Genomic DNA, 72,089 nt, shown 5'->3' with positions numbered 1-72,089 from the left:
TTATAGAATAGATGTGATATGTCATGTTTATATGGCATTCTTGACACTTTTTCACTACTTACTAATGGGATTTGACACAAATTTTGCAATGATATTGATATTTTTCTCTGCTATGTTGTAATTTGCTCTTTTTAATCATTTGAGCTCATTTATGTTGGAGAAAGTTCAAGCTGGAAAGTTAGCTTGTCGAAGAAACTCTTTGTAGAGTTATCTTAGTGAAGCAAGGAAGTGAAATGCGTGCTTTGTGAGTATTTTTTGGTATGAGTAAGTCATTTTCAAGAAGAGATGAGATGCTAAGGCCAGGTCTCCGCGGTCGCTGGAGATTTCATTGCGGCCGCGATGAATTATGGCAGATAGTGCCGAGAGCTCCTCCGCGACTTCACCTCGGGCGCGGACCCCCTCCGCGGTCGCAGTGCTTTCCTCCGCGGTCGCGGTGCCCTGTAACGAGGAATTCGGCTTTTCGTCTTCTCCTATTTTTCTGATAAAAAGAACACTTCGTCTTGTGTGTCGGGACATCGTTTTTCATCTGTTTTTAGAGAGAATTCAAAGAAAATATTGTAATCCTTTATATTATGGAGAGCTAATCTCCCATCTTAGTGTATCAATCGAATCAACCATTTTAATCAACTTGTGAGTTCAATTCTTCTTTTAAATTGCATGAATGTTGATGATTCTTCTTGTTATTCATGTTTGATTGTTTTTGTGCTTAAGTTAACTTAATCAATTAACTTCTTGCTTATTGCAATCTCTACTATCTAGATAATTGTATGCTTTGAGATTATCTAGGGTTTGTAGTTTATGCCCAATTATCGCACGCTCGTGGATGATTGAGTATAAGAAGAATCATCATATAATTTCGCATTTGACCACTTGTGTGAATGCTAGATTACCCTATTGGAATCTCCCTAGTTGTTATCTAAGTGCTTAATTAAACCTGGAATGCTCGGGCTAGGTTGTTACGCCATTAAGGGTCAGATTAGAGCGCTCGCTTAATCTTACCACTATGTTAGGGGAGATTGAATCCTATGATTCACAATAGGGCGTTCAATTAACTTAGGTGTTAAATTGTTCAATGATCAAGGGTTGAATTGGTTGTGAAGATTGATTGCCAAGTTCTCGTTTATTATTTGATTTTCTTTGTTTATGCTTTATTTGTTTCGATTTTATTCCTTAACCCCCCCCCCCCTTTATTGTTACTTAGCACACGTCTAGTCAAACCAAACCTACCTTCTCCGTGGATTCGAACCTTACTTCCTTATACTACGTTTGTGTAGGGTAGTATTGATTTATTTGCGCGTTAGCCGATATGGCTTAGGCCTCGCCAAATTTGGCGCCGTTGCCGGGGAAGGCAGCAAGTTTGGGTTGTTATTTGTGTGTTTGTTTGCTTTTGTTGTTGACACTTTTTCACTACTTACTAATGGGATTTGACACAAGTTTTGCAATGATATAGATCTTTTTCTCTGCTATGTTGTAATTTGCTCTTTTTAATCATTTGAGCTCATTTTTGTTGGAGAAAGTTCAAGTTGGAAAGTTAGCATGTCGAAGAAACTCTTTGTAGAGTTATCTAAGTGAAGCAAGGAAGTGAAATGCGTGCTTCGTGAGTATTTTTGGTATGAGTAAGTCATTTTCAAGAAGAGATGAGAAGCTAAGGCCAGGTCTCCGCGGTCGCTGGAGATTTCATTGCGGCCGCGACGAATTATGGCAGAAAAGTGCCGAGAGCTCCTCCGCGACTACACCGCGGGCGCGGACCCTTTCCGCGGTCGCGGTGCTTTCCTCCGCGGTCGTGGAGCCCTATAACGAGGAATTCGGCTTTTCGTCTTCTCCTATTTTCCTGATAAAAAGAGCACTTCGTCTTGTGTGCTGGGACATCGTTTTTCATCTGTTTTTAGAGAGAATTCAAAGAAAATATTGTAATCCTTTATATTATGGAGAGCTAATCTCCCATCTTGGTGTATCAATCGAATCAACCATTTTAATCAACTTGTGAGTTCAATTCTTCTTTTAAATTGCTTGAATGTTGATGATTCTTCTTGTTATTCATGTTTGATTGTTTTTGTGCTTAAGTTAACTTGATCAATTAACTTCTTGCTTATTGCAATCTCTACTGTCTAGATAATTGTCTGCTTTGAGATTATCTAGGGTTTGTAGTTTATGCCCAATTATCGCACGCTCGTGGATGATTGAGTATAAGAAGAATCATCATATAATTTCGCATTTGACTGCTTGTGTGAATGCTAGATTACCCTATTGTAATCTCCCTAGTTGTTATCTAATTGCTTAATTAAACCTGGAACGCTCGGGCTAGGTTGTTACGCCATTAAGGATCAAATTAGAGCGCTCGCTTAATCTTACCACTACGTTAGGGGAGATTGAATCCTATGATTCACAATAGGGCGTTCAAGTAACTTAGGTGTTAAATTGTTCAATGATCAAGGGTTGAATTGGTTGTGAAGATTGATTGCTAAGTTCTCGTTTATTATTTGATTTTCTTTGTTTATTCTTTATTTGTTTCAATTTCATTCCTTAAACCCCCCCCCCTTTATTGTTACTTAGCACACATCTAGTCAAACCAAACCTACCTTCTCCATGGATTCGAACCTTACTTCCTTATACTACGTTTGTGTAGGGTAGTATTGATTTATTTGCACGTTAGCCGATACGACTTAGGCCTCGCTAAATTTGGCGCCGTTGCCGGGGAAGGAAGCAAGTTGGGGTTGTTTTTTGTGTGTTTGTTTGCTTTTGTTATTGGTGTGTGAACCCGTCTTATGGTTCACACCCGTGCTTCTCATATTAGATCTTTGTTGTTTGATTCAGAGATCGAAAGGACACTTTATAGGTTGAGGAAGGAGATTTGGGGTCAGTTCCGTGTTACCTTTCTACATTAAAGTTGAGGAAGAAGAGATGCTGCCAAGGGTTGATCCTACATTGAGGGAGCTTTCCGTTCCTAATGTGGACCAGGCACCATTGGCCATCCAATATCCGGAGTTTGGGGAGAATGTTACTTTTGAGTTAAAGTCGGGTCTTGTTCATTTACTGCCAAGCTTCCATGGTTTAAATGGGGAAGATCCAATTAAACATCTTGCGAAATTCCATGCTGTTTGTACTAGTATGCAGCCAAGGAGTGTTACGGAGGATCAAATCAAACTGCGGGCCTTTCCTTTTTCATTGAAGGATAAGGCTAATGATTGGTTCTATCATTTGAGCCCCAACAGTATCACCACATGGAGGGGGATGAAGCAAGCTTTCTTGGAGAAGTTCTTTCCTTCAAGCAAGTTGAATGAGCTTAAGAGGGCCATTAGCAACATTGAGCAAGGATATGATGAGCTCCTTTATGACTACTTAGAGAAGTTTAAGAGGCTCGTTGCTTGTTGTCCCTACCATGGTTTTGCCGAGAAGGATCTTGTGTTATACTTAGTTGGTGGGCTCCTTCCGGATGAGAGAAGGATGGTGAATGCTGCTTGTGGGGGTAACATTGATAACAAGACCCCACAAGCAGCCATGGAGCTCATAAGTGAGTTTGCTGAGAGTTCCGCACTTATTCTAAGAGAAATACCACTCGGGGAGTTAAAGCGGCAAGTTCTAATCATTCTTTGGAGTCGGAGGTGTCCGACCTTAAGGGCATGTTCCGGCAATTTTTGGTGAGTGGCAATCAACAACAAGTGAAGGCTTGTGGTATTTGTTCCAACACCGGCCATCCGACCGATTCTTGACCGACTTTGCAAGAGGAAACACGAGAGGTGAATGTCGTGGGATATCAAGGGCAAAGGAAGTATGATCCATTCTCAAACTCTTACAATCCTGGATGGAGAGATCATCCGGCCTTTAGTTACAAGCAAGGGAATCCAATTCTCCAAGGAAATCAGAATTTTCAACAACGTAATCACCCTCCTCCTCACATGCCACCATATCAAGCTCAAGGGAAATCCTCTAGCTCCAACTCAATGTCCACCGAGGATATGATCAAGGCCTTGGCTCAAAATGTGACTACTATGCAATCCAACATGGTGCAATTTCAACAGGAGACAAGGTCTAGCATTCACAATTTGGAAACACAAGTGGGCCAAATGTCTAGTGTCGTGAATAAACTTGAGGCCCAAAGTTCGGGGAAACTATCATCTCAAACCGAGGTGAATCCCAAGAGGAATGTGAGTGCCATGACTTTGAGGAGTGGCAAAGAGTTGGTTGATCAAGAGCCTGGCAAGAGCAAGGTTGTGGAGGAGATTGTAACAAAAGACGAGGAGGTGGAGGTTCTAGTCCCATCAAAAGAAGCTGAAAAATTGGTGAGTCCTAGCTCTCACCAAGAGGTAAAATCTTTTCTGGATTCCAAACCGGTACCCCCATTCCCCGAAGCGTTAAAAGACAATCGTAAGCTTGAATCTTATAACGATATTTATGAAACATTTAGTCAATGTGTCGTAAATATTCCTTTGTTAAAATTGATAAAAGATGTGCCTTTGTATGCTAAGTGGTTGAAGGAAATTTGTTCCATCAAGAAGAAGAAAAATTTAAAAGGGAAGCAAACGGTTAAGGTTAGTGAACATGTGTCCGCTGTTTTTCAAAAGAGAATGCCTGAAAAATGCAATGATCCGGGCATGTTCACTATACCTATAACCCTTGGTGACACAAAGATTGATAGGGTTATGCTAGATTTGGGAGCCTCCATTAATGTGCTTCCTTATTCCTTATATGAGTTCGTCGAACTTGGTGAATTGCTTGCTACTAATGTTGTTATATAATTAGCGGATCGGTCCACTTCCATTCCTAGAGGTGTCTTGAAAGATGTTCTAGTGGAAGTTGATAAGATGACTTTTCCTGGTGATTTTTATGTAATTAACATGGAGCATGATAGGCATTCCTCCCCTATTCTTTTAGGGAGGCCGTTCTTGAAAACAGCTAATGCTAGGATTGATTGTGGCACTAGTTCTTAGACCATGCAGTTTGATGGTCAAAACATTGAGTTCAAAATGGATGATGCCATGGGATGTAAAGAGGATCACTCTATCTACTCTATTGATGTGGTTAAGCCGAGTGTTCATGATGTGTTCGATGTGAGGTAAAACTTTTGTGATTGCATGATGTCGAACTTTCGACTTTAAACTAAGCGCTTCTCGGGAGGCAACCCGTGTTTTGTATATATTTTATTTGGAGATAAGTTGTTATGTTTTGTTTTTGGTGTGTTTTAGGTGTTTTGCTTTTTGTAGGAAAATCTTTGAAGCAAAACAAGAGAGCTGAAAGGGGTGGGTTTCATCACCACTCCCTTCGATTTTAAAAGAGAAGAAGAAAAGAAAGCCGAGACGCTTTCCGCGGGGGCGACGCTAAGACCCGCGGGCGTGACCCCTGCTCGCATGAGAAAAAAAAAAGAAGGAAAAAAGCCGTGAGCGGTTCCGCGACCTCACCGCGAGCGTGGAACACCTCCGCGGTCGCGGACCCTTTTTCCGCGGTCGCGGGTCCGCGTATTTCCGCAAGGTAAGTTTTTTTTTTTTCCGCCCACTTCTCTTCTTTCCTCCTTTCATAATTTTCGACCCTTTCTCTCTCTATTCTCAAAATTCCTCATCTCCCTTCTTCTACCTTCAATTCTTTCACTCAAATTCCTCTCTTTCACTCATTCAATCCCTTTTTCTCACTCTCTCATTTCATTTCCCACTCAAGCCTCTTCAAAAATCTCCACTTTTCTTTTCTTTTCACAACATCTATTGGAAACCCTAAAATTTGGGGGGTTTTGATTCTTAGAGTTCTTGGGCAATTAAAGGAGCAAGGAGCAGTCTTGGGGTGTTGTTCTCACTTGGGTACTTGGTCAACCACTCTATTGATTCTTCCATAAGGTAAAACTTCAATTATTCACTCTCTTTTTGGAAGTTGCCTTCATTTTTCGTTGTGGTTGATTGATTGTTGAGATTGTGGTGGATTGTTTTCTGTTAGACTTCTTTGTGGTTGTGTTGACATTGTTGAGGATTGAATTTGTGAAATTTGAAGTGAATTGTTGGAAGTTTGATTTGAGAAGTTGAGGGTGGAATTGTTGTTTGACTTACTTAAGTTGTCTTGGTGAGATTTGTGGTTGCTATAACAATGGTGAGAAAGTGTGGTCGTACCCAAAGTTCCAATGAGCCTGAGGCTCATGAGGAACCTGTTGCTAGTGAGGTGATAATTGACACTATGGGTTTGACTGGACTAAATCGGGAGCAAAAAGTTACTTGGAGAAATCTTAGTCGATCAAAACGAGTTGTCCAGTGTACCAAGTTTATTGCCACTAATTTCTTGGCTCAGTTGGGACTGTTAGATGGATTTCGAGAGATGATGGGTAGAGCTGGATTGTTGGGCATGCTTGATTATACACCTCGCACTTATAAGAGGTGTGTTTATGAATTTTTATCCACTCTCACCTTGGTGAAGCATCCTGGAGACACCCGTGTTCGATTTAGGATGCATGACCGAGTTCGTGATATTTCTATGAGTAAAGTTCGAGAGGCTTTTGGTTGGGTCGCTCCCTCAAGCGACAACCCTTGGAGGTTACTTCCGCCCAAACTTTAGCTAGTTGCGATTCATCCTTCATTCGCTTTTGATTGGAGTAGTGGTGTTAGGTTTGGATTCTCTGTGAGTTTCTCCATGCTTATCTTTATAGACCTTGGAGGTAGAAAGGAGTTAGGATTTTACTCGAGGACGAGTAAAGGTCTAAGCATGGGGGAATTTGATATGCCATGTTTATATGGCATTCTTGACACTTTTTCAATACTTACTAATGGGATTTGACACAAGTTTTGCAATGATATTGATCTTTTTCTCTGCTATGTTGTAATTTGCTCTTTTTAATCATTTGAGCTCATTTGTGTTGGAGAAAGTTCAAGTAGTTGGAAAGTTAGCATGTCGAAGAAACTCTTTGTAGAGTTATCTTAGTGAAGCAAGGAAGTGAAATGCGTGCTTCATGAGTATTTTTGGTATGAGTAAGTCATTTTCAAGAAGAGATGAGAAGCTAAGGCCAGGTCTCCGCGGTCGCTGGAGATTTCATTGCGACCGCGACGAATTATGGCAGAAAAGTGCCGAGAGCTCCTCCGTGACTTCACCGCGGGCGCGGACCCCCTCCGCGGTCGTGGAGCCCTCTAACGAGGAATTCGGCTTTTCGTCTTCTCCTATTTTTCTAATAAAAAACATTCGTCTTTGTGTTTGGAATCGTTTTTCATCTGTTTTTAGAGAGAATTCAAAGAAAATTGTAATCTTTATATTATGGAAGTAATCTTCCATCTTGGTGTATCAATCGAATCAACCATTTTAATCAACTTGTGAGTTCAATTCTTCTTTAAATTATGTAATGTTGATGATTCTTCTGTTTTCATGTTTGATTGTTATTGTGCTTAAGTTAACTTGATCAATTAACTTCTTGCTTATTGCAATCTCTACTATCTAGATAATTGTATGCTTTGAGATTATCTAGGGTTTGTAGTTTATGCCCAATTATCGCACGCTCGTGGATGATTGAGTATAAGAAGAATCATCATATAATTTCGCATTTGACCGCTTGTGTGAATGCTAGATTACCCTATTGGAATCTCCCTAGTTGTTATCTAATTGCTTAATTAAACCTGGAATGCTCGGGCTAGGTTGTTACGCCATTAAGGGTCAGATTAGAGCGCTCGCTTAATCTTACCACTACGTTAGGGGGGATTGAATCCTAGGATTCACAATAGGGCGTCAAGTAATTTAGGTGTTAAATTGTTCAATGATCAAGGGTTGAATTGGTTGTGAAGATTGATTGCCAAGTTCTCGTTTATTATTTGATTTTCTTTGTTTATGCTTTATTTGTTTCAATTTCATTCCTTAAACCCCCCTATTGTTACTTAGCACACGTCTAGTCAAACCAAACCTACCTTCTCCGTGGATTCGAACCTTACTTCCTTATACTACGTTTATGTAGGGTAGTATTGATTTATTTGCGCGTTAGCCGATACGACTTAGGCCTCGCCAAGATGTCAGTGATGTGCTGGTTAATGATGACATGCCTAAATCCCTTTTGCGGGATCCTTTGGAGGCTTTGCTTTGTTTTACATCTTCCACAGGTGATGATAGTCTCCGGAATACTGAAGTGGATGATTGGGAAGCAGCTTTTACCTGTGTAGAGCTTGACGGTATTACCACTCACGAGGACGAACGGTTAGTATGTGCTACTAAACCGGTAGAGGTAAAGAAACCTGAACTGAAACCCCTTCCCCCCTTCTCTGCGATATGATTTTCTGGATGAATCTGAAAATTGCCCTGTGATTGTTAGTGCTTCACTAAATGATGTTCAAATGTCCCAACTTTTGTCTGTTTTGCGACAACGTAAAAAGGCCATTGGTTATAATATTGATGACTTGAAAGGCATAAGCCTTGACTTTTACATGCATAAAATTCATCTCGAGGATGATCATCGTCCTAGTATACAAGGTTAGCGTCGTTTGAACCCCAATATGCAGGAAGTTGTCAAAAAAGAGGTTATAAAATTGCTTGATGCTGGGATCATCTATCCCATTTCTGATTCTAAGTGGGTGAGTCCAGTTCAAGTGGTTCCTAAAAAGGGCGGTACTACTATAGTTAAAAACGAGAAAAAATGAACTAATTGCTACAAGAGTAGTCACTGGGTGGCGTATGTGCATTGACTGTAGGAAATTAAATGTTGCCACTATGAAAGACCATTTTCCCCTAACCTTCATTGATCAGATGTTCGAACGTCTAGCTTGTCACTCTCATTTTTTTTTTTATCTAGATAGCTATTCTAGTTTCTTCCAAATTCCTATCCACCCAGATAACCAAGAGAAGACCACATTTACATGTCCTTATGGTACCTTTGCTTATCTAAGGATGCCCTTTGGCCTATGTAATGCCCCGCTACCTCCAACGTTGATGATGGCCATATTTTCTGAGCTTATTGAGTCCATCATGGAAGTATTTATGGATGACGTTGTATATTGATTGATGCATGTTTGCTGAATCTAGCTAAAGTACTGAAAAGATGTGAGGATGTCCACCTTGTATTGAACTGGGAGAAGTGCCACTTCATGATTACTGAAGGAGTGGTACTTGGTCATATTATTTCTGAACGAAGCATCCAGGTGGATAAAGCAAAAATTCAAGTGATTGAGCAATTATCCCCTCCTGTGAATGTCAAGGGAGTTCGAGGTTTTCTTGGTCATGCAGAATTTTATCGCCGCTTTATCAAGGACTTCTCTAAAATTGCTAAACCACTTACTCAGTTGCTCCTCAAGGATGCCTCGTTCCTGTTTACTGATGAGTGTCTTGTGTCTTTTAATAGGATCAAGCAAGCTCTGATTACTGCGCCTATCATTCGATCTCCAGATTGGACTCTCCCATTTGAGATTATGTGTGATGCTAGCGATTATGCTATGGGAGCTGTCCTTGCTCAGAGAAAAGACAACATCCCCCATGCCATCTACTATGCTAGCAAAACACTATATGAAGCTCAAGTTAACTATGCCACCACGGAGAAAGAGCTTCTAGCTGTGGTCTATGCACTGGACAAGTTCAGGACCTATCTGCTTGGATCTAAGGTCATTGTCTACACCGATCATGCTGCATTGAAGTACCTCCTAGCCAAAAAGGAGGCAAAGCCTTGACTCATTCGGTGGATTTTGCTGCTCCAAGAGTTCGACTTGGAGATCAGAGATAAAAAGGGTGCGGAAAATGTAGTGGCTGACCAGTTGTCCCGATTGCAGTACGAGGATATGGAAGAAGGTCTACCCATTGATGACTCCTTTCCTGATGATAAGCTCCTGGCAGTCACTTTTGTTACCCCATGATATGCAGACTTCGCCAACTTTTGTGTGAGTGGACAAACTCCTCCAGAAATGAGTTACCAATAGAGGAAGAAATTTCTACATGATGCCAAGAAGTACTTTTAGGATGATCCTCTTCTGTACAGGCTTTGTGCTAACACCATCTACAGGCGATGTATCCCAGAGTGGGAGGTGCATGAAATTGTGAAGCACTCTCACTCCCTTCCATGTGGAGGCCATGCTGGGCCCTCCAAAACAGTTGCTAAGGTACTTCAATGTGGTTTTTATTGGCCGACTCTATTTCATGATGCTAGTACTTTTGTTAAGTCTTGTGATGCATGCCAACGAACAGGAAATATGTCCCATAGACATGAGATGCCCCAAATCCCCATCCTGGAAGTTGAACTATTTTGTTGGGGTATTGATTTTATGGGTCCTTTTCTCTCTTCCTCAGGCAATAATTTCATACTTGTTGCTGTTGACTATGTATCTAAGTGGGTAGAAGCCATTGCATCACCAACCAATGACTCTAAGGTTGTCATGAAAATGTTCAAAAAGATTATATTTCCACAGTTTGGGGTACCAAGGATTGTCATTAGTGACGGTGGATCCCATTTTCACAAAAGAACCTTTGAAGCCCTACTCAAAAAGTATGGCGTCTACCATAGGACTGGCCTATCATACCATCCTCAGACAAGTGGGCAAGTAGAAGTATCTAACCGTGAAAAAAAGACTATCTTGGAGAAAGTGGTAGCTAAATCTAGAAAGGATTGGAGTGATAAGTTAGATGACACATTATGGGCTAATAGAACTGCTTTTAAGACCCCTATTGGTACCACCCCTTATCGACTAGTCTATGAAAAAGCATGCCACCTACCTGTCGAACTAGAGTATAAGGCTTTTTGGGCTGTTAAAGAGTTGAACCTTGACGCTAAATTAGCAGGAGAAAAACGCTATTGCAAATCAATGAGCTTGATGAACTTAGATTGAATGCCTATGATAGTTCATGCTCTACAAAGAGCGCACTAAGAGATGTCATGATAAGAAAATTTTGAGCAGGGAGTTCTCTATTGGTGACAAGGTTTTATTGTACAACTCTAGACTAAAGCTTTTTCCTGGTAAGCTGAAGTCTAAGTGGTTTGGTCCCTTTTCTGTCACTAATACTAACAAGTTTGGTTCTATTTAGGTGATGAATGCAACAGGTGAGAAGTTCAAAGTTAATGGACAACGTTTGAAGTTGTAATATACGGGAATTCATGTTGGGTATGTGGAGGAGTTATACCTTCAATCCCCATCCCCTTCTGTTTGAAGGATGAAGCATTATGGTCATGCGGGACCTTTTATAAACCAGCGCTGATCAGGAGGCAACCCGATTTCTTTCCTTTTCTTTCGTAGTTTTTTTGCTAATTTTTCTAGTTTGGTGAGAGAGTGAGAGGGTACCGATACCCCTTTTAAGGCTACATGTGTGCAGGATTGGTGACCAACTGGAGAAGTTCATGAAAAAATTCGAGTCATTGCTTACTGGAGCAAAGCCCGAGGTCATCGGGCGGCCTCACCCGATCGGGCCCGCAACGAAGAAACTGACATTCATGAAAATTACGAACCCCCAATGCCATCGGGCTTGGACGCCCGATCGGGCGGACCTCCGTCAAATTCAACAGCGACAAGATTGAAAAAAAATAGTGTACGCCCGATCGGGCCCGCAACCAGTTCTCGAAAGACGGAGAAAAAAATGACGCCCGATCTCGTCGGGCCACTTCGCCCGATCGGGCCAGTAACCAATCCAGACTTTGGAAGAAAACAACTGACAGACGCCTGATCGGGTCGGGCGACTTCGCCCGATCGGTCCTACAACCGAACTGGCATAATTCAAAAAAAGAAAGACGCCCGATCTCATCGGGCAAGGTACGCCCGATCGGGCTCGGGACCCGGCTTACCAAATTAAAGGGGTTTTTCCCCCTTCTTTCCACTCACTTTCTCTCACACACTCTCTCTCTTCCAAACCCTAACCCCCAAATTCTCCCATCTTCTTCTCCAAACTCCCCTTCCACCATTGAAGACTACCACTCACATCTTCAAACTCTCACAAATTTCTCTCCCTCATCACTTCCTACTCATCTCCCACTTCACTTTCTTCACTTTTCTTCCACTCTATCTCTCACCTCCATCTTCCTTTTCCCATCTTTCCACCATTAAAGTGAGGTTGAGTGTGTCCAAGTTTTTTCCTCTCTTCCACCATTAAAGAGTGAGTAGAAGCTTCACACTCTTGCACATTCAAGCACCATGTTCACAAGGCGACGAAAAAATACCACCGGCTCACAACCACCACCACCACCACCACCACTGGTCATCCCCCGAGATGACACCTTTCCGGATGTCATCTTCTCCATCGAGGAACAACGGGAACGATTTCAGCGCCTCAACGGGTGCGAGGTAAGTCCTACCACTTTTCTTGACATCGAGTTTTAAAGTATATTGGGAATTTCCTCTGAATTTAAAGACTTTATGAAGATAATTGGCATGGAACCATTTTTTTTCCGTTCATGTTAACACATACCTAGTGCTTGTATATGAGTTTTACAGTAGTCTACATGTCACCCACCCTCGCACGGGACCGATCTCTCATGTGTCATATAGGCTCCTTAATCAGGACTTCACCCTCACCCTCCCGGAGTTAGCTCGAATACTCCGTGTCCTCAATCGGGGGAGATTGGGCATCCCCCTGACTACTATCACCGTGATATCTACTATGCTATTACAGGTGACGAAATTGACTTCACCCTTCAACATTGTCATGCTAGGTATATCCACCAACCCATCTTTAAAATTTGGGTCCGCTTTATGTCAAAGACTTTGTTTGGGCAGGTTGAAGGTCAACTCATTCGGGGGGCTGAGCTTTATCTGATAGGTAATTACATGTACCAAGGCACTCCGCGCCGCTTTCACTACAATATACCTCATCATGTTGCGCTCCAAATGGAGCGAATCGCCACCACCTACCCTAAGCGGCGCGTTGATGGCTCGTTGACCTCTCGTCCCATCGTGAATGGGGGGTTGGTTACTCTGTTTGCTCGGGTCATTCCTAATTTCGATGAGACTCGTTACCAGCCGGCCTTAGGACCTACCTTACTTGACTACGCCTACCTCACTCACCTTTACTGGTTGGATCGGAGTGGGGATACCTACCAGTGGCACGTTAACGGAAGGCCCTCCGTCTAACTGCCCAACCCTTTAGCGAAAATCAAACCTGGCCAACCTCATTACCACCTTCCCATTGCTAGTTCTGACTTTCCTACCCCTCATCCCCCGATACCTGAGCGTACCTACCATCGTCGTCCTCCCCATCTTGAGGATATCCCCTCCACTTCTGATGCTCCCCCTCCCCCATATTCTACTGTTCCTCCTTCTTTTGATTTTCACGAGATGATGAGCATGCTCCAGCGGATGGAGACTAGCATTATGGCCAACGCGGCGGCCATCCAGGGCATTAGCCAGCAGGTTGATGCCAATGGTGTACTTCTTCAGAATCTTAGTCAGCGGGTCGATACATTGGCCAATGATCAGCACCTGGCTCTGTATTCGATGTACGACGAGAACTATCGCCTTCATTCCATTGCTGAGCATGATGCACACCCTTCTTGGTACACTTGGAACCCGAGCTACAGCCAGCCGGGCTCCTGTAGCCAAGGCGGCGGCGGTGAGTTTGATGGAGATGACGATGGTGAGGATACTCACATGGATGACTGATATCCATGTCCCTCTTTCCCCTTGTTGCAATGCAGTCATTGCCACGTTCAGCTAGGGGGAGGAATTCTATAAGTACTACTCTCACTATTACTGCTTTTTAGATAGATTAGTTTTACTGTGTTCTTAGGCTAACTAAGTTAGTTAATTGCTTTTTTTTTCATAAAAACAAAAACAACAAAAAATGAAATATTGCTGAAAAATACCAAAAATACGAGTTGAACATGAATAGTTTAATTGCTTCCCTATGCCCCGAACTTTGCCTTTAAAAATGCTTTAACTCATTATACTGGATAGTCGGGCATTTGTGATTGGGATGTTGTGATGTGATCTTTGATTGCCTTGGTCTTGAGTAGATTTTGATGATAAAGCACCTACTTTAACTGCATGCTTGAACTGGCTACATTGTAAGGATTCATTCTAGCCTTCGGATGTATATTTACGTCTGAACTGTCCTTGTGTGTTAGTTCCTCATATCATTCTTATCTTGATTTGGCATTGTACATGTCGATTTCTGATGACTTTGGACATGCGATGTGATAGAGGCGTTCAATTGTTTGATTTTTAGCCTCAGAGTTATTAAAATAATCATTTTTCCTTCCTAGCCCCGCTGAGCTTAATGACTTTTTGGATCTATATTAAGCCACATTACATGCCTTGAGCCTTTTCAATTTTTATTGTCCCAAGCCTGGCTTGGAGGAGCATTTGTTAGGTTAGTAATATATTGTGTGGTTGATTTTGCGGGTTGATTGGAAAATAATATGTCCATGTTGACATGAAGTGAAGTGAAAGAAAAAAAAAAGAAAAAAGAAAAATAGAAAATAACACATGAAAAGCTTCTAGAAATCACGACTCACGAAAAGAAAAAGAGAAAAAAAACAAAACAGTACATTTTGCTGAAAACTATCAAGGAGACAATTGTTGGTTGGTTCGAAAAATCTAAAGTTGGTCATTATTTTGGGCATGTGATTGAGGCCATGGAAGTTGTTTTTACCACACCTAGTTCTACTAGTGCTGTTTGCTCCCCTATTCTAGGCTTTTCCACCACATTCCCTAAATAATTCCCGTACCTTTACCCGAGCCCCATTACAACCCTCAGAAAGACCTTTTGAGCACTTGTTTAGGATGAGCGATATTTTACCTTTTCTAAACACATGAGAGTGTGAGAGGGAAGGGATATTATGGTTGGGTTGGTGAGCGATCGGGCACACTTTATTTATGTGCGAGTTATTTATGGTTGGATATTATGGTTGGGTTGGTGAGCGATCGCCACAAAAATTGAGAGGAGTGACACCTTGGTGAGTCCATTTTCAAGATGTGCGAGTTATGTATGGCTGCTATTTCTGACAATTTGCTTGAGTGATTGGTGGTCAAAGTGATCTGATCAAATGAACTTGAATTTTGCTTGCTTGAAGGCTTTTGAGGTGAAAATGTTTGAGTTTCATATTTTGAGGGGTGAAGCATATTCTATTCATATTCATGTTGTACTTTGCTTACGGACAAGCAAAGGTTTAGCTCGGGGGAGTTTGATGTTACGATTTTATATAGAGTTTTTCTCTGCTACTTATATGCTAAAAGTTATGGTTATGGTGCTCTTAGGAGCCATTTTGTACTAACTCTCTCCATCTAGTTGTGGTTTGCTATTTTGTGTTGAATTGTAGTTCTTAGGGAGCTATTACCTACTTTATATGACCGCACACTGGATTAGAGAGGTTGGACGCTGAGTTTTAAGATCCCGAGGATGCTTTCCGGGACTTTGAGCAAAAGAAGAGCCAAGAAATGATGAAGCCTGACCGGCCCGATAGGATTAGGCGGCCCAGCCCGATCGGGCGAAGAAGCGAGAAACATGATTCAGTTGCGGGCCCGATCGGGCGTTGGACGCCTAGTCATGATTCGGTGTTTCACCCGATCGGGCGACATGGTCCGACGTCGGGCGCCCCTGCCAATTGAAACGTAGTTGCTGTGTCTATAGGCCGCCCGATGTCATCGGGCGGGTCAGCCCGATTCCAGCGGGCACCTTTGGTTTTGCCCTGTTCCTGCTGTTTTGGATCCCGATTACATCAGTCGTATATGGCCCGATCGGGCGACTGTGCGCACACGTTTTTTAATGAATACGGGGCCGTTTTTTCAAGACTTTTGCTATGGTTTTCAGGGCTTGTATAAATAGAAAAATCAGAATTATTAGAAGACATCTTGGTTTTATTATTTGTTTTCTTTAGAGAGTGATTTAAGAACCTTAATTTAGTGCTTTGTGATTTCAATTCAAGATCAAACCTTTTTCTTATTCACAAGTTCAATATAATTCGGTAATCTTTCTTCATTATTTCCTTACTACTTCTTCTATCGTTAATTAGATTCTTTTCTTAGTTAATTGCAATGTTTCAAAGTATGAGTTTTTATATGACTTTTGTTATTGTTTTCATGATTATGAGTGAGTAGTTTTATTTCTAGAATTGAGGTGATCTATATATGCAATGATGGATTGATAGATTAGTTTGATTGCCTTGTATTTCAATTGTTTCCTATGATTGATTCTTCATGCTAGAATTATAAGTTAGGCCTGATTTATATTTCTATTGTTGCAATACTGAATCTGCTTCGAGAGGAGAGATACCGTATAGGCTTTCAATTATTAGGCAAAGTAACCCTTGACTATGCGAGAGCGGCTGGGTGATCTTTGAGGGATATAATGTTCGAGAGAAATTACTTGTGCCCTAGACAGTTTGACTTACTAGGTGGTTATTATTCGTCCCTGATTTCTCGAATTGTATGCATAGTGATCCATGATTCTAGTACTTTATTAATATATTTACACCTTCGTATTTAGTTCTGCTATTTGCTTAGTTTAGTAACACAACTCTATTCACCTGATTTTGTTAGTGTAATATTAGAGTTCAGATATAATAATATAACTTCTCCCTGTGGATTCGATCCTGACTTCCCTGACTACTAGTTAGTGGCGGACCTTAGGTATTTTTGATTTGGTGATACGACTTTAGCCTATCAAATCACTAACATTAGCAAGGCTCTTCACTTTTGGTATCAAAGTGATTGAAGTCACATTGATACACTTTAAAATTTCCCCTAATTTTAAAAAATCAAGAACAACATCACTTATATCATCCCCAATTATTTCCCATGTGTGCTTCAAGAAGATCAAGTTGTTGTATCCATCCAAACCTGGGGCCTTCTCATTAGGGGTGGACATGAGCACCCTTCTGACATCAACCTTGGTGAAGTTACAATTTAGCATCCTTTTTTGCCTTTCAGTCAACCTCGTCCCTTCATCAATAATCTGCTTCTTCACCTTGCATCTTTTGTGCAGCTGTTTTCCAACAGATCAGTGTAAAATTATCAAAGGCTTCATTCACTTTCTCACCTGTGTTAACGCATTGATCATTGACATCCTGTATGGAATGTACTTTATTAGTACATCTTCTTGCTTTGATAGATTGATGGAACAGTCTTGTATTATCACCCCCTTTGCCAATCCGTTGAGCCTTTGACTTTTGCCTTAAAAAATCAAGTAAAGATCCTGCATTCTTATGTACTCCTCGGCTGCAAGCTTTTCATCTCTACTGTAGTCAGTGTTCTCTAGGTGTTCATGCATCAAGTTCTGTAACTGAATAAAGTTCTGATAAGCTTGGATAGATCTAACTTGAACATAAGAGAAACCTCCTTGTTGATCTTTTTAAGTTCATCTTTCATGACATAGTACATCAACCAACCATTCATAGGCCGATCCCAAACTGCTTTGACAGTTTCTAAGAACCTCGGAGCTTTGACCCACATATTGAAAAATATGAAGGGTTTCTTCCCATTTGTATTCTCTATATACATACATAGGAGGCTTGGGCAGTGGTTATATTCACCTTCAGGTAAATAAGACACTTCGACATTCTCATAACCATCCAACCGTGCTTCATTAGCCAGGGTTCTGTCAATCTTGGGAAAACTCTACTCTCCCTTTATTGTTTGTTTGTCCAAGTGTAAAGTCTACCAGTGTGCTTCACATTAGACAACCTACATTGCGTCACACATTCTTTGAACGGCTGCACTTCAGTAATTCTAATTGGAGCTGCAATCCTATCATCTAAGTTTAGAACTGTGTTAAAATCCCCCATAACAACACAAGGGTCATCTAATTTAATAGCATCCAATTCCTTCCATAGATCTTTTCTAGATCTTCTTTCATTATAACCATACACAAAAGTGCATAAAAACATTGGACTAGGTCCAACTAGACCAACCCTATAGTGAATGACTTAGGCTGAAACAAATAAGACATCAACAGTAAATGCCTCGGACCACAACAATTCTTCCTTTATCTACCAAGCAGCTGTTGGTAGTAAATCACCATCCTTAATAAATATTTTGGTAAAGCATTCCCATTTTAGGAATCTTCACCTTTGTCTCCAGGTCTGGATGTTATCCATGGTTGTCAAGGCACTCCAACTCTTGCATCCCAACATCCATCTTTAGTCCCCCTTCATTGAATTGTTCAACATTATAAAGAGCTCAGCTATAGTTGCTGAAGTGAGTATGTCAAACTTGTTATGGATTGGTGTAGCGGTACTCACCCTAGTAATCTTTTTCTGACCCAAACATTATAAAGAGCTCAGCTATAGTTGCTGAAGTGGCTGGCTTATTATCATATTTGCTCTTCTGCTTGACCACCCAAACCTTCTTCACCTTAGCCTTCTTAGTATAATCATCCTTCATGTGTCCATATCCGTTGGAACTAGTGCGTAGAATAGATTTTGGCCGCGCATCAATTAAGAGGCAGCAGTAGGTAATTAATATATTGTTGCGGTTTAAAACCGCAACAATATTTTGAATATATTGTTGCGGTTTAAAACTGCAGCAATATTTGAATATATTGCTGCGGTTTCTAGGTAAAACCGCGGCAATATATTTATTTTATATTAGATTTATAAAGCATATTGCTGCAGTTTCTGGAAGAAACCGCGGCAATATGTTGTATTTAATATTACAAAAATAGGCATATTGTTGCGGTTTCTTGGGAAAACCGCGGCAATAGGTAATGGTACAGGGAATTTTTTTTTTTTTTTGCATTTTGTCATCAAATTTGAAAGACAAAAAAGCTAAAAGAAAATAAAACACTACTGATTGAAACTAATGAAAAAAAATTATTATACAAAATTCAAAAATATGAAAAGTAAAAATTGAAATATATTATTACAATATATTTAAGTATAAAAAAATCAAAAGTATAACACAAAAAAAGGAGCAAATCTGAAATGAAAAAGCAAACATAAAAAAAAACTGTTAAAACTAACTGACTAATTACAAAAAAAATAATAAAAACAAAAAATATATTAGAAAAAAAATAAGAAACTAATCTAAAAAAAATAAAAAATAAAAACCTAAAACAAAAAATCTACATACACATCTAGAAAACGAAAAAAATCAAAAAAAAAATCCTAAAACCAAAAATCTACATACATATCTTAAAAAAGGAAAAAAAACGAAAAGAAAGGGAAAAGAAAAAAAGGGAAAAAAGGAACAAAATAGATCGAAGGAACGGACGAACGACTGAAGGACGAAGATGAACGAACGAACGAAAGTCGACAAAGATGAACGAACGAACAAAGGTCGACGAAGATGAACGGCCAATGAAGATGAACGGCGAACGAACGAATGAGGCGCTTCAAATTCAGATAAAAACGAAGGACGAACGAGTTTGAGAGGATTCGAAGTGTGATTGGCAGACGAACGATGGCGCTTCACATGAAAAAGTTTAAATTGAAGGACGAACGAGTTTGTAGGATTCGAAGTTCAGCAAAATTTCAATGGAGAGAGGAGAGAGGCGTTAATTGAGAGAGAAGAGAAGAGGGAGAGAGGAGAGAGGAGAGAGGAGAGAGGAGAGAGGAGAGAGGGACATGAGTTGAGAGAGGAGGGATGAGAGGCGTGAGTTGAGAGAGGAGAGGGGATGAAAAAACCCTGACATCTTTAAATATATTTTAAGGATATATTACTGCAGTTTCTGAAAAGAACCGCTGCAATATATTAAAATAATATAAAACATATTATTTTAATATATTGATGTGGTTTTTGGGCAAAAACCACAGCAATATTTTTGGTCAAATAGTCAAAAAAATTCCGTTGAAACTATATTGCTGCGGTTTTCAGTCGAAACCACAGCAATATAGTTATTTTATATTTTTCCTTTTCTTTTTACGTAATATAGTGTTGCGTATGGGTAAAACCGCAACAATATCACCGCAACAATAAGCAATTATTCTACTAGTGTCCACAATTTCCCCATATTCATTCTTAAAATGGATGCCATCAGGAAAGACTTGGTCTATTTCAATCTCAATTAGGAGTCTGGCAAACTGTAGTCTATTTCAATCCCAATTTTGTTAACAATCTTAGCCAAGTTTTTTTTCCCCAATATTTCAACTCAAGTCCATGGAGCTCAACCCATATATGAAGATTTTGAACACGTTGAAGATAAATCTATGTCTGACCTCCATGCCTACAATAACAGGTTTGCCATCAAAGAATTAATAGCCTCCATTCAAGATTTTTTCTCTATTATCCACAGATGAACAACAAACAATAAAGAAACCTCTCCACAATGAAGATATTTTGTCCAAACCAAAATTTCCCCAAATAGGCCTAAAAAATCCTTCCACCACCGATAATGGCGGATTAGCCCCCAAAATAGAACACACAACCGCGATTCCCGGAAATTAACCTCATCGTAAATGTCATCAAACTCAATTTCAGGGATAGCACATGATTTCTCAGCATATTCAACATTATCATTCCCAAAATTTTCACAATTAACATTCAATTGAATAGTAATTGAAGGTTCTTTCAATAGAATTATATCATTCAAGTCCTTACTAACATCATTCACATCCAAATGCTCATATTCAGTCCTATTTTCAACATCATCGGTTTTTCAATTTCATTAGCCCATGAAACTTGCTTAGGTGATTTTGATCCACTATTAATCACATTCAACCATTGCGAAAATATTTGTTTTTCAACAGTTTGTTTTTGCAATTCATGTAAAGAAGAACGAGGAGAGAGAATCTCACCTTCATCCTCACTTGACACCGATTCCAGGATTTCCAGCCTTCGAACCCCATGAGTTCATCCATGGATTTCGATTTCCTCATATTCTTCGAGGACGGTTTCTTCGCACTTCCTTTGTTCTTGGCCACACTTTTGGAATTCTTGGATCCTCAATGGGGACCAGCGAAATCGCTGGAAAAACCCGCGAAGAGAGAGAATTTCAAAAAAAGATTTTTTTATCCCTCTTTCTCTTTCTCTCTATCTCTGTTCTCCTAGACTCTAAATATAGATATATATATATATATATATATATATATATATATATATATATATATATATATAATGTATAGTAGAGAAATCGTGACAACTTGTAGAATTATGAATAGCTAATAAATTACTTATTGAATTAAAGTGAATTATTAAAATTGTGAGTTAAGCATAAATACGGGACTTAACATTTGGTATTTTTCACCTTTGAGGACCCCCCCACTTTTTTTTTATCTTTAAGGACCTAACGTTTAGTTTCAGACCATAGTTAATTAAAATTAACATAAATGTAGTTAAGCCATGGTTAACTGGCATAACATAATAATTATAGAGTTGACTTGTCTTGGGGAAGCGCGCCTAATGTACAGAGGAAGGAAGTCAAATCCCAATATTATCTTCATTTTCACATAAAAATATTGGCGCCCTTTCATTTCTTCTCCCTTGTTCTAATACGAAACCCACCATTGTTGGAGCAAAAAGCAAGACGATTACTCTCTTCTTGAAGCGATTTTGAATCAATTTCCAAAATTTAGCAAGATACATTCATAATTCCCTTATTGCAGCTTTTTTTTCGATTTTATGAGAAATGTTTTCTGGTTAATGTCAGGGTTTAGGTTTTGTGATGATCATGTGAATTTTTTTGTCGAATTGTTACGTTATTGTTAGTAAACAAATTGTTAATGTGCGTGTGTTTAAATGATTAAATTTCGTTTAAATTTGCTGTCAATTGATGAACTAAAACCTCGGAAGTTCGAATAAATAAGAGTAAAAAAAGGATCGTGTAGTGGTGGTTTGAAATTGGTTTTATGTTGATTGTTGGTATCTTTTAGAATGAAAAATATGGCTTCCGTCGATGAACTTCACTCAGTCCTCTCCATGCGTGAGAGTGAACATGAAGTTTGTTAATCCTAGTTGTCTATTGGTCATACATGTTTTGTATTGCTTGTAGTTCATCAATCAAAGTCAGACAGATTCTACTCCTCACTCAAATCTCACAGACGAACGGACTACATTAAGGTAATTACATATCCACGGTCACCGCTCAATTAAAAGCATAAATTAGTACAATTATCATAAGCATAAAAATATAACCAATATGTAAAATGTTATAATTTTCTTGTTCTGCACCTCTACTTCCTCAAGGAATTCATTTCCCTTTATCAACTTGATCATCTCATGTTTGAGTTCCCAATCATGGTCTTGATCAATCCATTTCCAGAAGTGGCAGCCATTTGATTGCTTGTAGTTCTTGCATGTGATGAACCTTCTACAAGGATTTTTAGCTGTTTTGGAAACCCTTTTTACCATAACCTGGTTGCACCCACATAATATAACTGACTAATGATACATTTCTTCTGCAATTTTTTTTTTTCAGAACACAAGTGCAGATGCAAAGAATTAGAGAATTGGGATGGTTGTGCTAAAGACTTTTTTGTGAAGATAAATCATGTAACAACTAGTTTTTTGAATTGTTCAAAACGATTTCCATGTAGCATTTAAACAGAAAGGAACTAAGTTTCTGATTAAATAAATGCAATGAAGGAACTAAGTTTTTGATTTATTACATGCACTGAAGGATTTAACTTTTTTTTTAGGACTTAACCTTTTGATTGAACTTAGATGAGTTAAATGGATTGAGATTTAACTCTAAATCCTTAAAGGTGAAGGAAAAAAAAGAGAAATACCAAATGTCAAGTTCCGTATTTATGCTTAACTCTAAAATTGTGGTACAAATGAATGTAAATGTATTATGGTTTACACGCTTAGTTGCTAGTAATTTAAACCCAAAACGGTCTAGTCTTTCAACAACGTGGCATGTCTGGTGGAGGAGGTAACATTCTTGATTCCCGCGTTTTACCATTTTTTACTATAAATACCATGTTCATTCCCCATGTAGAGTGACGATCCAAGTGACAATGCACAAACCAAACTCCTGCATTATTGGCAAAAAGACTTGATGAATTAAATGATAAAATTAGTAGTAAATTATTAATCAATGATTTGGATTTTAAAAAAACTAGAGGCCTTTACAAATAAATATATGTACCTGGATTATTAGCTGTAAATCTTATAGCCGTCCAACCATTATAAGGAATAGCAATTGTATTTTGATAAGGAGGATCAAGCAGATTATAATTCAAAGGGTCTTTATCTTTGTCAAAATTTCCGAACCCTGATCCAACGACATAGAAATTATAGCCATGAATGTGCATTGGATGATCAGTTCCAGCAACCACATTAGTCCCTTGAAAAACAAGCTCCACGGTTGCATTATAATCCAGTACTTTCACCTTTGTCCCTCGCTCTGGCAATTGGAACTCTAATGGCAAAATAGGTGCCGTATAATTGAAGTTCAAGGGTGGTTTATCTGGAAAGTTGGTCGTAAATTGACCATTAATCATGTGGTAATAACCCTCAAGTATGTCAATGGTAGGATTAACAAAAGATATATTGTTGACACTCGCAGAAAGACGAGTATTATTAGGCCCCTCGCATGAATTTCCAACCTCGCACGGGAAGGTGTTAATTGACAATGTATAGAAAAGTCTCCTACTAATTTGTAAGGGGACTTCGACAGGGTGATCTTTACTCGCTAAACTCCTAAGCGAGTTGGTAAAGTTTACAGACGCATTTAAATCGTTGGTTGCAGGGAGGATTGGCAATAGAGGAGGTGAATTAGGAGTATAATCACCATAATATTGGATAATTCCAGTAGTTGTAGTGTTATCAATAGGTATGCTTGGTGTGCGTTCGTAAACTCTAGCAGCCATGTAGTAATGGTTAGGAAGGTTGTTGGCCTTAAGAAGGACATCTATTGTTTGCCCAGGAGATATAGTAATGTAATTGCTTGTGAATGGCTTTGTATAGCTTCCATCTGACCCAACAACTGTAAGTTCATGATTTGCTACTCCAAAAAACATCATATTTTGCATCACCGAATTGATTATTCGAAGTAGGTAAGTTTTTCCTTGAACGACCTTCAGCCTAAATGTATCTGCATAAATAATTAGTGTTATTATGTTTTTTTAGAAAACCACAATGAATTTGAAGTAATGGTAGAAAGTTCTTTTTTTCTTTACAGGAATGGTAGAAAGTTCTTAATGATATAAAATTAGCTCAATGCATTCATCAATAATTTATTCGAGCATAGTACTATATAAAGGGCGATAATGATAATGATTCTGTGATTTATTTTGTATGCGTGGAAATTCTTGTGCCAATTTATATTATTGAAGTATTACATAGTAAGCCATAAATATTTTATACTCCATGTGTTTCATTTTAATCTACACACTTACACTTTTCACGCATGCCAATGTAAAACTTTGGGGACATATATCTTTAGTTTTATATTTGTAAAAACTATAAAAAGTACATACTAATAAAATACATGTTATGATGAATCTAACAAGATCTCACATGACTATATTTTCATTTGCATATAAATCACAAATGATGGTCAAAGTGAAATTTGTGAATATTGTAAAATATCAAAGTGTAACAATTAAAATGAAATGGAGGGAATAATACATGACATACTTGCATATACCACTATGTATCACTAATGTAAGTTATGTAACTAGTATCATATACTCCCTCCATTTTAAACTATAAGGCACATAAGATGTTTCAAAAACTATCAATTTCGGATAATAAAAATTATTATGAGAAAATTATAGTATTATAGTATTTTTAAGTCAAAATATAATGGTATCATTTTTATAATTTTTATTTGTCATAATATAATAGATAATTACAACCAACACAAATATACATTATATTTTGAAACAGATGGAATACCTATGTGTAACATATTACTAATAATGGAAAATTAATATTGACGAGCAATTTCCCTGATCGAGCCCCTAGCAAGGATATCTTTTACACATGTTTCTTTTTTCAAGCCCCGTTACACAGATGGATCGGAGATCAATTTAGCTGAAATCATTGCAATATACCAAGCCCTACAAGTTTCCATGAGCAGTGATCGAATTTGGGATCACAACAATTTCCTTTAGTCGGACTCGACAAATGCAGTATAATGAGCAGTGATCGAGTCATCGAGCGCTATAAGGGTGCCTTGGAACTTAAATTTTCAGCGAAAATTTGTATATAATGCGTGGAAAAAATGGTTGATTGGTTGAACATCGTTATCATTCACAAAAGACGAAGTTCGAATGTGATAGCTGATTCTTTGGCACAGAAAGGCTTAGGCTCTGTTTGGTAGGGCGTAAAACATTTTTCCGGAAAACTCTTTTCCTCTATTTTCAGTTTTACATTGTTTGGTTGACAAAAGAGTATAAAACCATTTTTCCTTAGGGTAAAATTACTTTCTCAATGATGGAAAACCATTTTCCTTTCAAAATGAAGGGAAAACTGTCATCTTTATTTCTCTTGTACACTCCTCTCACTATGTCCTTACAATCTCTTTCATTTCATCATTTTTCTTACATGAAACCAAACAATGGAAAACTAATTTTGAAATTTTGTTTTTCATTGTAAATTGTTTTCCATGAAAATTATTTTACACTGAAAATGTTTTACGCCCTACCAAACGGAGCCTTAGTTCGAAACTCTGAATTCCTAGCATGGCTCTAATATAGGTTCTTTTTGGGTCCCCTGTTGTTTCTTCTTCATAATATTATACACTCATAGCGGTTGGACTTATAAGCCTATGATGTACTCTTTCTATTTTATTTTAATTGTTACACTTTGATATTTTACACTATTTACAAATTTCACTTTGATCATCATTTGTGATTTATTTGCAGATTAAAATATAGTCATTGTGGGATCTTGTTAGATTCATCATAACATATATTTTATTAATATGTACTTTTTATAATATTTACAAATACAAAACTAAAAATATATGTCCTCAAAGTTTTGCATTGGCATCCGTAAAAAGTGTAAGTGTGTAGATTAAAATAAAACGGAGGGAGTAATACTTTAAGTTGTACCAAAACTTTTACAGTTTTACTTTATGAATATCCCAAATTATCAAAAAAACAAAGCTCCCTTCTCATCCAGTGAAAATTTTTCTTCATCAATTATATTTGATTGCTTATCAATAATAGAAGCCATCGATCTGATCATCTGATTATCTCAATACATACAAAAACTTTATTTTTATGTTCACAAAAACGAACAAGCCTAGATGTTTACCTTGTTTGGAGCACGGATATAGGTCACCAGGCTGACCATTAATCAAGAAAGAATCAGAAACGTTGGGGTCGCCTCCTGTCCCTAGAAATGCATGGTAAAGCACCTCTATATCGACCTTCCACCATTCTCCTGCATAGCATATCATATTTCTATTAACTACTTCCTCCGTCCCATAATATAGTGTTTGTTTCTTTTTTACACGGTCTCTAAGACGTAACTTTGACCTTTAATATCTTCAATTCCGTATTAATAAAAAAAATATAAAAATTTGATATTATGAAACAACACATTGAGACGAATCTAACAAGATCCCACATGATTATGTTATTTTATATATACAAATGAGAATATTGAGTCAAAGATTTTAAAGTTTGACCCACCAAAAATGAAGTAGGCACTATATTATGGGACGAAGGGAATATCTATTATTATAATAAATGATGATAATGATTAAGATCACAAGGACATGACTAGATTTATCCACTGTATAGATTTGCCACTCTTAATAGGTCATTAAAAATAGTAATTGTTAATCTTGGAGTGAGACAAGTCAAGATTTGGAATAATGTTGCCATTGCAAAATATGCCTGGATTATCACCACAAAATAAAACAATCTCTGGGTGAAATGGATGCATGAGGTATACATTAAAGAAGCTGTGTCTTGGGATTATGAACCACCTATAAATTATTGCTAGTACTGGAAATAGATTTGCAAGATCAAAAATTCACTAGTAGAATAATTGCTTAATGTTGCGGTTTTACCCATACACATCAATATATCACGTAAAAAGAAAAGGTAAAATATAAAATAACCATATTGCTGCGGTTTTCGCCGAAAATTGCAGCAATATGGTTTCAACGGAGAATTTTTGAAAAAAAGTTGACTATATGACCAGACATATTGCTGCGGTTTCTGGCAAGAACTGCAACAATATGTCAAAATAATATTATTGCTGCGGTTTTTAAAAAACCGCAGCAATATACTTTTGAAATTCAAAGCCCAACTAAGTTTCTTTTACTTCTATCATCTAACCTATTGCCGCTCATTTTTCTTCTCTCTCCTCACACACGGTCTTCTCTCCCTCTCTCTCTCCTCACACTCGATCTCCATAACCATTGTCTCCCTCTCTGTCCTCACACTCGATCTCCCATCTCCACCAATCAACCGGCGATTGTTATCGCTTCGGCCGTTCTTGTTAACAACGTCATCACCAACGATTCTTCTACATGACAAGCAGCACTCCGACCGTTCGTCTTCTGCAGCTTCAATTTCGTGCCGGCGTTCGATTTTGTGCCGCCGTCCGGTCTCAATCTTTCACGCGTCCTGTCAATCACACGTCCTCTGAAACTCGTTTGTCCTTCGTTCTTAAATTCTCAAACTCGTTCGTTCGTCCTGCGCCAGTCGGCCCTTCCTTCGTTCATCCGACATTCGTCCTTCCTTCTTATCAGATATGTTTTGTTTTTTTTTTTCGTTTCCTTTTTTCAGTTTTTTTCTCCCATTTTTTTAAGATCTAAATGTCAATTTTTAGTTTTAGGATTTTTATTTTTTTTAATTTTGTTCATTTTTTAGATATGTATGTAGATTTTTTGTTTTAGGATTTGTTGTTTTTCTTAGATCAGTTTCTTATTTTTTTCTAATATATTTTTTGTTTTTATTATATTTTTTGTAATTAGTCAGTTAGTTTTTTTTTGTAATTATTCATATTTGTTGTTTTTCTAATAATTTTTTGTTTTTGTTATATTTAATGTAATTAGTCAGTTAGTTTTTTGTAATTATTCATATTTGCTGTTTTTTTGTAATTATTCATATTTTTTGATTTTATACTCTGGCTTAAATATATTGTATTAATATATTTCAATTTGTATTTTTTATGTTTTTGAATTTTTGTATAATAATTTTTTTTGTCATTAGTTTCAATCAATAGTGTTTTATTTTCTTTTAACCTTTTTGTCTTTCAAATTTGATGGCAAAATGCAAAAAAAAAAAATATTTTTTTTTACCCGTACCAGTACCTATTGTTGCGGTTTTCCCAAGAAACTGCAGCAATATGCCTATTTTTTATTATTAAATACAGCATATTGCTGCGGTTTTCTCCACAAACTGCAGCAATATGCTTTACAAATCTGATATAAAATAAATATAGTGCTGCGGTTTTACCCAAAAACCGTAGCAATATGTTCAAACATTACTGCGGCTTAAAACCGCAGCAATATATTAATTACCTATTGCTGCCTCCTTAAGTGTTGTCCCCTTAATTGATGCGCGGTCAAAACCGCCGCAATAGGCCACATAATGACCTCAGCAATAAGCATTTATTTTACTAGTGATTTATTGGAGCTGCTACATATTGATCAGGAAGTGAAGAGTATGACTCATTTTAGTATTAAAAAAACTTATCAAAGAATGATACGTGAGCAAGTTATTGTTCATTGGGACAAATTAATCTGGAACAGGTAATCTATCTCTAAGCATAGGATGATCTGTTGGTTAGTGACGCATCAGATATTAAGAACAACAGATATCTTGGTTAAGATTGGAGTTATGGATTCTAACCCTTGCTTGCTGTGTGATAATGGACTGGAAAGTCACAGTCACTTATTCTTTCAATGTCCATATACAGTCAAATGTCTTGATATGGTGAAAAAAATGGATGAAACTCTCTGTAGTGCATAATGTTTTTCAAAGGCAGATCCTTTATTTACGGAAGAGCAAAAGATCAGGGATATACATAAGAGTATTCTAGCTGGTGTCTTCAATGGACTTGTTTATTAGTTGTTGTGGGTGAGAAATGAAGCTGCTTGGAATCATGTGGTATGGAGACCAGAAGTCGAGTTTAACATGTTGGAAAAATTAGTTATGTTACGAATTAGCCTTGTACTTCCTCATAAAATCACTCATAAGGAGAAATTGTGGATTGAGAGAATGTTTAGTTGATGTATAGAATTGTCTTGCGCTTCAGTTTAGAGGAGGCCAACCTAGTTGGGTTGTTCTAATTCTGAAGTTAGCTTTGGTTGTAAATATGTTTTTTGGTGATTTATACTGCATCTTACTTAGAAAAAAAAAATCTTGAGTTAGATTTTTCGTTAATTCTCTATTATATAAGTCAAGAGGGGAGCTATGGTGTCTCCTCTTAAAAATACTTATATACCCTTAATCTCAGAAAAAATAATAAAGAAAATATTTTCTTAATTATTTCCTCATTTACAAATATGGATAAAGGAAAGTTATACATTACCATAAAGAAATACATAAAAATGTGTAAAAAGAGAGAACTCACAATTGAAAATATAAATTGATGATTAAATCAATTTTCAAACAATTATAAAAACAAAGATTTATGGAGATTCTTACTATCTAAACTCTCGGTTGCATTAACAATTTCAAATAACATGCATAAATAAACCATAAAATAATTAATAAACTTAGAGAAATTTTTGTTTTGGGCTCACAATCAGTTGAGATAATAAATAATTAAAGATATTAACATACATCATTAGATAATATCAATTTATAATTTTTTTTATTGAAGCACTACTTACCATAGTATTTTCCTAAAAACCTCAATTACTTGTGAAATTAAATTGAACTAACACTATAAAATATGTCGATAAAATATATGTAATTTTTAAATAAATAAGAAACATAACCTAGATCATTGTTTAGAAGGAGAGTTGTTGAATTATCTACCAAATACAAAATAACATATCCTACTCCTACCTCGACATAGTCTTGTCTAGAAAACATTGATCTTTACACTAGAATAATGCAAATAAAAAATAATAACGCTCGTCAATATTCGCCATAAATATTACACTCTTAAGTTAAGTTTTTGACACTTTTTGATGTTAATATTAATATTAATATATTGTCACACGCATCTCGTGAATAAAGTGCCAGTTAAATTATATAAAATTTGAGTAATTTACCCAATGAGTCAACCAAGTTTTATCCAAATCGATATGACATTAATGCAACCTATATCGCATATTAATGTATACATTTCCGAATTTTATCCATTTCACATCACTTACTACACATCCTAAACTAATAAAGTCCCACCAATTCAGTATTCTTTTTCCCTCTGTTTATGGGAGACGACCAACAATAATAAAGTAATATTTTCTTATAAATAGTAATAGCAATTTTGAATATACAGTAATTTATTAAAAACGTAACATTTGATTACAAAGAAATTTATGATTGTTTGTCCACCCCCTTATCTCTTTTATTTTGACAAGTTTTAATTATTATATTCATTATAACTTTATAGGTAATAATGAAAATTCATATAAAAAATAATATATGTTTGAAAATGTAAACATGCAACTTTCTTTACTAAACTATATTAAAATCAATTATATATCACCGGCTATCAAACGGCTAACGATTCGAGATGCAGATATCAAATATTCAAATGAATATATATACCTATGATGATGGGGACTTCAGCATGAGGTTTAGGGAAAGGATAGGTAGATCCGGGCCTAGGATAGATGAGAAAGGCGCCATTTACAGTAGCTCTGGTCCAATTGCTATGAGCATGCCACCAGAGAGTGCCTTCTTCGTGTGCAAGTATTATTTTCTGCCTAAACTTACCTCCTGGTGGAATTGGGCATTGTGTTATATATTCTGGCCCATCATTCCATGGATTTCGAGTCATTGGTGCTCCATGCCTATTGTAAAGTAATAACAAACATTACTATACTATGATGCATCAACATCATACCAACATGGGTGGATATTTCTCGTTAATTATTAAGACATTATTGCATTATGTATGTTTCAATAATTAATACAAGTCTATATGCACGTTGATGTACAAAAAGTATAAATGGAAAAAAAAATAGCTTATAGAATTTATTTCAACACTAAAACAATGATATATTTTTAGTAATTAAATAGTAATTATATTAGAGTATTTTACCGGTGACACCAAAATCTTCAAGTATACAAAAGTATAGTTCTCTTAACATGCTTGTCAATGCATATGTTCAACTATTAATAACACTAATTCTTATAAGTATAAATTATAAAAAGTTGATACTATGAAATTAAATAAAGAGATGACCAATAATGCGGGCAAATTCAGCCTAGACTATGTCGTGGGCCGTGTGGGCCGAGCCTGCAAAAAGCCTGATCTAACACGGCTCGAACCATGAAATTAGTGTGTGGACCGTAGGCCGAACTTTTTGAGCCCTACTCATGAAAGCCCGCTAGTAAAGTCGCCAAGTCCCGGCCACGAAACCCGTCCAAGTAAACCTGGCCCATGAATGGGACCAGCCCAGTCCAAGTAGTTATTCAGCTGAATTGTATATCTTAATCAAATTGTATATATTGTACTCAAATTGCATATATTATAATCCAATCAAATTAAAAAATAATGAAATTATTGTTTATTGTATATATTTTAGTTAATTTTAAAGATTTTATGTAACAATAATAATGAATAATTCCAAGGAATATATAATTTTGAAAAAAAAAATGCCAGCTCGCCAGCCGGCCTGGTCCAGTCCGCTAGGCCCACGAACCATCAGATGCGCTTCCTAAACCGTGAAAAACGATAACAAACCGATGTGAGCCAACATTTTTCAGCCAGCGGACCTTCCCGCCCAACCCGTGCGATGCGTGCGTCAACAACCTTATGTATTAGCTAACTTTGATATATTAAATTATATTCCATCCATTTCATTTTATAGCTCTCCTTTTACTTTCGACATGAGAATTAAGGAAATCATGATTATCATGTACTTGCATTGGAAGTTTTTGAGTTTTTTGGAATTAGTGTCATAAAAAATGAAAAAAATTAAAACATTAAATGGGTGATCATGTAAAAAGAGGAGAGAGAAAGTAAAAATGGTTTTTTATACTCAACCAATGAGATTGAAGGAACATTAAATGAGGGTATCAAAACCTATGTGAAAAGATGGAGAGAGAGAGAGACTAAAAAGTGATGTTTAAAAATGAAAGCGAAAATGAGAACAATATTTTGAGACAGACAAAATGGAATACGAGAATTATAGAATGACACGAAGTGTATACTTTGAAATGAATATAGTAACAGTTATTATGTCATATTGATTATAATTCGCGGTCAAATCTCTATTATATAAGGGAAGGTGGGGAGCAATGATGTCCTCTTTTGAAATGCCTATTTTGCCCCCCTTCTCTTTCTAAATTACAAAAGTAATGTCAAAATCAAAATACCGAAAATAAATTTACAACACTCACTCACAAATCACTTAAAAGAAGAAACTTTACAAATCACGCACCCATACAATTGAGAAAATCACGTTATAAAGATCACGCAAAACACTTAAATAATCAGGAAACTTTATTAAAACTTAAAATTAATATACAAACTAAAAATAATAACCTAGAACGTCAATACATACAAAAATATTTACAAAACTTTACTTACAAATCACTATTCTCAAGAACCATTCACAATTAATGGTGGGTCATGATAAAAAATAGAGGTGTATTTAAGGAAAAAAATTATTTTCTTTTTTATAGTGTTTCCTATATATAATGAACTTTTACATATATTTGGACGTATATTTTTCTATTATATAATAGCGATAAATTATCAAGGTAAACAGGTTTATATAAAATATCATTCAAGAATTAAAGTACAACATATCTCTATTATATAAGGGAAGGGGGGAGCTATGGTGTCCCCGAATGAAGAGACTATCTTACCCCCTTTCCATTCTAAATTACAAATTCATTTACAAATCAAAAGGGACTTCAAACAAAAATATCAAAAATATAATTATAATAATCACTCACAAGTTAACTAAAATAATAAAATTGCATAATTTACGTTATGCAAATCACTAAAATGAGGAAACTTTACAAAAACTTAAAAATTTACTTACAAACTACAACCTATGAAAAAATTGACTTGAAATCAAAGTGTCTACTTTCTTTACAATTTATGAAGTACTGTACTTAATTAAAATATCAACTAAAAAATTATAATATTAGAAATCATAAATAAATTCAAATTTTTTTTTATTTTATTCATAGAATTTAACTTTGAAAAGTAAAAAAAAAACAAAAAAAAATGGTGAGAGACTTAAGTGACAGGAACTAAACCAATCAAATTTTGCAACTAAAAACAATTATACTTTGTATGTCTAATGTTCAAATTTTGACTCTTATGCCGAAGAAAATTAAATTTATGTTCGAAAAAAATTCAAGCACGCATCGCGTGCAGAAAATTCTAGTATCTATAAGGGGAACCCAAAATATTATTATGTCATATAATTATGTGGGATGGAGGGAATATATTACATCATTGTTGGAAATAAAATTATTGAACCAATCGGATATTAATAGATGCGATTAGATTTGATTCTAAGGCTGGACTCTTAATCATTGGTTTATAAGATATGAAGAAAAAAAAACAAGCACTTTTTTTTTAATTAGTTAAACACAGAAAAGACTAAAGAAGAACTGAACCCCACTGTAACAATCTTTTTTTTGATACGGATCCGTTAGTTTAATCTAACCAAAATATTCAATATTAGGAGTAGCAGGTAAGGAATTATCAACATTTTGAATATCGATGCCAAAAAGAAAACATTTTGATTATCGATGCCAAAAAATAAAAGAACATTGTGAAAGTAGTAGAAGTAAAAGAAAATGATACCAGTGGATGGTGACATTGTAATTGCCTCTGTTAATGACATCGACGATAAATGTATCCCCTCTGTGAACACGTATAGTTGGCCCCGGAAATTGCCCATTCACCGTTAAAATCTTCTTTGTGCTACACAATCGTCTGTATTTTGCTTCCTTTAGCTACATTTATGATAATATCAAATTTCTAATTAGTTTTGATTATTTTCATGTAATTCTATCCATGTAGGATATAGAGACATAGAAACTTTATTTAAGACTGTTCAATCGTGTTAGATAACTTTAGCGTCTGGAATAAGTCAAAACTTTAATTAATTTTTTGTTTGATGAAGTAGTGTTTGGAGTAGCTTTTGGTGTTTGAACTAATATTTTTGAAAAAAATAAAAAAATAAGCTTTTGGAATAGCATGTGAAGATTGAATATTTAGCTTATTGTTGTTATTTATTTAAACTAACAACTAGTTTACCAAACATTATTTATCACAATTCACAAAAGTTATATATTTTCAAAATCAAACTCTAACAGAGTAACAACAACTAATATCTCACCGTTGACAAAATGTATAACAGTTAACTACTTCTACATCTAAAAGCTACCGCAACAAATACTTCTACAGCTAAAAGCTACCGCAACAAATACTTCTACAGCTAAAAGCTACAACAATAGCTACTTTTGCCTAACAGGCCTGGATAAGATTTATTGTAACTCTTAGTTATCATACTGCAATATTACTATATACTCCCTCTAGCTACTCTTATTTCGTGGTTCCACTTTAACTTTTGGACTATTCATAAAGGCCACTTCCACCTTATCGACTAATATACAAAAAAAAAAAACAAGAAAATATATCATGTTATTGGAGCTTTCTCAAAGCTCAAGTTCGTTGATCTCAACATTTTATAAATTTTGACGGTAAAAATTCTGTATCGATAAATTTGAAAATAAAGATGGAATAATTATATGAAAAATAGAGAGAATTTTACACTACTTTTGCTAAGTAAGTTGAAAAGTGGTAAAACCCCTTTTATGAGAACTCCAATTTAAATGCATTCTTATTATAAAAGATATGTGACGAAAACTGCGAACGTTCTCAATTTCTCATGCAAAAGTTAAATAATTGAATGATTTATTAACCATGTAAATTTTTTTTTTTTTTTGAAAGAATTAAACATGTAAATGATGATCAGATGATCCTTGTGAGAGATATATAAATGTTTTACTGGTAAAAACATTCTATCTTGCGCAGCTGATGCCTTTACACAATTTTCTCCACAAGCGTTAACCAATCTATTGAGTTAGCTATCTTTGGCAACTCTTATATTGATTGATGTAATCTAGTTTGGGAAGAATCCCTAGTTTCCATATAGCTTGTACTATATATTCTGGAGCAAAAGTAATACAAAGGCACGCAAAATATTAACCTAAAATTCTACATGGTATCAGGCTAGTTAGCCGTCCCCTTTCTCTTCACCATGACTGGTGCTTCGAACGAGGTGGCTCCTCCACCGCCGCCTACCATTACTCCAACATCTCCATATTTTCTTGGCCCTCAAGATAGACCGGGCGATTTTATTACCCCCACCCGACTTACTGCCGACAACTATGATCATTGGGCCTCTGACGTGCAAATGGCTCTTGAAGCCCGCCGGAAGTGGGTATTTTTAGATGGAACCATCTCTTCTCCGTCTCCGCCCTGTACCCCGTCGGATTGGAGCACTATCCAAGCAATGCTTATCTCATGGATCATGAACACCATCTCTCCTGAAATTAAAGGTACGCTTTCGAAATATCGTGACGTAAGAAAATTATGGGACTCTTTAAAAGCACGATTTGCCATGGCTAACGGACCTCGCATTCATCAACTCAAGTCTTCTTTGGCTCGTTGTGAGCAAACTAAGTCCATGACTATTGCATCTTATTTTGGCAAACTGACTTCTTTGTGGGAAGAATTACATAATCATGAACCTCTTATTGAATGTAAATGTTGTAGTTCTTGTTCTGCCGGTCAATTACATGAGGAACGTCGTGCTACTAGTAAACTTCATGAATTTTTAATGGGCCTCGACTCGGATTACTATAACACTGTGCGTTCTAACATTCTCTCTCAGGATCCTTTGCCCACCCTTGATAGGGCCTATCAACTGCTTGTGCAAGCAGAACGTGTCCGTCTCTCTAAAGCTCTTCCGGCTGAACCACCTGATGTGGTTAGTTTTGCGGTTCGTACCGCTTCTCGCGGCAGCGTCAGTTCGTCCTCCTCTCAGGCTCGTCCTCGTGCTCGTGAAGACAAGTCTCATCTCACATGTTCCCACTGTAAAAAGACCGGCCATGAGAAAAGCTCCTGTTTTGAAATTCATGGCTATCCTCCTTGGTGGGAGGATCGCAAGTTGGCTACGGCCAGTCGCGGGGTAAGTCGCCCATCTACCGCACCTTCTACTGCTGCTCGCCCGCGCGAGCCTGTGCGGGCCAATGCTACTGCTGTAGCTTCTGCCGAGGCTGCTCCGGGTGTGGTTCTCGGGGCTGCTGCTGCCTCTTCATCCCTATTTACGGCGGATCAATGGAAGGCGCTAGCGGGACTCCTTGGTAATAAAATTTCAGATGACCGCCTTCATGGTATGTTTTCTTTTACCGATTGGATTGTCGACACTGGGGCCTCTAATCATGTTACAGGAGATGCTTCTCTTTTATTTGATATCACTTGTATTTCTGATTGTCCGGTGGGCTTACCTAATGGTGCTATTGTCATGGCCACGCAAGAGGGTTCAGTTCGTCTTTCGGATACTCTCACTCTCACTCATGTTTTATATGTGCCTCATTTACATTGTAATTTACTTTCTGTTTCTCAGTTAACTGCGACCATGGATTGTATTGTTCAATTCAATTCTGATGTTTGTGTTATCCAGGACCCGTCGAGGAATCTGATTGGAACAGCGGCTAGGCGAAATGGACTCTACTACTTTGGAGTTGGGAATTCTATGCATCATGTCTCAGTTGGCGAGGTTTCTGACTCCTTGGATCTTTGGCATCATCGCATGGGTCATCCTTCCGAGAAAATTGTCAAGTTACTTCCCCCTGTTCGTCATTTGCAGGGTAGTTTAAATAAAGGTTGTGAGGTGTGTTTTCTTGCTAAACATCCTCGCACTAAATTTCCCATTAGTGAAAATAAAGCTAGTCGTATTTTTGGCAAGGTTCATTGTGACTTGTGGGGCCCATATAAACATGTTTCTTCTTGTGGTGCTAGATATTTTTTAACTTTGGTGGATGATTATTCTAGAGCTGTATGGGTTTATTTGTTAATTGATAAAACTGAAGTATTCTCTATGTTTATGGCCTTTATTGCTATGATTGATCGTCAATTCTCTCAAACCATTCAAATTGTGCAAAGTGATAATGGCACTGAATTCAATTGTCTAAAAGATTATTTCACTGCTCATGGTATTCTTTTTCAAACCTCATGTGTTCACACTCCTCAACAAAACGGGAGGGTTGAACGTAAACATCAGCATATCTTGAATGTGGGTAGAGCACTTCGTTTTCATGCCAATCTTCCTATCTATTTTTGGGGTGAAAGTATCTTAACCGCAGCTCACCTCATTAATCGCACACCCACACCTCTACTTAACAACAAAACTCCTTATGAACTCTTGTTTAATCATCCTCCTTCCTATGAGTCTATTAAGGTGTTTGGTTCATTATGCTTTGCTTATAATCATCGCTCTAAGGGCGATAAATTTGCAAGTCGGAGTCGAAAATGTATGTTTGTGGGTTACCCTCTTGGGAAAAAGGGCTGGAAATTGTTTGATCTAGATAGTAAGGATTTTTTTGTTTCCCGAGATGTCAAATTTTTTGAAGGCACCTTTCCTTTTTGTGATCCTGAGGCTGCCAACATTGACCCTTATACTCTGGTTACTCACTATGATGATGTTCACTATGATTTTGCTGACTTCGACTTAACCTCACAAAATGATCCTCCACATACTACATTAACCTCACAAAATGATCCTCCACAAAATGCACCTCCACAAAATGAGCCTTCTTCCACTGTTTCAACACCAAATGACCCCATTTCACCACAAAATGATTCGTCTCCTCCTCTTACAACCAACCAGCCCACTTCTCCTCTCCCTGCTACCACGCCTCATCACTCCACTACCGAAGCCCAGCCCAGTTTTACCGAAGGCGCTGCTTCCTCAAACCCAGACCCCTCTTCCCTTATTCACACGGACTCCACTTCGGATCAGCCTTCTTCGGCCCACAAACACATACCTTCATCACCCTTACCGGCCCATACCACTACTCTCTCGGACTCTTCTCCGCTTGGGCCCGATTCTGGGCCTGTTGCACCACCCCCTGATTTAGGCCGCGGCTTACGTACTCGGACTCCCTCCGTTCTTCTTCGAGATTATGTTACCAACTCCATTACTGTAGAGAGTCCATCTTCGCCTTCGTCTGCTCCTCTGCATTCCTCCGGTACGTCCTATCCTATAGCACATTACATTAATTGTCAAAGTTTCTCTGTGAAATATCGAAAGTTTATTGCTAATGTCACATCTATTACAGAACCCAAATCTTTTAAAGAGGCTATGCAGGATGCTGGTTGGCGACGATCCATGAATGATGAAATTCGGGCCTTGGAAGATAATGGCACTTGGACTATGGAGTCTCTTCCTCCTGGCAAACGAGCTCTTGGTTGTCAGTGGGTTTATCGTAACAAGTTTGATTCTAATGGGAACTTGGATCGTCAAAAATCTCGATTGGTTGTTCTTGGAAATCATCAGAAAGAAGGCATTGACTACACCGAAACCTTTGCGGCCGTGGCTAAAATGGTCACTGTTCGTGCGTTTCTTGCCATTGCTGCTGCTAAAAATTGGGAGTTACATCAGATGGACGTTCATAACGCCTTTCTTCATGGTGATCTGGAGGAAGAAGTTTACATGAAGCTTCCTCCCGGTTTCGAATCCTCCCAGCCCAACTTGGTTTGTCGACTTCGAAAATCTCTTTATGGTCTTAAACAGGCCCCTCGGTGTTGGTTCGCTAAACTTGTTTCCGCTTTGAAGGGGTATGGCTTCCTGCAATCTTACTCTGATTATTCTTTATTCACTCTCACTAGTGGTTCGGTTCAGATCAATGTTTTGGTTTATGTGGATGATCTCATTGTTGCTGGGAATGATTCCAGTGCTCTTTTGGCATTTAAATCTTATCTCTCTGATTGCTTTAAGATGAAGGATTTGGGTCCATTGAAATATTTTCTTGGTATTGAGGTTGCCCGCAGTGCCTCCGGCTTGTTTCTCTGTCAGCGCAAATACACTCTGGACATTATTTCTGAAGCAGGTCTTCTTGGCTCTAAACCTGCTGGTTTCCCGATTGAGCAGAATCATCATCTTGGTCTTGCTACTGGTGCCTTACTTGATGATCCTGAGTCCTACCGACGCCTGGTTGGTCGACTTGTATATCTTGCTGTCACTCGTCCTGACTTGGCTTATTCTGTCCACATTTTGTCACAATTTATGCAGGCTCCTCGTACTGATTACTGGGATGCTGCTTTGCGAGTTGTTCGCTATCTCAAGGGTACTCCTGGTCAGGGTATCCTTTTACGTGCTGACAGTGACCTCACTCTTTCTGGATGGTGTGATTCTGATTGGGCGGCTTGTCCTCTTACCCGTCGCTCCATTACTGGTTGGCTCGTGTTTCTTGGTGCTTCTCCCATTGCTTGGAAGACCAAGAAACAAGCCACTGTGTCTCGCTCTTCCGCCGAGGCAGAATACCGCTCAATGGCGGCTATTACTTGTGAATTAAAGTGGCTCAAAGGTCTGCTCCTGAGTTTGGGTATTCATCACCCCACTGCCATTCGTCTCTTCTGTGACAGTCAATCCGCTCTTCACCTTGCTAAAAATCCGGTTTTTCATGAGCGCACGAAACACATTGAGGTTGATTGTCACTTTGTGCGTGATGCTATTACTGATGGTCTCATTGCTCCTTCCTATGTTCATACTAGTACTCAGCTCGCTGACATCTTTACTAAAGCTCTTGGCAAGCTTCAGTTTGACACTTTACTTAGCAAGTTGGGCATTTTTGATCCCCATGCTCCAACTTGAGGGGGGGTATTGAGTTAGCTATCTTTGGCAACTCTTATATTGATTGATGTAATCTAGTTTGGGAAGAATCCCTAGTTTCCATATAGCTTGTACTATATATTCTGGAGCAAAAGTAATACAAAGGCACGCAAAATATTAACCTAAAATTCTACACAATCAGTTTTCAAACTCATAAAACATTATCTCCCTTACCTGAAATCTATGCAAAATTCTTAGGTATATAAAAGAGAAGAGAAACCAACAAAGTCGTGTCTACGTTGAGGTAAAAGTTATAATGGAGCTATGTTAGGCAACCAAAGATAATATCGATGTATATCCTTATTTGTGAGTCCTTAATTGACTTTACTTGATGTAATATATCTCTATTATATAAGTAAAGGGGAGTTATGGTGTTACCCAATGAAATTTCTTTTTGTCCTTAATTAAATATATACTTAATTGGATATTCAGATTCTGTACAATTATATCCTTTTTTAATTTAAAGATGGGTCAAAATTCCAATAATAAACTAAATAAGCATGAACAAAGTAACTTGACATAATGAGAAAAATGGTTACTCGATAAAAAAATTACAAATTTAATTTGAGTGCAAAATTTTAAATTTAAATGTTTATCTCGATTTCTAAACACTTTATAGATTACAGTAGTTTGTATAGCAATAATCATAAATCACACTTCTATAATTATATTTTGATGAAATTTATTAAGAATAGAGCCAAACAATCGACGCACGCATCGCGTGCATAGAAGATTAGTCTATTATATAAGTCAAGAGAGGAAGCCTGGTGTCTCCATTTAAAATGATCAGAATACTCTCTAATAATTTAAAACAATGTTTTCTTTTTATAAAAAAAATAGAATAAATGCAATTTGCCATATGAGTAAGTAAAAAATGGAATATGCAATCACCATTAATAACTTGACAAAATAGATTGACACGATCAATTCACAAAATTAAGTAGAATCTTCAATCAAAAAAAGTTAGTGATATATCATGACAACATAATACTTGTATTTACAAATCAAAGTTCAAACAATATGGTTTTTTAACATTTATAATAGTAAAAAAAAACTATACTAACTCACTGATAAGGAATTATTGAATCATCGACCAAATTTTTCAATGACGGTATTGAACAGTTTAAAGTCGATCAGAGTCAATTTAAAAAGATAAACACATCTACGAAATAACCTCAATAACTTACGTCACTACTATAATAATTTTTAGATTAAAAAAAAAAAACGTGTACATTTGTATATATAACTACATAAGGTTGTTGACGCACGCATCGCATGCATATGCGACTAGTATATTATGTGGAAAAGGAATGAAAGAGATAACACAATTTAAACCTAAACCTTTTTGTGATGCATGGGACGAGAACCAATGTGACATGAAGGACACGTGTCTAAATCTGATCCAATCCTTCTTTCTAAGTGGAATATTTAGGGTCGGGTATGAGAGCCTTGTGCTACATCCACACTTAAAGCCCCATAGGCTCTTGTGTGAAGAGGGTAATAGAGTATAATATTATTCCTGGACGCCACATGATTTATGATCTATTAACTCAGAGCTACTCTCTGAGTATACGCATGGTATACCGTCCTCTACGGCTCTACCTTCTTTTTGGGAGGTCCTCAGTTCGATCCCATGCAAGAGCATTTTAGCTCTTGGGGCTAGAAAATGGGTTTGGGCTAGTGCTAGACTTGCACTATAACTTTATGGTAATGATCGAATGTCTACTTCATGATGTTGCTGTTGGCCGTTGGGACATGGGGGTAAGGGAAAAACTAGAAAAATGATATGCAAATTAAAAACATACCTCAAAACGGTAGTGTTTCAAAGCAAGGGACTGATGGTAGCCATGAAAGAAAAAGATACAGAATATGACAATTTTGAAACTGCACAACTTCATTTCTACGAAAATTTTCCTACACAAAACTTCCTTAATTCTATATATTGGTACCTTACGGATTAGGATGTGTTAGAGAACTTGAGGCTCTCTCTATATATAGCCATATATATGCATGCAGCCAACGAGGAAACTTAACAAATGAATTTTGAACTTCAACTCTATACCAAATCGTGAAGATAAACCATGACAATTATTAGATGTTTAAGTTTACTATTTGCTGGCAAAAGAAAAAAAAAACGTTTTGTTTCTTTTTCTTTTTCCTTGAGAAAAACAAAATTGATTCTTCTCCTTGGGCCAATTTATCTCGGAAGATAATTTTATTTTTAATAGGAAATATAAATTATATTAATTCAAAGTCGTATGTCATCTTACTCATCTACAATTAATATAAAAGAAAAACGGAATACTACCTAATATGATCAAATAAAGTTTCTCTACCATATAACTACGATTATAATGAACCATATCTGATAATAGGTTATAGTTCTTGCTTGTTCGTTGAATTGTGCAGCCTTATATGAGAGTCTATCATTTTGACATAATTTTGAGATAAAATCTCTTTGTTGGGTCATGTAGATAGAGTACGAAAATACAATACTAAATTGTAGAGCAAATCAATGAAATCATCAATAAACTGAATCTTTGCCATATCTCAGATGAACCAAATTTTAAACGCTATTATAAACTCCAAATTCACAGTAAGGGAAAGAAAGAACGTAATAATTAGTTAAAACAGTGAGAAAAAGTATGACTATTAATAATAAATAGACAAACTATACGAGTGCATAAAAGTGGAAATTAAAGTTACTACCATCCAAGACCAAGAGGATGGTAAATTGGTGATAGTTCCAAATTGACTAAAAAAAATTAAGTTTTTTTTTTTTAGAAAGATAATGGAGAGAAAGAGGCGGCTAATCAGATAATTGACAGGTTAGAATTGACAGGCGGCCAACAGAGAGGTTTCGTGTAAGTACGTAAATGCAGTATTGCCAATGCTCAAAGTCAAATTTTAGACTTTGATTGTAGGAAACTATAAGTACTATAAAGCGGAATTTCATGAATTAAATTCATAAGCACTTAAAACAGGATCACATGCATATACAATTAAGGATCACATACAAGTTTAGAAATAACCTTTGTAGCGTGTTTTCCACAAAGTCTGAATAACCCGGATTGAGAATCTCAGATGTGATTCCTCTACTTAGTCCACCAACCCAGATCAACACTCCACCAATGCTAGTTGGAAAGGAAGAAAACTTCTTCTTTGGTTTCTTGGAGTATAACGTGACTTTTGAAGAGAGGGAACAGGAGAGAGAAAATAATAAGAGAATAAACTAATGTATTTTCTTTTCTGCCTAACCCTATATATATATATATATTTAGGTCAGAATTCTCTCCTTTTCCCCTCTCTTGGCCGGCCACCCTAGGGACCTCTTGGGCTCTAGGTTTCTTTTGTTGATCCAAGTTTAATGTGTGACCTTGTAGGATCCGTTACATTGGGCTTCGGGTTTATTTATTTACTAATCCGAAGTTCTATAGCTTTCTCTAGCAAGACGTATAGACGACCCAATATAACGAACTTATTATTTCTATAATACGATCCATTATATATTAGTAATTGCATTTAAGTCGAGGACATAAATCCTTCAATCTCCAACTTGTCCAAGACGAGTGTGCAATGTTTTTATTCCTCAAGTCTCTTAATGTCTTAATTTGATAGTATGATCATATTTTTATATAATCCATACTAGCTTTCAAATTATTTCTTGAAATCCGAGTTCAATTTGTCCAACAAATGATCATCGAATGATCCATTTGAGCACGGCCATGCATTTTTAATTTTTCACTCTTCAAGGGGCCAAGACACCTATCCTATCTCATATAGGATGACTTTTCCAATCTTGTAGTAACCAATACTCCCACTCAACTTTTAGCACAACCTGAATGCTGCCTTCATAGTCCCCTTTTACAGCATGACGTTTAACAGTATCAAAGTTATACCAATCATTGGGCTAAGTAATGTTCCACTCATGTCTCAGGAATCTACTAACATATTTCGAAGTTACAAAACTTCTAAGTAGGTCAAGTTCGACTATGTATCAACTATACATATCCATATGATTGATTAAACATCTCTATGTTTCCATAGCCCATGAAACGGCGCTATCAATCAATCTTATATGCTAATCCCTTTATTAAGTCATTTATGTCCAATTTAATGACTTAGATTAAGAACTTCAATATTCTATGAATTCTGTTCACTTATGGTGTTTCATTCATCAAATCACATATTTGACAATACCATAGAATTCAAGATATATTTTGGAGATTTTATTTAAGACCAAACCAAAATTAAATAAGACAAAATTTATTATTATAAACATAAACAGCAAAACCATGTCTTTACATTGTAATAAGTTTCTCTAAACCTAGTACAATCTAAAGCCACTCTAACATTTGCTTCAAGCCTATAGCCCTAGCGTGACACTCATGCTTGGGTTGAGGTAGCGGTTTAGTTAGCGGATTAGCCACGTTCTCATCCATATGAACTTTGCTTTGAGCTCTTCCAGCTCACTACTACTCCATTTAGACAAAAGAAATACCCTGACTGAGAGCGGTAATCATCTTTGTCGATTTGGAAGTTTGCATCAATATAACCTTCAACAACCAACTCACTTTGTCCCCCATATACTAAGAACATAGCTTTAGTCCTCCTCAAGTACTTAAGGATGCTCTTAGCTGTAGTCCAGTGTGCTTCTCCTGGATTTGCTTGGAACATACTACATATGCTTAAGGCATATGCAATATCTGGTCGAGTACTTATCATCCATACATGATAGACCCTATAGCCGAAGCATAAGGAATGCTACTCATTCGCTTTAACTATCAGGCTCAGTGGGCACTGACTCTTGCTAAGCGATATGCCATGTGACATGGGAACGAAACCTCTCTTCGAGTTTTCCATGTTGAACTTGTAAGAACCTTATCAATATAAGTTCTTGACTTAGCCCAATCATCCTTTGAGACCTAACCTAATGGATTTTGATTCCCAGTATGTACTCAGCTTCTCCAAGGTCCTTCATAGAGAAACAACTCTTTAACCATTCCTTGACTGACTCAAGCATTGGTATGTCGTTTCCCATGATTAGTATGTCATCTACATACAGAACCAAGAAGACTAAGCTGCTCCCACTAAACTTCTTGTAAACACAAGACTCTTCTTCGCTTTTGATGAAACCAAATTGTTTGATTGCCTCATCAAACGAAGATTCCAGCTCCGAGATGCCTGCTTCAATCCATAAATGGATCTCTGAAGCTTGCAAACCCTTTTAGGATTTTCTGGATCTTCAAAACCTTCAGGTTGTGTCATGTACACATCCTCATTCAAGAACCCATTCAAGAATGCGGTTTTGACATCCATCTGCCAAATTTCGTAATCGAAAAATGCAGCAATCGCTAAAAGTATCCGAATTGATTTAAGCATTGCTACTGGAGAAAAGGTCTCATCATAGTCTATACCATGAACTTGTCTGAATCCTTTTGCAACCAGTCTTGCTTTGTAGACATAGACATTTCCATCTTTGTCTGTTTTCAATTTGAACACCCACTTGCATCCAATAGGGTTAACCCCACCGGCAAGTCAACCAGTGTCCAAACTTTATTCTCAGACATGGAGTCTAACTCGGATTTCATGGCCTCAAGCCATTTCTCAGAGTCTGGGCTCGTCAAAGCTTGTTTGTAGGTAGTAGGTTCTGAATTTTCCAAAATCATAATTTCAGAATTTTCAGTCATTAGGAAATCAACCAACCTTTTGTTTGGAATCCTTGGTCTACTTGACCTACGCGGGGTCTGAGCATCAAGAGAAACGTTCTCTTCAACAGTTTGAAGATTTTCGCTTGATTCAACTTCGAATGGGACGGTAGGAGGTTCATGCGTTGAATACGTTATCTCCTCAACATGACTTTCGTCTTGTTGGGCCGTCTCTGACATGGTGTGAGCCACGTCAGTTGTTGCTCATCTCGAATTTCTTCGAGTGTTATTTTACTCCCACTTGTCTTTCTAGAAACAAATTCCTTTTCAAGAAAGACACCATCACGAGCAACAAACACTTTGTTCTCTTGAGGTTATAGAAGTAATAACCCCTTGTCTCTTTTGGATACCCCACAAAGAGACATTTATCTGACTTGGGTGCGAGTTTGTCTGATAGTAACCGCTTTACATAGACCTCGCATCCCCAGATTTTAAGAAAAGACAAGTTTGGAGGTTTTCCATTCCATAACTCATATGGAGTCTTTTCTACAGCCTTTGACGGGCTCCTATTTAGTGTGTGTGCAGCAGTTTCGAGAGCGTATCCCCAAAAAGAAATCGGTAGATCAGCAAGACTCATCATAGATCGAACCATATCTAGTGTGTTCGATTCCTCCTTTCAGATACACCATTTAACTGTGGTGTTCCTGGTGGAGTTAATTGTGAAAGAATTCCACAATCCTTTAGATGATCATCAAACTCTTGGCTCAAATATTCACCACCACGATCGGATCGTAGTGCTTTTATTGTCTTACCAAGTTGATTCTGTACTTAATTTGGAACTCTTTGAATTATCAAAAGATTCCGACTTATGTTTCATCAAGTAAATATAGCCATATCTACTCAAATCATCAGTGAAGGTGATGAAGTAATTAAACCCTCCCTTGCCTTTGTGCTCATAGGACCACATACATCTGTATGTATGAGTCCTAAAAGATCGCTGGCCCTTTCACCTTTTCCAGTAAATGGTGATTTTGTCATCTTACCCATTAAGCATGATTCACATACATCAAATGATTCGAAATCAAATGATGGAATTATACCGTCCTTTTGTAACTTGTGAATGCGCTTTTGGTTTATATGACCCATTCGGCAATGCCAAATATAGGTTAGGTTAGAATCATTTGATTTCTTTTTCTTGCTATCTATGTTATAGACTTGTAATGATTTATCAAGCACATATAAACCATTTATCAAATTAGCTCTGGCATAGAACATATTATTGTAAGAAATGGAACAACATTTGTTCTTTATTTCAAAGCAAAAACCTTCAGAATCCAAAACTGAAACCGAAATTATGTTCTTAGTTATTGTAGGAACGAAATAACAATTATTTAATTCTAAAATAAGCCCAGATGGCAAGTGTAGACTATAGCTCCCGACGGCAAGTGCAGCAACTCGTGCTCCATTTCCAACGCGTAGCTCTACCTCGCCTTTTGCCACCTTCCTACTTCTTTTTAGTCCCTGCACATCATTAACTATGTGAGAACCACAACCGGTATCAAATACCCATAAAGAAGTAGAAGTCAAATTGATTTCTATAACATATATACCTGAAGTAGAAGCCCCAGACTTCTTTATTTCCTCCAAGTATATCGGGCAGTTCCTCTTCCAGTGTCCAATCTTGTGACAGTGGAAGCACTTGCTTTCCGCAGCAACCTTGGGCTTGGCGGTTGGCTTAGGTTTTTCAGCGACAGTGGCAACTTGCTTGCCTTTGTCCTTCTTTCCTGCCCATTTCTTTTTGAAACCCTTTCCCTTTTGAACCAACAGAACCTCTTTCTTTGGTTCAACCTTAGGGATGTTCCTTTCAGCATTGACCAACAATCCATGCAGCTCTTGCAAAGTCTTTTCAGACTCATTCATATTGTAGGTCATTCTGAACTGATTAAAACTTTCAGGTAGTGAGTGGAGAATGATGTCAGTAGCCAACTCGAGCCTATAAGGGAACCCAAGTTTTCCATGTTTTCGAAAAGACCCATCATTTCGAACACATGGGGGCCAACAGCTTGACCCGGCTTCAAGTGACATTCAAGGATCTCCCTGTTAGTCTCATACCGCTCAACTCGGGCCTGAGTTTTAAACATGCCCGCAGCTCTTGCATGATCGTGTAGGCATCCTTGGTTTCGAACCTCTTTTGGAGGTTTGGCTCCATGGCTGCTACCATCAAACAAGTGATTGGTATAGACTTATCACTAGCCTGTTTTGCACGACGTTTTTCAGCGTCAGTTGATTCATCAGTTATTACAGGAAGCGGGGTATCTAAGACGTCCTCTCGACCCTCAAACCTCAGAACGAGTCTTAAGGTCCTTTCCCAATTAAGGAAATTTTCACCATTCAGTCTGTCCTTTTCCAGAAAAGGACGAATGTTGAAACCGGAGTTGTTTGTTGTTATTAGACATGATATCTACAGACAGAAAAATAAGGCAAAGTTCAATTTTATGTTTATAAAGCAACCTAAAACATGTAAAAGGTTTCTAGGTTGACCACCTATTCAAAATTAAAGTCCCCTATGAATAAGTGTTTTACGAAATCCTATCAACATGTAACACTAAGCAGACGGAGGCCTTATCTTAACGTTACATTATCAAGGTAAGTAAACTCTTTTACTAATTATAACATTTATAACTCTTGTTTAGATGGATAAACATCGCATGTTTAACTATCTCTTGCTTCAAAATTCAAAACGCTTTTGATAATTTTGTTAAGGACAACCAAACTAAGTTGTAAAATTCGCAATTTTACCTTATATCCCAAAATTAATGATAACACCCTGCGGAGGCATGACCTATTACTATTAATTAAGGGTTTTATAAGTACTTTATGTTTGGAAAAGCAAACCTTAATATTTACGGGGCCTAAGTTTATTATGTTGTTATGAATTAGTGAACTCTAGCGCATCAATAACCAACATACAATAAACTTATAAGCATTTTAAAGAATAATAAAATGCGAAAATAAAATGATCTAGTATGGCCCCTAATCCTAAGAACTAAGCATCAAAGGCTCCTTCTTGGACTCTTCATGGATCTCCATCCACTTTTCCATGGGCCTTCTCTTGATGGACTCTTCTTTGGATTACATAAGTATCAAAAATAATTTAAATAATAACTAAATTAAATAAATTACAAAAATACTTAACGATACGCAGATCGTATTTAAAATTACAAGAATACATAACGATACGCAATCGTATTTTCTATCTTAATTTGGGCCATACTAGTCATACATGCAAATATATCATAATATAAAAGCCACATAATAATATCATATATTATACTTGCCAATCAATTAAAATATCAAATATTCTTAATTAAAGCAAGAAGATAAAATTTTAAGTAATATCTAATCACCTAAAGATTCTATCCCTTAAAACTAGCCTAATTAATTTTAATTAGATTAAAAAATCAGATTATGGATTGAAATTTATGACCAAGTCAATAATTAACATAATTGAAATTTATCTTTCTCAATATTCTGATTTTCAAAATAAAATTTCCAAAAGATAAAATAAAAAAAAACTTTTGGCTGCTGCCCAGTTTTTAGTCACGTTTCTTAAAAAAAAAAAATTTTTAATTTAAATTTTGAAAAAGAAACCGTGAAACACAGCAGCACAACGCTGCTTTCACGCTCCACCATGACCGGACCAAAAGCAAAACCCGGCGACCTTCGCAGGTCACCTCGCCGGCGAACTTACCGGCCTTTTCTTTCGCACCCCGACACCGCCGTATAACACCGGCAGCGAGCAGCCCTGCTCCGCGAGCGACTGTGCGACGAGTGAGCAGTGCTGCCGCCACCCTTTTTCCCCCGACGCGACTGCTCGCCGGCAGTCAGCATCTCCCTTTCCGGCATTCTTGCCGGCAGACCACCGGAGCAGCCACGATGGCTGCTCCTCTTCTCCCCTTTCAATTTTCTTTTATTTTCTTTTCTTGAAAGATTTAAAATTACAACCTCTTGTAAATTTAATTAGGTGATCTTGATTAAATTAAACATAACTCTTTATGCTTAATACAGAAAATTAAATTTAAAATCTCTATTTTAATTAATTTTCAGATTATTCATATAATTAATCACTAATTCATATAAAACACCTTTTACATGAATTTATTTTCATACATAAACGATTTTAAGCATGAAAGTTTGATTAATAACATGAATTTATTTTCGAAATTTGGAGATCTAAAATCAGAATTTTTAAATTTCGAAAATTAGGGTTCATTAGGTGAAAAATTTCGGCTATTAAATATTGAGAAAGAAAGTAATTAAAACTCCATTTAACAAATTTCAATTAATTATTCAATTCATAATTTAATTCCTCCCCTTAATCAAATTAAAATTAATCATACATAAACTAAACTTTATGATAAATTCTATATGCAAGAGGCTAAAACTATACCACTGTAGGAAACTATAAGTACTATAAAGCGGAATTTCATGAATCAAATTCATAAGCACTTAAAACAGGATCACATGCATATACAATTAAGGATCACATACAAGTTTAGAAATAACCTTTCTGTAGCGTGATTTCCACAAAGCTTGAATAACCGGATTGAGAATCTCAGATGTGATTCCTCTACTTAGTCCACCAACCCAGATCAACACTCCACCAATGCTAGTTGGAAAGGAAGAAAACTTCTTCTTTGGTTTCTTGGAGTATAACGTGACTTTTGAAGAGAGAGAACAGGAGAGAGAAAATAATAAGAGAATAAACTAATGTATTTTCTTTTCTGCCTAACCCCATATATTTAGATATATTTAGGTCAGAATTCTCTCCTTTTCCCCTCTCTTGGCCGGCCAGCCTAGGGCCCTCTTGGGCTCTAGGTTTCTTTTGTTGATCCAAGTTTAATGTGTGACCTTGTAGGATCCGTTACATTGGGATTCGGGTTTATTTATTTACTAATCCGAAGTTCTATAGCTTTCTCTAGCAAGACGTATAGACGACCCAATATAACGAACTTATTATCTCTATAATACGATCCATTATATATTAGTAATTGCATTTAAGTCGAGGACATAAATCCTTCATTGATTCCCCACCCCTAGTAAATTGTTTGTGGGTCAAACTAATATTATGCTATTGAAACATTTTCGTACTTGCGACACTATGGTAAACTATAATGGCAATAAAAGGCGTTGTAACTTGTAAGGAATATTATACAAGTCAATGTTTACTGTAAAGTGTAAACTATCTCCACACTAAAGCTGTCAATTTGCTTAAAATTTGATAGATTATGAAAGGCGAACTGATAATCAATTCAACTGAATAAATTGAAATGGAGTGATATATAATTAAAAAGTGTAATAATTTAAAGCGAATTGTACCTTTAAAGTTAACTGTAACTTAACTTAACTTAACTGCAATTAAACTGAAACTGAACTGAAACACGAACCAAACACAAACAGAACTGAAACTAACTACTTCTAGAACTGCTTTGAACTGAATTTAAACTAAACCGAAATGAATTGTAAACCGTTATAAATTTATTTAAATAGAACATAACTAAATTATACTAAAATAAATCGATAATTATTCTAGATTGTTTTTAACCGTAACAAAAATGTACCTTGGTTATCTACTACATCATAACTAAATAATGACATAAAGCCCTAATATACAAAATTTCTATATTACAAGGAGCACAACTTGAATAAACCTTGAAGAAATTGTGATGAGTGATAAGGTCTCTTTTAAGAAAATGTTATAACTTTGCAAGAATTATATGCCGCCTTAATTTACTAAATCTTACTAAATGATTACTTAAGAAACAAACCAAATGTTATAATATCAGAATTCCAATTTAATCGTTAATATCATTTCCCCTCTTGTTCCCCATTTTTTGAGTTGTAATAAATAAAAATGAACGATGTAAGTGGCTAAGATGAGTAACACAAGCTGCCGACAGGTAATCTAATCGATATCGTGATCACCTGAACTGGTGTGGTTTTCTATACATAATTGAAATTAATCAAAATCAAACTGACAATAACTATTCAACTATTAGTAATAAGTAAATCTAAACTGTTTCAATATGAAACTGTATGGGTCAAACCAAAAGACAATTATAACTGAACTGAAAATTGAATGAACTGGATCGAATTGAAACATAAATCGAATTTTTTTAAAGCGAATCAATTTAGACCAGAAAAAACTGAAATCAACTGAATAAAAGTCAACCAAACTGTTTGATTTCAACCAGCATTGAACCGTTTAACCGAATTGACACCTCTGACACTCAAATACTCATCCGGTTTTTTTTTTTTGTTCTTCCTATTAATAATCGAAAAAATAAAGTAACACCCTACGTAGGAATAAATCTTGGTATATATGGAATACTTTACGCATACTTTATGCTTTTGATAATTGGGAAAATAAAGATTCCATATAAACCACTTTTACAACAAAGATATGAAAAGAGAGAAAGTCTGAGATAGGAAAAAAAATTCCGCAGCCAATTTTCCCCAATTGTCCGATAAACTCTAGCCCCAAATCTTCAAAAAAAAAATCCCAAATTCACTAGTCTAAAGAGAAATTGCTTCACTCTTCCTTTAATTCATGTTGTTTCTTCGTCCTTTTTCTCATAATTTTCCTTCAGGCAGGAGGATCAGCAAGGAGTGTAACTTTCAATTTCCTTTACCATGCAATAATTAGGGCTACCTCTACAAAATTTTCTAGGGTGGTTATCCATAATTACAAAGTCTGTTAGGGCTATATGCCTAAAAACCTATTAGTATCTGGTAATTTATTATCAAATACTGCAAGAAAGCCATTAAAAAGGTATAGGTGGCATTGGTTTCTAAATTTGAAGTACAAATATAAAGTTAGGGTTTTTGGTTTTCTGTCAGGGGATGTGAAAGACCATTACTTTTCCTTTTTAAGAGAGGTTACCTTGAATTATTTTGGCCTTAATGTCATGAACTCGTGATTACTAGTAGCGTGGAGACTGTTGCTCGAAATTTGCACAGTTTGAAGGAAATTATTAGAAGGTTTCCGTATTAATTCACTTCAAGCATTAAATGCGATAGTAAGTTTCATTCAGTTTAATCAATTACAGCTAACTAGACATGCATTTTGTGCTAATTCTTTGCCCTATATAACCAACCAAAGTCAGGTAATTTTTTCGTTTCTTGCAAAGTTTAATTTCTCTCTAGTCTTAATTTTTATAAATTTTTTGAAGTAATTTTGTTAATAAGTGTGATGAGTGTGTTAGAATATCTGGTTCCATGGAAAGTTCAAGATCATTCAAAGAGGTTGTTCTTGAAACTGGTATCTCTTCTGGTGATAAAATTTCTTCAACTGCTGTCACTAAAAATGCCTGTGAATACTCTAAAAATGGTAAAGTTCATGCTACTTCTATGCATTATGCTCTTGACCCCCTGGTCCCCCACTTTTCCTAAGTCTATAGTTCTGGATGATTTACCTCAAGTGAAAGATATTGAGGATATAACTAAAACTTGTTGTGTTGGTAAAATGCTTGGAGAGTCAATTGACATAAGAACAATCATTGCTAGAACTAAAGAGTATTGGAAATTTTGCAAAGGGGATGTAGAATATCTTTGTAGACACATAATCGTGTCTTCCCATATACCTCAGTATTAATTCGTCCAACCAAAGGACAAAGCAATTTGAAAACTGTTTAAAAACAATTTCGAAAAGAGTGAAAGTCCTATTTTAAAGCCCAATTAATTATTCATGATAATTAATTGTATTTGGAGCCCAATCCTTTGAAAATCCCAATTAATTGTTTAATAATAATAATTTTTTTTATTTAAATTTAATAAATATTTTCATAATCGAATTTTATCCCGTAAAATCAGATTTATGAAGTTAAAAGATAAAAGAAAATCTTTAAAACCTGTTTTTATAAAAAAAAGTTGTCCAAGTGTGTCAACAACAACGCGGTGCACTGAGCGCGCCAACGTGTGTTGAGTGCAGCTGTTTGTGCCGAGCGCAAGGCCTGCACCGAGTGTATGTGTCCAGACACATATATTACCACGTAAGTCTGCGCCTAGCGCACCAAAACTGCCACATAGATTTATGTGTCATATAGAGTCCTATGCCAAGCGCACTTCTATGCGTGAGACGACTTTTTTTCTTATCTTTTTCAAAATGTGTCATGCCACGTGTACGCTTTCTACTAGGCATGCAACGTCATGTGCGTGACACACACGTCAGCATGCGCCAGGCGCAGCGAGCGCGTGATGCGCAATGTCTTTTTCCCTATAAATAAGTCTGATTTCCGCACATATTTCCAGGTTGATTTTCTACGACACTTAAAATTCGACTTTTTACACTTTACCAATATATTTACGAATTCTCTCTACAAAACTTCCCTACAAACACATACAATTAATCATACTCAATTTACATAAATATACATTCAGATTGTCAGGGTCACATACATACTTATACAAACATATTGAATCTACATACATACACATACAAACATATTCAATCTACATACATATACAAACATATTTAATCTACATACATATACATAGTCATGCTCGCAGATCCAAGCCACAATCTTTAATATAAAAATTATGACTATGTATATTCTAATCCTTTTTATCTACTTCATTATAAATTTATATTATTATTATTCATGTCTATGCATAGTATATGTTTGTCTGATTATTCAATGCATATTATATGATTATTCTATGCATAATTTATTTCTTTTATCACCCACATATTATTCTTGTTAATCAAAGAAGGAACTGTTCTAACATTAATTAGATTAATTTGGACAACCTGCTAGGTTCCTTGTAATTGATTGCATAATAACATATCACTAAAAGATAGTCTTTTATGTGCTTCTTGAACCAATCTAGACTAATTATTTTAGGCTGCTTAAATCATTATTTGGTTAGTCTTTTGCATAAACATTGACATGAATAAATATTTTAGTAGAGGCCTGCAGTTGGCAACATGGTTCTTGACAGTGTTGTACCATCACCCCCGAACTCAATCTTTGGTTCTTGACCATCTATGGAGTCTAGACGGAAAAATCTACATCGGATAATTTCCTAAGATGTCCCTATAGTTTCAATATCCAATTAGGTTTATGAGTTTTCCCTTAAAAACATATTGACAACTTCAAAACTTTTTCAATACGAAAACCTTTATAATTGGGTAGTGAAATCTAATATGCGCTCACACCGCGTAGGTGAAATAAAAAGACGCCTACAATTTGGTGACTTCACTGGGAGGATTTTTTCGAAATTTGGGTTAAGAGCTATTCCCCTCTTCCCTCCATCATCCCTATTGCCAAATAATCCCTTCAACATCAAAGCTCTACAAATAACCTTCAAACTTGTCACTACCCTAAGCCAATAACTTGTGTGCAAGCCTTATTACATAAAAAAAAAAAAATCAATGCTAGGAAAAAACAAAAGGTTAAAAAGATACAAAGTGCGAAAAAAATCAAAAGCGAAAGAAAGCGCACATGACAAAAAAAAAAAAAAGGCAAAGGCAAAGAAACAAAAAGTCAAGCTATGGGGATTGCATACAAGTTATACCCTTCATTCAAACCCTTCAAATTCATCAAAATCTTAACCATATAACCCAAATAAATGATCTTACATTCACCAAACCAATTAAACATTCATCAAAATCTTCAAGCCTTAAACCTTTGGACCTTTCATCAACCCAACTCCTTTTTCAAGGTATGTCCAATCTCGCTAGGTTGAAAACCCGAATGGGAGGCCTAGGCAAAAGTTTGGGCACAAAAAATAATTAAAAAAAATACATTAGATCCAAAACTATGATTGGTCTGATTCCGTAAGGATACGTAGAAATTCTCATCTCGAGGTCCGACCGCTGCAATAAAATATATTAGTCATGGCCTAATGATTTGATTTTCTAGAGTTTAGGAGCATAATCTCTTTCTAGATCCCGACATAGACTCGAGTCTAAACCTAACCTCGTTACAGCCTTTTTCCACCTACATTTATTTAAGTCACAAACAAAACCTTTTTTATTTTTCAATCCAAACTCTCCTTTTCCCTGAAGGATTCTCCGACAATTCTATGGTCTCTAGCGATAATTGACTTGGCTTGTATCAACTTCCCAAAGGAGAATCCCTAGTGAGAACTTTCAATTCTCAAGACAGGTCAACTACATTCAAGACAAGCTCACCCAAAGTGGGGGCTTCCTATATACGGTGGTGCCTCCAAATCAAACTCCCAAAAACTTGTAATATGTGGACCTCGTTTACGGTCCCCGATTTACGAAAAATAATTTTCGAAAATCATTCAATCTATTTCTGAGCATTCTATCATTCTACATATTCAGATCTTCTAGCCTTGCAAAACCCTAACCCTGCATTAAATTTCATATATTCTAGTCTTGCATAACCCTAACCTTCATGACGTATCGTCTTCTGCATCCTTAGAGAGTCTAAGTTTGCATTATTGCATAATTAAGAGCTTTATCTGAGTTGTTTGCACCTATCTGATAACATCTTCTTCCTTACGTAAGCAGATTGCTTGTAGTTATTGTCCTGCATACTAACTTTGTTCTGCAGAGACCGACGTATATAGATCAGTTTTAAACTTTAGAGCTTCGAATCATTCTTTGCCCCAATATCGTATACTTTGACTTTCAATTTCCTAAACCTCAGTCATAGTGGGGGCTTCTGTAGACAATAATTGTGTCTTCCTATATAAGGATCCAATGATGAAACATACCGCAGTCTTAATTGGTCCGACCCAAGGGCAGTCTGAAAAGCCATTCAAAAACTATTTCGAAAAGTGTTAAAGTCCTATTTTAAGCCTAATTAATTATTCATGATAATTAATTGTATTTTGAGCCCAATCATTTGAAAAGCCCAATTAATTATTTAATAATAATTAATTACTTTATTTATTTAAAATAAAATAAATATTTTCAAACATATTTTCATAATAGGATTTTATCCCGTAAAATCAGATTTTCGGAGTCAGAAGATAAAAGAAAATCTTTAAAACGCTTTTTCATATAAAAAAATTGTCAAAATGTGCCAAAGACAAGGCGGTTCCCTGGGCGCACCAACATGTGCTGAGCGCACCTGCCTATGCCGAGTGCAAGACATGCGCCAAGCGCACGTGTCCTAACACGTAGATTGCCACGTAAGCCTGCACCTAGCGCACAGCCTGCGACAAGCGCATCAAAACTGCCACCTAGACTTATGTGTCATATAGAGTCCTGCGCCAAGCACACTTCTCTGCGTGAGATGCAGCTTTTCTTTCTAATCTTTTTCAAAATGCGTACCACTTGTAAGCTTTCTACTGGGTATGCCACATCATGCGCATGTCATGTCAGCCAATGCTAGGCCCAACTGGCTCGTGAAGCGCAGTATCGTTTTCCTATAAATAGGCCTGATTTCCGTACAGATTTCAGGATAATTTTCTAGGACACTTAACATTCGACTTTTTACACTTTACCAATATAATTCCAAATTCTCTCTACAAAAATTGCCTACAAAACACATACAAACACATTCAATCTACATACATATACATTCAGATTATCAAGTTTCACAATTGTTCGTCCCGAAGGTTATCAATCTCGCAGACCCAAGCCACAACCTTTAATATAAAAAAACTGTGACTTTGTATATTCTAATCCCTTTTCTCTACTTTATTTAACTTCATATTATTATTTTCATGTCCATGTACAGTATATGTTTGCTTGATTGTTCTATTTCATATTCTATGATTGGTCTATGCATAATTTTATTGCTTTTATACCCTCATGTTATTTTTGTTAATCAAATACCTAAGGACCTGTTCTAATATTAATCAGATTAATTTGGACAACCTGCTAGGTTCCTTGTAATAATATTTGTAGGCGTGGATTTTTCAGTTCCTTTAATGCTTACACGCGGTGTGAGCGCATTTGTTTGACCACCCCATTCTTAAGGTTTTATTAATTAAAAATATGTTTTTAGTGAAGAATTATAAACTTAATTGGATGTTGAAACGAAAGGGACATCTTAAGGACTTATCCAATGTAGATTTCCCCATCATGACTCCATAGATGGTCAAGAACCAAAAATTGAGTTTGGGGGTGAGTGTTGAATATAGTCAGGAATTATATAGCCCATTGATGGCCTCTACTAAATACCGATTCATTACAGATTTTATGCAAAATAATAATCAAACAACGTTTTTATACACCCTAAAAATATTTAGTCTAGGTTGGTTCATAAAACACATAAAAGACTATATTTTTTAGTGACAAGTTATTATACAATCATATTACAAGATTAATTCCTAGGAGGTTGTCTAAATTATCTGAATCAATTCGAACAGTTCTTTAGGTCTTGTGTAGCAATAAATACAAAGTCATAAATATTGCAATCAGGCATAAAAAAGTAACGTGTTAATGAAAATAAATAGAAATATGAAAATAAAGTATTGCAAGGAGTTAATATAATATGTACAATACTTACAGCGCATGAATATATTAGAATCCTACAACACGAATATAATGTTAGTAACTCTAAGAAAATAATAAAAATAAATGAAGAAATAAAATAAAGATGGTTGATTTAGTGACTCTTAGAAACATGGGCGGATCCAGCGTGGGTTCAACTAAACCCATGAAAATCTGGAGAAAAAAGAAGGAAATTCTCGAAAAATTAGAAAAATTAAACCCTAGTATAAACAACCCGCACCACCTTACGATCAATTTTAAAAGTTTGACTCGGTGGCTTGTTAGCTTGCAAATCTTTAGCTTCTATCGGACGACGCTGGTTCGATTCTCTAGGAAAACTTTTTGCTTACTTGTTCGATTCTCTAGGAAAACTTTTTGCTTACTTGTTCCTTTTTTTGTTTCCACGTAACTGATTGTTTACATTTTCATTTTTTACTCTACCTTTTGTATCCCTTTTTTTTATTCAACTAGACTACTTTCTAATTTTGTTTGCTTTCTTTAGTTTTGAGTTTTATGGAGTATTTGTTCATTTTTTTTTCGGGAAAATTTCTCAAATAATCCCAACTTTTACCCATCTTATAATAATCTTTACTTTACTATTTTCAAAAACACCCAAGTTTAAGTGCTACCATATCAAAATAATATGAGCTCCTAAATTTCCTATATACAATACACCCAAAATATATTTGTTAGTGTAAAAATCTAGATAAGAGTTTGGATGAATATAAGAACCATTCCAAAGTGTGAAAAAATATAAGGATTAGTCATATTAAATTTTACCCATTCTCAATTATTTTTAGAATCAAAACTAATGTTTGATTGTGACTCTATATATTATTTTTGAACTTTTGCCTTTCAATTTTTTCAGTTTATAAATAGTGAATATGTAGCTACTTGGATTTGTATTTATTGTTCTTTTGTAAATCTGTATTTTTGAATGCTCAAATATGTGCTGCTGCTGCATAACTGGTAATGCATAAACAACTTTAATATAATTTCTCTCAGGTTTTCTAAAGGACTCCGAACCCACGTGAGTCAAATCATGGATCCGACACTGCTTAGAAATTATACCACCATTCGGAATCGTTGATTTGTACGGATCTCGGATCGAATACTAGCAAGCCTTGAAAAATGGTTGCGTTAAACTAACACTTGCGTTAGTAATACAACAAATGTATTGTATTAGATAAACCCTTGCCTCTTCTACCTTTCTCTCTCTCTCTCAAACCCTAGCCTCTCCTACCCCTTCTTCATCAATTAGGGGCTGCCATGGATGTTTTCATCCATAGTAAGCCCCTTTTTCCCTTTTATTTCCAGTTTTTAATTTATTTTCTTGTTTTTTTCAATAAATTAGTATCTCTTTATGAGATTTTCTCAAACCCTGTTATGGGATTTTTAGTTTCTGTTTTGGAAATCTCCTTCTCCCCTATGGGAGTTGTGAGTATGGTTCTTTTGTTTTTATGTATGAGAAATTATTCTCATTTGTTGAGGTTTGAGACTCAAAATGAAGGTATTGGAATCTCAGATGCAGTCAACCTGACTTGATCAAGAATGTTCTTCCTAAACTATATCAGAATGATAGACTTCCTCATCAATAGCTGCTTGATTCAGCAAATACAAGAGGGTTGTGTTGTATTGTTCGATTTGGTTCATTGTAGTTTTTTCGAAGACGGATTTGATTTAGTCTTGTTTAATAGTATCTTGTTTTACTTTAATACCTATTGTAGATGTAGTTTGGCCTTCAATTAATAAAATTTCTCTTTAAAAAAAACAAATTTATTGTTGTGCGAAGATGTATTTTAGGCAGTGATGTATGATATTAGTATTAATTTATAGTGGCAGTAAGGGAGTGGAAAATACAGGCAGTATGAGGATTTTGGTGAGATGGCGTTGAATGGTATTAGGTGGTGAAATATTAGTGCTGTAGGTGTAGGGGTCGTGTGGAGTTATGGATGAATAGCTAGGAAGGTAAGCCGTGTATATTGAGGTTGTGAGTTGTGTGTATTTCTTTGTGCCGTGGAGATTATGTGGTGAATTGGTGTGTTGTTTTTTTTTCTTGACATCGAGAAATCGTACATTAATTAAAAGAGAAAGTACAACCTAATGCTAATACAATCCAAATTAGAACAAATACATGAACTTAAAGGAGCCTTAAGAGCTCGTACATTCCACCTAATACATAAATAAATACAAACAAAACAAGGCTGCGTAGAAAGTGCGTCACTGGTCAGTGCTGATGATGGTGGATGCAGACCTCGGATGGCTGAAGGAAGTAATTGATGAAGCGATTGACGATCACGATTTGGACAACGAACAACCAACGGCGAGCGTCGCGTCTCCCCGGATGAGCAATCCCAATGATCTGTCGTCACTTGGGATTCTGAGCTCATGACCATATGAAGAGTCACATTCCAATGTGACTCACTACTCTCGAGCGAGAGTATGTCAGGTTTCTCTTTGATGAAAGAGAAACGCTGATAATTGGCGTGCTGTAAACCCCCAGATGCGACTGGAGTGCCGCCTGTAGATTTGAAGTTTTTAAGACAAAGACCATGAAGGTCAATGCCAAGCTAAAGAGAGGGCCAAACAAGTTGAGCCCTCGAATACATTGCCAGTTTTCAAAACCGTAAATACGCGTCCCAACCATGAAAGCCTATAATCACCTCGTCCTTGCTCACGAACATCGTGAGTCACCTTGACCTTCAGCACAGAAAGCAAAAAACCGACATACATAACTGCTACTATTTTGCACCACCAACCTTGACCTAACTGACTTAAACTTTTCGATGGCCACAACCAACCACCGATAACAACTTGAACAACTCGATAACAACGCACTCCTTTTATTCGGAGATTGAACATACTTTTTATGAAAAAACCTGACTGAACTAATTGGAAATTCCAACTAGGGGGAGGGGAGGGGGAAGCCCGACACTAACAGGGGGAAAGGGGTAGGGGAGCCCGACACTAATTGGGGAAAGGGGGAGGGGAAGCCCAAAACTATCACAAACCTAACTACATGACTGTGCTTACAAGACATGAGGACGGGAGCGGGCCGGGGATGGTAACCTTCGGTACAACCAAACCTACAACGACATGGGTAGCCCAGACTGACCAACACTACACCCTAGGAACACAACCTAAGGCCAGAACGCTAAACTACTGAAACCATGAGCAGGGGAGGTGAATAACTAAAACACTCAACTACCGAAACCATAAACAGGGGAAGGGGGATATCCACCCGTTGGCGGCGGCAACCTCGAAAGCAAATCAAGTGGCCAAAACACCACCGAATAGAGGACGGGGGAAGGGGAACCAAGCTAAAAAAAACTAGGGGCGGGAAAAGGAAGAGGAATAAGTGGGGGAGAGGGATACTGATGACCAGACAGGGAGGGAGGGCCTAGTCCCGATGGAAATCACCGACGAAGGCCACACTCCGACGCTCAAAACCGACGCACAAAACCAAGGCACAAAAGAAACCAACGCAAAACAACGTAAAACAGAGACTCTAATCACTACCTACGCGATAGTATTTAGACAGGCTCACCGGCGACCAGACGAGCGGCGACCAGCGAGCCTGCTAGGGTGGTGCGGTGCCTGTTAGGTTTTTTGTTTGCTTTTAGGGTTTTCGTGGGGAGAGAAAATGTTTTGGCGGGTGTGTTGTTGTTGTCGATTAGTATTAGGATGGTGTATGAGTGATTTAAGATTAAATGGACGAGAGAATTATGGTGAGCGTGAGTGATAAGGTTGAGTTAGAGAGTTGTTAGTCTTGTGAGGTATGATGGAGGATATATATAGGTTTAGGTAGTTGAGTTGTAATAGGTTTTCGAAAGTTAGTAGGTCTCTAAAAGATATTAGAAAATAGTTAGTAGGTTTCTAAAAGATTTTTATTATAAAAGACCATTATCAAAATAGTTAGATAAAAGATATTTAAAAACAGTTTGGAAAAATATTATTTTTATAAAACATGTTTTTATTAATAAAACTAATCAATATAATTAATTAATTTTATTAATTAAATTGGGCTAGAAAATGGATTTTATAAATTGGGCTTTCATAAAAACTATTTTTTAAAGGTTTTCAAAGATGGGCCTAAAAAGTTAATTTAAAACATATTGAGAAATCGGGTTCTTAAAACTTTTTATAAAAAAGGCTTTTTGAAATGGGTTAATAAAAACAGTTAAGAAATGGTTTTGGGCTTAAAACATTTTATTTTAGACTCATTATTTATTTTTTCATCGTCTCGGACCAGTTGGAGCGGGATATTAGTCGTCATAGGGTGCTAAATGGGGGAGACACGATTATGTGTCTATAGAAGCCCCTACTTTGACTAAGGTTTGTAAAACCGAAAATCAAAGTATATCTGTCGTGACGGAGAATGATTTCAGATGCTCTGCAAACCAAAATCACTCTTTTGCGTCTATACCTGCAAAGGAAGCAAAAGCTTTAGGAACAAACATGTGTGAAACATATTTGCAAAAATGAAATGATATAGGTAAAAAGTAATCATGAGCTATTATGGTCCGGCACATGCTGGGGTAGAGCTGCATCCCGCTCCAGAGTTGTGCTTATCATGATGTAGAGCTGCATTCCGCTCCAAGATTGTGCTTAGGTAGAGCTGCAACCCGCTCCAGGATTATGCTGTCGTAGAGCTGCATCTTGCTCCAGGATTGTGCTTATGTAGAGTTGCATCCCGCTCCAGGGTTGTGATTATGTAGAGCTGCATACTAATCCAGGGTTGTGCTGTTGTAGAGTTGCATCCCGCTCCAGGGTCGTGCTATTGTAGAGCTGCATCTCGCTCCAGGGTTGTGCTTATATTGATGTAGAGTTGCATCCCGCTCCAGAGTTGTGTTGTTGTAGAGCTGCATCCCGCTCCAAGGTTGTGCTTATGATGATGTAGAGTTGCATCCCACTCCAGGATTGTGCTTATGTAGAGCTGCATCCCGCTCTAGGGTTGTGCTGTTGTAGAGCTGCATCCCGCTCCAGGGTTTGTGCTATTATAGAGCTGCGTCTCGCTCCAGGGTTGTGCTTATGTTGATGTAGAGTTGCATCCCGCTCCAGAGTTGTGTTGTTGTAGAGCTGCATCCCGCTCCAAGGTTGTGCTTATGATGATGTAGAGTTGCATCCCACTCCAGGATTGTGCTTATGTAGAGCTGCATCCCGATCCAGGGTTGTGCTGTTGTAGAGCTGCATCCTGCTCCAGGGTTTGTACTATTGTAGAGCTGCATCTCGCTCCAGGGTTGTGCTTATGTAGCTGAAGGCTAGCGCTTCTTTTTCGTTGTTTTTGTCTTCAGGAAAACGAACCATATTAGCGCTTTATTTTCTGCTGTTAATTTGAAATGGTCCACATACCTAATGGTTTGTGTTCCGTTATTGATTTTCCTGACTGTTCATTGTTTCATGAATGATAGACGTTGAGAATTTGTAGGATGGCAAAATTGCATTTTTTTGCAGACTTTGAAAGTTCCTTGAATTATCGGGCTTACTGTCGTAACGAACATTTGAATTCAATGGGAGTTGAGCATGCGGTCCCCACTCTACTAAGAAGCCCCAAAGAGCATTGTAGGGGCTTGTGTGCATGACGCAGAAGCCCACGCTTGGTGTAGTATGTTGAGCTGGACACAATTTGTTGTGTGTGGCACAACGTTGTCGGTGCGCTAAATGCACCATGTATATAGCGCTTGTCTTCTGTTGTTCAATTGTAATGGTCCGCAGACTTTGGGGGAATATCTCGTATAGTGTCGTTTAATGTTGGGTACCTGGGAATACAAATAACACACAGTTATACATACAAACAATTAGGGGGACATGCATGTGTCCTGTGATGTGGGTGCTAGTGTATGCATAGGAAAATACTTGACCTATAAAGTGTGACCTCTAATACTCTAGACTTGTAGGTGCTATCGTGTGTGTGACTCGATGATTAACGCTAGAATCCTATCGCTAAAGACCAAGGATGCAATGCTTGACACAATGTTTAGACATTGCAGATTTGTAATGCAAATGTAGAGGTGTGACACTAATGCAGAGGTATGACACTAATGCAGATGATATGATTTGATCGTTCCATTAGAAGCTCAAATTTTTGTTTAGAAAACTGTTTTTGAAAGAGGATAAGTGGGAAGCCCCCATGATGATTCATGTAAGCTATGTTTGATTCGAAATGTGTCCTAGTTGTTACGGGTCTAAGTGGGCCCATAAAACAGTAAGGATTTTGCATGGGTTTGGAGCCCACAATCTTTGATATGGACTCGTAACGAAGTCCTTATCAAGGTACATATGGAGCCTATGAAATAGGAGAAATGGGAAGCCCTCAAGGATGATATATAAGAGTTGAAATACATTGTAGAACAAGCTTTGTAGTGCTTGAGTTGTATATGCTTCGAGGTTTTTGAAGGTATCTCGTCACATTTAGTGGAAGTTTCGATCAAAGATTTCATATAGGTTTTTTAAGGTGAAAAAGACAAGAAAGGCCAAAGAAATCAACGCTCGAAAGATGAGGCGCGATCATAGCGTTGAGTGTTGAAAGGTTATGCTTGGGTTGGCTTAGAAGCGATAATGTGGTTGAGAAAACGACAAGGGATAAGAATTAGAAGAGGACGGAGCCATAATGAATTGACTCATGCAATAAGGTAGGCTAATGATGGAGGTTCAAATCTCGGTCTAGTTCTAATGGTAGGGACAATCATTTAAATTCATGATTTGGGCGATCATGCTTTTCTCATGGGACTAGGCGAGCCTTAAAAATATATTTAAATTAAAATGGTCGGGCCTCAAAAGAGGTTGCCTATGTATCCATGATTGAATCAGGTCAGCCGTAGCAGTTAACATTTAATGGTGGTCGAGCATTTTGCTTTGGAGCTATTTGCAATGAGTTAAGCATTGATTTGGAAGAGGTATTTGGCAAGGGTAGAAAGTGATGCTGGTTTGGTTTTGATTTAAAGCGGTCGTACCTCGGGCTGAGGTTTTCTACGTATCTTTAGCAGAATCAGAGCTTTGGTAGTTCAGATTGATGAATGAGAAGGTGCCCTGACTTTTGCCTAAGTCACCCTTATGGGTTTTCGACCTAGCGGGCTTTGGTTTGTCTTTTGTGGCTTATTGGGATGCGATATGGATGGTTGTCGGTTGTTTATGAGAAGATTTATTAGAGGTATGATTTGGCTTGTAATGGTCTTGGTTGTGAAGGTCAAGGCCTTTGATGAAATGGGAGGTTTATGATCGATGCTTGAAGGTTTTAAAAAGAAAGTACATTTGACAAACTATTGATAGGCTTCTTTTAAACACTTCTTTATATATATATATATATATATATATATATATATATATATATATATTATATATATATATATATATATATATATATATATATATATATATATATATATATATATATATATATATATATATATATATATATATATATATGTTTTGTGCTTTTTATATCATTTTTTTTGGTTCTTTTTTTTCTTTGATTTTTCTTGTTGCTCTTTTTTTTACCCTTTATATTTAATTAATGTCAAATTTATCTTCCACGAGGTAGGTTAAAGGGAGAGGGGTGTTATGTATGGAGGAATGGTTGTAGTGAAGGGAGGAATGCCTCTTTTATATTTGCCAGTTTTTCATTGCCTTTATTAGAATAGTCATGAGAATTAGAAATTGATTTCTTTTAAGGCGGCAATCGTGATTTCAATTAATGTAAGGTTAGATATGAAACGGACAACGAAATCTTAAGTCTAAACTCCCACATCACGTGACAAGTGATCTTAAATCTGAGGCCTGTTTGTAGTATGAGAAATTGAGAGTCTCCCATCATCGACCATGTCCTAAATAAGGCCTCGCAATGGGTAGCAATTTTCAGTCTTATGTCCATGACCTCTGTGGTACTTTAAATAACCATCTTTGTCCCAATTTGGGCCCCTTTATCTTCGTCTGGATCTGGAGTAAGCCCAAGAGGGAAAAGTGTGCCTTTTGCGCAAAGGCGGTCAAAAACTGTTCCATAACTTACGCCCAGTGAGGTATATTCTCTCTTGTGTTTTCTTCGAGGCTTGGTGGCATTATATGTAGGTTCATGTGAGATAGTGACATGAACATGCTTAGAAGGTATTCCAATATGAGTAACAGTAAAATCGGACTTGATCGAAAGCTTGAGAATTGAGCTATGTGGTATGATGTTGTTAAGTTCATTGATCCTTTATTATGTAGTAATAAGCTTTGCTGACTACGTGCTTTGTTTTTATGTGTTGATCATGGCTTTTGCTGACTACTGATGAATTGAAGGCTTAGAGGTGTGAGCATGGTTTGACATTTTTTTTAATTATTTAATTATTATTTATTCGAAAATTATAATTATTATTTATTACTTTAATATTTTTAGATTATTTTGTTGTGTTGTTAGAATGGATAGTAGAGAAAGGACATATAAGATATAAATATTATATGCCTGCATTAAATAGTTAGTTCAGCATGATTATATTTTCCTCCTTGCTAAGTGTTTATATTTTTGTGCCTGTGTTGTAGTTGGTAGCTAATTATTGTTTATTATGGGAAATTGCGTTAAGCGAGAGTACTAAATATATCTATTGGAATATGTTTGTTTGTTGTAGATCCCTAACCATGTCTACTAGGCAATGTAATAGAGTAGAAAGCTATCAAAATCCTATTGTAATAAGTGATGATCGATGAAGGTGATGGTATTAATGAACCTGATAATAATAACTGCACTAACCTAGAATATGTTATGCGTAATATATTAAGAGCATGTATGGACAATGATGATGAGCTCCTTGTGGAGTTTGACCGTGCTAGAGGCCAGACCAGATCCGATATTTACCATGCTCCCTTTAGGTTTGAGAGTGATCCGGAATTAGTGGAGGACGAGCCTCAATCTAAAAGAAGATCCACCACACCTAAGAAGTATGTCTATTATAACACCGACGACAAAGATGAGTTCGAAGATGAGATCTTCACATCTGAACGGTAAAATGAATCTAAGGACAAGAATGATAATGTTGCACCTTAGAACACTATTTATGTATTTATGTTAATATATATATATATATAATGATGTTAGATAGTTGGCCAATAGTGATTAGATTTATTTTATAGCACCTTTGTTTTTAGGAAAATATAATGTTATACTTACAACAATGACTTAATAATACCCTTTTGGAGGAATAAAAGTTAAATATTTATTTATTCGAGTGAGCAAGAATTTATTTTGGGCACATTTTAGAAATCTTTTTATTATTTAGTTTTTATTAAGTGATTAAATTCTTATTGTTGTTTTTTCACGTGTGTATTTTGATGCGAATATTTTCTCATGAATGATTATGTGGTTGCTAAATAACATTTTATGTTGTACTTGGAACTTTTTGAGAAATTATTTGTTGATGCGATCTTGTTTGATCAAATCAAATGTTGCCTTCTTAGATTGACATATAAGTTATATTGAAATCTAAAGTAGACTTACATTAATTTCAGGTCACGCAGTAGGATGGTTAACAGCAACAACGACCTAGCTGTTGCGATTCGCCTCTTGGTGGAAAAATTGACTCATGAGAGAGTCGAGCGTCCCGATACTGCTGGGTAAATGTTTAAAAGGTTAGCTAAGGTTAATCTACCATACTATAAGGGGTAAGCAAATCCTACCTTCCTAGAAAACTGGATTAGGGAGATTGAGACAATTTTTAAGGCTGTGAACTATCCTGAGGGAATGAGAGTGGGTCAGGCTATGTTGTACCATAAGGATGAGGCTGACTTATGGTGGATAGAGAATGGAGCTAGAATGAGTGTTGTGGAAGGATTCAATCAGGATGCTTTTTTTTATTGCCTTAAGGGGGGATGTTTTACCCTGCGTTTATGAAGAAACAGAAGACCCATGAGTTCATTAACCTTAGGATGGGTAGCATGACCATCTTTAAGTATCACAACAAGTTTATAGCACTATCGAGGTTTGACTCGACGTTGTAGCTACTGATGAATTTAAGGCTTAAAGGTTTGAGCAAGGTTGACTGATGAGATACAACTGGGGTTAGGAGGTGAGACCTTTATATCCCTAGATAATGTGTATGGGAGAGCCGTCGACATTTATGGACTTCAATCGAGGCGGGATAAATGAATGATGTGGTAGGTGAGAAAAGGAAGGATTACAATGCTGGGGGAATAAGGGGAATTTCAAGAGAAACAAAAATGGGAATGGGAATGGGAAAGGGAAAGGGAGGAACAATCAGGACAATAACAATAAGGGTTGAGCCGAGAGAGTGTATCACTGCAAGAAGTGTAACAACAACCACCCTGGTAGAGACTGTAAGGAAAACTTAGTAACTTGTAACGACCACCAGAAGAAGAACCATAGGGAGTATGGGTGCTTTATTAAGCAAAGGAAGGAGTAGAATGGTAATGGTTGTGGTAACCAGGTTGGTTCGGTGTTCAACCAGTGGGGAGACCAAGGTTCTAAGCTTGCAAGGCCGCAGAACAACCAAGGGAACTATAGTAAGGCTGCTAGTGAGAACCTCAACCAGAATAAGGCTCCAAGTTAACTGTACGTGATGAGTCGCAAGGCAGTTGAAAGATCTGTCGACGTAATTTTTGGTACTTTTTCTATTAACTCCATCCTTATTAAAACATTGTTTGATTTAGAGGCAACTTATTGTTTTATGTTGTCATCTATCCTTAAGAGTCTAGAGTTAGTAGATTATGAAGAAATTGACTTGTCTATAAGTATACCTACTGGGAAGATCATAAGGTGTACTAAATTGTTTAAAAACTTGCCTCGTAAGATAGGAGACTGTGTATTTTCATCTGATTTAATAAAGTTCAATTTGGGAGACCTAGATGTTATTCTTGGGATTACACTAGTGGAAAAAATTTCATCTGATAAGGTCAAAACTAGGCTTACTGATGCTTTCAAAACCGGGATTACTGATGCGATTTTGGTCCGCATCAGATGGGCTCGTAGCATTTACGAACGACAAACTGATGCGGTCCAAAACTGCATCAGTTTCTCACAATCTGATGCGGTTTTGGAAGACCGCATCAGATTTTGTGGTCATGAAATTAAATAAAAACCTGCTTTGCACTGCGGGTCTGCAACAACAAAGCAGGCCACCCGAGTTTAACGAAAATGGTGATTCGAGATGCGTAGGCCAGTACACAAGCGTACATAGTAGCATGTTATAAACTATGAAATTGATTTAACTTATGAATTTAAGCATATTTAAGTATGTTTAAAGGGAGTTTTTTTTCATTATAAGTTGCTGAAATTTTAGAAAGGTTGTTATTAATGGAGTTTTATGGATTTTAATGACTAGTATAGTAGTAATATGCTAGGGAATATAAGTAATTGAAGTTTTAATGATAAAACAACTTTTAAATATCTTAAGGGGAATTTAAAGTATTTTAAAGTTGCTAGCTAGAATTTATTTCGAGTATAGATTATAAATTCTATTAGTTGTTTTAGGCGGCGATTTCTCTGTAGACGGCTTTTAAAGTTGTTAAAGTAGCCTATCAATTTTTCTACATAAGGTATGTACATACCTATGTGTTGTTTGATGTAGTACCATGATTTTAGGAAGGAAAGTTATGTAGTATCATGTATGGGAACTTTGTGAGTTCATATATGATTGGATTTTACATGTTTTATGCATGTGTGCAAACATGTTAAGTATGAGATTTAATTATGAGATTTATATCATGTTTGTATGGAATGTTGATGCAAGCATGTTGGTTGGGAACTTTATTTATTCATTCACCTGGGAAAGTTAATATATATTTTTTAGTTGGATCATGATTGAATCATGTGTTCGTTCATATTAATATTTTCACAACTCTATAAGGATTGTGGGCCTTATTTGGTAAGTAGATAATTCATACATTTGAAAGATAAGTTGCTTGTTGGCTAGGTTAAACAAATAAGAAGGATTGAAATTAAGAAGGAATTAATCTTAGCTTGTAAGTTGTATGATCACTTATTTAATCCTAAAATAAAAGAAATAAAGTTGAGAATGTTTGATTATATATCATGTGTGTTGCTTGTGTGTCATAACAAGTAAAAATTGGCAAATCATGTAAAGTGAAACTTGGATAGTGATAAACTTTAGACTGATGCACGTCTGAAGTTGGACAATCAGGAGTTGGGGTACATGGTGGTCGTGCCATGGTTTTTTCTGGGAATTGGATTGATCATCGTTCCTATTTCTTTAAAAGGTTCTTCGATATCATATGTCATTATGCAACGAAAAACATATAATTAACTTTAGAATTGAAATATAATAAAGGAAAAATTGATTCTAATAATCCAACCTTTAGGCCGTTCGCTCAAATTAATCGCAGTTTTTGATTATTTTTTAATAATCCAATCTATTATCATGATCTGCTCTTATTGAACCATAAAACCGATAACTTGTTGAAGTTGTAACATTAAATATTTTTCTTTTCTTTTTTCCTCATTTTCCTCTTTAAATCTCTCTCTTCCTCATCATTAAAGGCAATCACACCAAAATCAATCCACCATCACCACCTCACCCGTAATCTCCTCTTCACCTTCAACTTCATCTTCCTCTCCTTCACCTACCACTACCACCACTGCTCTCCTCTCTCCTTCAATCTCCACTACCTTAAACCCCATCCTTTCCACATCACCATCACTCCCCATCAACAACATTCTCTCTCCTCCTCCCCTCCCAACCACCCCTACCACCCTCTACGAACAATCCCCAAACTCATCGCCTACAAACACCCCCTACGCTCTCCACCGCACCCCCACCCGAACTGCCAGTTAGCTTGCGACAACCCCCTCTCCCCTGCGAGTTTCTGACAGCTCCCTCACCCAGTGTGACCCTAAATCCCCACCCTTTGGGAACATCCTCATCCTTGAAACCAATTTTGGTTGGTGGAAATGAAGCTAGGGTGGGGTCGAGTTTTGGTTCGTGGTGGGGAGGAGAGAGAAAGTGAGGCTGGAGAAGGTGGTTTTCTTGGTGGTGGAGTCGCAAAGGGGTGGTAGTGGTGTTGTTGGTTGTGGTGGTGTTATTGGTGTGGTTGTGGTGGTGTGTTAGTGGTTAGATTAGTTTTAGTTAGGTTAATTAAAATAATTATTGATTAATTAAATTAGAACAAATTATATTAAGACACGTGTTCAATTACACCTGTTCGATTGGTCACCAACATGTGTCAACAGGTCACGGTTCAATATGAGCGGATCATGCTAAAACGTTGGATTATTAAAAAACAATCAAAAGGTAGGATTAATTTGAGCAAATAGCTCTAAGGTTGGATTATTAGAATCAATTTTTCCTATAATTAATAACAAAGTAACTTTAAAATCAACAATATCGAAGAAGCTTTTAAATAAAAATAGGAAGAGTGATCAATCCAATTCCTAGAAAAAGCCATGGTACGACCATCATGTACCCCGACTCCTTATTGTCCAACTTCAGATGTGCACCAGTCTAAAGTTTATCACTATCCAAGTTTTCACTTTACATGATTTACCAATTTTTACTTGTTATGACACACAAGAAACACCGATGATATAAAATCAAACATTCAAAACTTTATTTCTTTTATCTTAGGATTAAATAAGTGATTATACAACTTACAACCCAAGATTAATTCCTTCTTTGTTCAAATCCTTCTTATTGTTGAACCTAGCCAACAACCAACTTAAATTTCAAATGTATGAATTATCAACTTACCAAAAAAGGCCCACGCACAATCCTCATATAGTAGTGAAAATAATAGTATAAGGGAACACATGATAATTCAATCATGATCCAACTAATAAATATATTAATTTCCCATGTGAATTAATAAATAAACTTCCCAACCAACATGTTTGCATCAATATTTCATACAAACATGATATAAATCTCATAATTAAATCTCATATTTAACATGTTCGCACACATACATAAAACATGTAAAATCCAATCATAATAGAAATCATATTTGAACTCATAAAGTTCCTATACATGATACTGCATAATTTTCCTTCCTAAAATCATGGTACTACATCAAACAATACATAGGTATGTACGTACCTTGTGTAGACAAATTGATAAGCCACTTTAACAATTTTAGAAGTCGCCTACAGAGAAATCGTCGCCTAAAACAACTAATAGAATTTATAATTAATACTCCACATAAATTCTAGCAACTTTAAAATACTTTAAATTCCCTTTGAAAATATTTAAAAGTTACTTTTATCATTAAATCATTAATTACTT

General features: G+C 36.7%; 1 protein-coding gene across 1 annotated transcript; it reads right to left on the bottom strand.

The window, feature by feature from the left end:
• Positions 1-22,570: 22,570 nt before the first annotated feature.
• LOC104905698 (laccase-14) lies at positions 22,571-41,721 on the bottom strand. The gene is made up of 6 exons (XM_010694308.4): positions 41,550-41,721; positions 33,645-33,796; positions 30,419-30,663; positions 25,989-26,117; positions 22,870-23,817; positions 22,571-22,755 (listed from the first exon to the last, which is right to left on the bottom strand). Exons 1-6 carry the CDS (start codon positions 41,640-41,642, stop codon positions 22,625-22,627), a joined length of 1,698 nt encoding a protein of 565 aa, XP_010692610.1. The 5' UTR covers positions 41,643-41,721; the 3' UTR covers positions 22,571-22,624.
• Between the last annotated feature and the right edge of the window lie 30,368 nt (positions 41,722-72,089).

Source organism: Beta vulgaris, chromosome 1, assembly GCF_026745355.1.
Source record: "Beta vulgaris subsp. vulgaris cultivar EL10 chromosome 1, EL10.2, whole genome shotgun sequence".
Classification (NCBI taxonomy): domain Eukaryota; kingdom Viridiplantae; phylum Streptophyta; class Magnoliopsida; order Caryophyllales; family Amaranthaceae; genus Beta; species Beta vulgaris.
Note: the sequence above shows the minus strand (reverse complement) of the source record. Positions and strands in the feature narration are given on the sequence as shown.

Excerpts from the sequence above, each read along its gene's own strand:
- LOC104905698 (XM_010694308.4), bottom strand. The coding sequence starts at position 41,642 with ATGAAGTTGTGCAGTTTCAAAATTGTCATATTCTGTATCTTTTTCTTT. Across the intron at positions 30,664-33,644 it reads TACAATGTCACCATCCACTG|GCATGGAGCACCAATGACTC; the intron begins GTATCATTTTCT and ends ACTTTACAATAG. Across the intron at positions 22,756-22,869 it reads ATTTACAGCTAATAATCCAG|GAGTTTGGTTTGTGCATTGT; the intron begins GTACATATATTT and ends CCAATAATGCAG.